Source organism: the organism of the source record quoted next, unplaced genomic scaffold, assembly GCF_019419815.1.
Source record: "Pyrus x bretschneideri cultivar Hongxiangsu unplaced genomic scaffold, Pyrus_bretschneideri_v1 Contig36, whole genome shotgun sequence".
In the NCBI taxonomy this organism is placed as follows: domain Eukaryota; kingdom Viridiplantae; phylum Streptophyta; class Magnoliopsida; order Rosales; family Rosaceae; genus Pyrus; species Pyrus x bretschneideri.
The window spans coordinates 411485-482901 of NW_025999679.1; the positions used below are offsets into that span (position 1 = coordinate 411485).

The following is a 71417-nucleotide window of genomic DNA, read 5'->3' on the forward strand; positions in this document are numbered from 1 at the left end:
GTGAGTGTTTCGAAAGGCTTTGCTGGGAGTGCGCCCTCAGAGGTGAGAAAGAGTTGGGCATTTTCTTCAGGTTTGCCTTGCCATAAAAGATGAAAGTCGACAAATATAGGGATAGCAAGTGGTGGTACTGTTCTCTTACCCTTGTCGACAAACGTTTTGATCCCGCAAATCCGGCCTTTTGAAATAGTGACGACTCTTCGATATTTGAAGACGCCTCTTCGATTTCTGAGCAGGCGCTTTCTGAAAAGCAGAGAAAGCGTAGCCGAACTTTGCGCTTGTCGGCTAAAGACGTGTAGCTGCGATGATGGCCTCCATGTGTTGAACGCGTTTTCTGAAAAGCTGAGGGAGCGTCGCCGAACTTTACGCCTCAAATTCCGGCTTTTTGAATCGGTGGACGCGTTGCCTTGGCTTTTTATAGAGCTATCGATCACCGCCAACTTACACACTCTGAAGATTTCCCATTCTTGAAACTCGTTTCCGGCCCTTTGAAAATTTACTCCGTCCACCCCTTCTCTTTGAACACTTTTTTTAAAAAAATGGCAAACCCATCAAACCTTAGCTTAGAATTGAGTCTCCGCAGTGATACGGGCGTGCCGCTTCAAGGTAACGTATGGCGCCCTTCTTTCTTATCTTCTAACGGTCCTCTTACAGGTGAAGATTCCGTGATGCAGGACGCCACAACAGCTACGATAGTAGCTCGGAACCTCCTCACTCCCAGAGATAGTCAGCTGCTTTCAGGACGGTCCGATGAGTTGGCCGTTCAAGAGTCCCTGGCTCTCAGCGTTCAGTGCGCTGGTTCTGTGTCAAACATGGGCCAACGCCTCCTTGCTCGCTCCCGTCAGGTTGAATCATTGATGGCGGAGGTGGAGAACCTGAAGCAAGAGATAAAACAACTTAAGCACGAGAATAGAACTTTGCACGTGCTTGCAAATAATTATTCATCAGGCATGAAGAGGAAGCTTGATGAGCTTGATGACCGTCAACGGTTTGCAGCTTTCTTCCAGAGGCACCTCTTTCCTGGGTCATCCAGCGTTCCACCAAGGTTTGGGGCCTTGAATGATCTATCCTCGGTGTCTCCCGCTCCTATGCCTCCTGCTCTGATGCCTCCTGCTCCTATGCCTCTTGCTCCGATGCCTCCTGCTCCGAGACCTCTTGCTCCGAGAGTGTTGCCACGTAGTGGGGCCTCACGTACACAACCTTTGTAAAGGCTCCATCTTTCTGCCATGTTTAGATACAATTGTAATTTATCGAAAAAAATCAATGAACAAGCAAAAGTTTTATTTACTGTATTGGGTTGCCTCCCAAATAGCGCTTTCTTTAACGTCTTGTAGCCGGACGAAACCTTCTTAGGCTCATTTAGGACCCATGACATGGAATTTATCTCTGAATGGGGGGTGATACTTGAGATGATCCGGTAATGGTTCAAATTCTAAAGTGGGTGCCTGGATCATTAACAACATATTAGTATAAAAGAAAATTGAAATTCGGGGAGGCGGCTTACCTGTGTGCTCTGACATAAACTCAAGAATAAACACCACTCCCTTTAAAGTTTCAGGGATATTGGACTTGGCCAGATTGCATGTGAGAATTGGTCCTTGTCTAATGTCCTCTTTGATGCCTTCTACATCTTCTCCAGCCACTACCTTCTCTTGAATCATTCTTCTTGGTGTACAAAGTCCTTTGAAGAATTCAACACCATCTAAAACTTGCTGTGTTGCACCAAGAGTTAGAATAACATTTTGAACCTTTGGGAAGGCTTCCACGATGTCCTTTTTACTCTCTTCTTGGTTGGGAATCAAAAACCTGCTAGGAAAAGGGACATTGGGTGAAATAACATCAGAATAACATGGAATTGGGACGTCCTTACTTGTGGTGGGTGGTTTAGAGGGCTTAGGGGGCTGCAGCAAGGGTTGTTCTTCCCTTGTCGTGTGCATGTCTTCTTCCTCCTTCTCAATTAGCAGCTCCTCATCCACTTCTTGCTCTTGAATTTGTTTCATGAACTCCATAATCTGCCCAATTTGCTCCTCCATATCCATCATCTCCTTCTCGTTATTTGCTATCCGGTTGTTTTGATTTTGCAACCCCTGCGAAATAGAGGTTAGTAATTGCATAGCTTGATCACTTTCCATGGACATACTTGAACTTGATTGGAATTGTGGTGGGGGAGGTTGTGGTGGCTGCATAGGTGTTGTATAGAACTCCTCGTAAGGTTGCCAATATGCTTCTTGTTGAGCCTCCTTGGCTTGATTTTGTGACCCCTGCACCAAAGAATTTAATTCATTAAGAATTTGATTATAATCTATTGACGAACTTGAATTTAATTGAGCATATTGCATAGGAGGTTGTGGTGGCTGCATAGGTCTTGAATAGAACTCCTCATATGGCTGCCAATATGCTTCACTTTGAACTTGTTGAGCTTCCCACCACATAGAGTTTGAATGATCCCTCCAATCTCTTTGTGGACATTGATTGGCTTGAAATCCTTGCCTATATGAAGCACCAAATGTAGGGACACTCTGCATTGTGGTCCTTTCGGCATACGGCGACAATTGAGAAGTAAGATTTGCCAATTGAGCTTGAATACTAGCAAAATCCATATCTTACTTCTCTAGTACCTCAAATCAAAGAAAGAGAACTAGATCAAATATCAAAAGTAACAACAAACAAAGAAAACAACACTGAGTTAGAAACTAAAACGAAAACAACTAAACCAAAAAGAAAAGAACCAAGGGATTAGCAAAGTTGCTAATCCCCGGCAACGGCGCCAAAATTTGATGCGAGAATTATACGCGCACAAATTAAACCCTCTTTTTGACAATTGTAGTATGGATGTAAGTAGGGATCGTTCTGGACCGGGGATTAGGAGGGATTGTTAACCACTTGGATTTGACTTCAAAAACGTAAAAACAAGATAAAACACTAAACTAGACTCAAAGAATGTGAAACTAAACGTTAAAACACTAAGACAAAACAAAAGACTCAAAATGCTTTAAAAACACAAACTAAAATGATTTCTAACTAAATTGAACAATAAAGTAAAGGGGGATTGAGTTTTGGACGGAATTAAACTAAATGAACAAATTGCAATTAAAACATAATGTAAATATGAAATTAATGAAATGGAATGAATGGATGCTAGCCAAGGGGTTTATCTCCACACATGTTACACTTGCATAATAAAAAGATTTCTAATTGCATTTCAATAAACCATGAATTCTCAACGCCCCGGGTTAATTAGGTCCGCTTAAATTAACCGTCAAGTTTTCCTTAAGTTAATGAATTGGATGATTGCATACGACAATCCAAAGCATTCCTCACAAGTTCCCTACATGAATTGCATAATAGAGATACAAGCAAGAATCATTAAGCATCATGAAAACTATAAGTGTTGACGAGGCATTCGTTACTATGATTGCATGAAACTTATGCCAAGAATATGTTTAACACGATTGTTTATAAGCAACCTCCACTACTTGTGAATATAAGTTCATAACTATTACGTGAAACTCACTTATATTCTAGCGTCAAATTTTGCATGAAAATTAAGCGTTCATTCTTAATAAACATACATAAATAGGTTATCAATCAAACAGTTAAACAAATTGAATTCACAACTTATGAAACGTAATTAAAAGTAATCAAATCATATTACAAACATAAACATAGTTTCGAATCACCCCCTAGCTAAAGGGGGTTTAGTTCCTCATAACTTTGAAATCAAAGAAACACCTAAACATTCCAACAACTCAAAACTTTGAATTGTATGAACGTTTAAGCACTCTTTTCTTCCATTTCTCATACGTACAAAACAAAGAGAATTAAAATGAAACTTTGAAATCAAAGAAACACCTAAACATTCCAACAACTCAAAACTTGAATTGTATGAACGTTTAGGCACTCTTCTCTTCCTCGTTGTTGTAGCACAAGGTTTAAGGATAGGTTGGTTGGGGGGATGGAAGTGTTGGGGAATTATGGAAATGGATGAGGATTGGTGGAAATGGAAGATGGTTTTTGGATTCTAAGGGAGAAAGGAATGTGTTTGTGGTGTGTTGTTGTGTTGTGAATGAGATGATTTGAATGAATGGGAATGCAAGGGTATTTATAGGAGGAGTAGAGGGAACATATGGATGTTTGTTTAAGCATTTGTGTGAAGGAATGATGAAGAATTGCATGTGGAATTAAAGAATGAGTGGTGGTGTAATGATGAAGTGAATGCATGTGGAATTAAAGAGGGAGAATGTGGTGAAATGATGAAGTAGGAAGGTGGAAATGCATGTGAGATGTTGGAAAGGAAATGGGAATATGAGTGCATATGGGTGAATGATTTGTGGTGCAATGATGAAGAGTGAATAAAGAATGCATGTAGGGTTAGCTAGGAAAGTGGGAATGTGGTTGAATGATTAAAGGGACATGCATGTGGCTTGTTTGATTGCTTGGTGAGATGATGCATGCTTGTAGTTTAGGGTGTTGAATATGGATTTGCATGGCATTTGAATTGATTGTGGGCTTTGGAATTGGAAGGAAATGCATGGCAAAGGGCTTGGTTTAAGAGAGAATGGGCTAGGCCCTTTGTTTTATGTCCAAAGTGAATACAAGGCCTTCAAATTCGTCCAACATTTTGGCTCCAATCATATGCCATCCATTCCAAGCCCAATTTTGCTCCAAAATGCTCCAAAATGCATCTTTTTTCTTCCTTAAGCCCTTAGAACCTGAAAACACACAAAAGAAGCATAAAGGACTAAAATAACTAGAGAAACATAACGTAAATGCACGAGAACAAGCCATTTAAGTCGCATGAATATGCTCCTATCACTAAGAATGTTTTGGGCACGCCTTCATATTGTGTTTGTGAGAAGATAAAGGAAACTCGTGTTAAGCTATTGAAATGGAAACATTCTCTACACTCGGTGCAGTAAGAGATTAAGGTGTTGTGTGACCAAATTCAAATTCTTTTTGATGGGGTGGAATGGGAGATTAGTAATTCCCTATATATAGTAAGCTGCAATCACTCTTTGGTCAAGAGGAATCTCACTGGAGCAACGGTCTAAAGCAACCTGGCTATGAGAGGGAGATCATAATACGAGATATTTTGATCAGAAGGCTTCCAATCGTCATCGGAAAAATATCATAAAAGATTTATTTGATGAAAATGGTAATTGGTTTTCTTCTTCTGAAGATATTGAATAGATTATGGTAAGATATTTTTCCTCTTTGTTCAAATCAAATAGGGAGATTCAATTCGATGCAATTCTGAACACGATTCCCCAGTGGGTCACTCCAGAGATGAATAAGATGTTATGTGCTGATTATTTAGATGATGAGATCAAAGAGGCTTTATTTCAAATGGACCCTCATACGGCCCCGGGGCCTGATGAGTTACCCCCTCTCTTTTATAAAAACATTATAGGATATTGTTGGTTCGGATGTGGTTGCCGCTGTTAAGTCCTTCTTATCTTCAAGCCGAATTCTCAAGCAACTCAATTATACTATGGTTTCTCTTATTCCCAAGGTCCCAGAACAAACAAGCATGACTCAGCTTCGCCCTATTGCTCTATGCAATGTCCTTTATAAGATTAGGGCTAAAGTTATTGTTAATCGACTTAAAGGTATGATGGATTCTATTATCTCAACACAGCAGGGTGCTTTTATCCCAGGACGCTTAATTTCTGATAATTCCCTTGTTGCATCTGAGTTCGATCACTATCTGCACAATCTCCGCCTGGCTAAATAGGGCTTTTTAGCCTTAAAGCTTGATGTGAGCAAGGCATATGACCGTGTGGAGTGGTGCGTTCTTAAACAAATTATGCTAACACATGGCTTTGATCTTCGGTGGACTGATTTGGTCATGACTTATGTTAATTCAGTTATGTACTCTTTTCTGGTTAATGGTGCTGCTACTAGGTATATTTTCCCTCTAGAGGCCTTAGGCAAAGGGATCCCCTCTCCCCTTATTTATTCCTTCTTTGTGATGAGGGTCTTACTAGTTTGATTGCCCGGAGTCTCCATTTGTCATGGAGCGCTGAGTATAATGCACCTACTATTCGCCGATGATAGTTTTTTGTTTATGAAAGCATCCTTTAAGGATTGTTGGTTTCTAAAACAAATCTTGCAGCTTTATGAAGTGGCGTCGGGACAATGTGTAAATTTTCGGAAGTGTGCGGTCTCTTTTTGACCTAATATTAGGTGAGATGTTTAGGATCAAATGGCTGCTTATTTAGGTGTCAAAAGGGTGGATATGCAGGATCAGTATCTCAATCTCTTTATCGTTCTTGGGCGGAATCGCTCGGAAAAATTTTCCTATATTAAGGACCGTCTATGGAAGAAGTTGAAAGGCTGGAAAGGAAAATTGCTCAGTGCAGCTAGAAAGGAGATTCTTATCAAGGTTGTTGACCAGTCTCTTCCAATTTAATCAATGAATTACTTTCTTCTTCCAAAATCCTTTTGTGAGGACCTTCAGTGTATTCTGTGTCGATTCTGGTGGGGTGATAGTGAAGATTTCTGTCATATTCACTGGATGTCATGGGAGAACATGTGTTGTCCCAAAGAGGAAGGGTCTTGGATTTCGGTTGTTGTATGATTTCAATCATGCACTTCTTGCCAAACAAAGGTGGCATTTGGTTCAAAATCCAGATTCATTGGCGTCTCGACTGTTGAAAGCCAAGTATTTTCCTCATAATTCTTTCTGGCAAGCGTCACTTGGCTTGTCCCCTTCTGTGTGTTGGAGGGGCATTATAGAAGCACGTTTAATTTTGGAAAATAGGTCTCGCTAATGGGTGGGTAATGGCAGCTCGATTAGGATATGGCACAATCGTTGGCTTCATTGTCCCCATCTTTTTTGACCTCTCATACCTTTTCTTCCAGTTGATGGAGTGGAATATGTTCAAGATTTGATTGTGGTAGAATCAGTGTCATGGAATTATAACTTGATCACTGCCTTATTTTTTCCTGATAAGGCTGCATTGATTCTAGCTATTCCATTAAGTTGCAAGCTTCCATCTGATAAGCTAATATGGCATTACGATACGAAATGTTAGTTTTCTGTAAAGGGTGCCTATAAAATTGCGTTTAATCGTCACTTTGAGGCTTCGTCCTCGCAACCTAACTCGAGATGAGTATTGGTGTGAAAGGCTATATGGAAGGCGACTATACCTGGTGGAGGATATCTAGTTTCTCACATTGTTAAATTGCAGATGCCAGAGTTTGTGAAAACTAAGTCTGGTATTTCTTCCCGGCCTCTCCAAGTCATCGTGGAGTCCTTCTGGGTGGATGAAAATTAACGTTGATGGTTAGCTATGCTGGAGGTTTTGTTCGCAAAGTTTCCCCTGCACTGAACCCTAATATGGTGGTAATGCTTGCTGTTCGTGAGGGTATCCACTGGGTTATGGATCGAAATTTGGCTCGAATAATTATGGAAAGTGATTCATTACAGGTGGTTCAGGCCATTGGCAATCATGTCTAGGGATCTTCACTTTTGGATCTTATGGTGGAGGATATCCATGCTCTTTTGAGGGCCTTTGTGGATTCTAAGGTTTGTTATGTGCGTTGCACTGCTAATGTTGCGGCATATGGTATGGCCAAGTTGGCTATTGTTTCTTCTCTTGATGTCTCTTGGTATAAGGAGCCTCCGGATGGGATTTGGGAAGGCTCTCTATAATGTTGTTTAATTTTTGCTTTCTCAATAAAACTCTATCGTTTCCCTTAAAAAAAAAAAAAAAAAACTGATCTCTGATTTCAATTTGGAGTTCAAAGTTTCTTTTTCTCTCTACAAACCCCAAACACAGAGACCAACAACAAATTCAACAATGCTGCACTGCTACACTGCTACATTGCCCATCCTAAAAAGATATTCTCTACGTAGAAGAGCTTCTCCATAATGCCTTCAACCTCAAGCCATGGTTGTGCTCCCTAACATCCTAACCCAAGGCTCCATACAGAAGCGGTTTAGAATCTATGAGCAAGCCCTCAAGGCATTGCCGAAATGCTACAAACTTTGGCACACTTACCTCCGCGAATGGCTCGATCTCGTTCAAAACCTACCCATCACTTACTCGTAGCACCAAACCCTAAACTATACATTCGAAAGAGCAATTGAGACAACGCAAAAATTTCCTAGGATTTGATTTTGTATCTACAAATACCTGACAGACCATAAATTACTCACTCAGACTCGCCAGACGTTTGATTTATTGGCTATCCCACATCAGTGGGAGAAACCAACAATGATGACTTTAAATATGATTACCCCACTCTAACTAATACCGAGGTTTTTTGTGATAAAACTTCACACCTGACGGATTGGACACGTGGTAATTGCTAAGTTGAGACAGTATTGGTGTTGTTAGAGTGGGTCCTCTGGGCTCGTCGATCTAAATATTCCAACATGATTAGGCCCAAGATGATTAGGCCTTCCGTTCTCTTCTCGTGACACAACATGACTGCGTTTGGGAACTTTACCTCCCTTTTGTTGGCCAAAAGGGTGTCCCAATCGAGACAGCCATTAAGGTTTATTCTAGGGGTAAATTACGATTTGACACCTGAACTGCCACCCCAATTGAAATTGACCCCTTGGACTATTTAAAATCAGTCAATTAACCCCTTGTCGTTAGATTGCGAAATCAATTCTGTCAAATTCAAGGGCAAATTAGTCATTTTATCATCAATTGTTACTTGTCAGCTATAATCACTAATAAAATTTTGACACATGGACACAGAATAATTCATAAACATATAGCATAATGAGAAAACATAAAAAAAAATAAACGTTTACATGACGGACCATCTCCCATTGTCATTATACATTATTTTGTTTTCAAATGTCATAAGTTCATTGGTGGTTATAGTTGACAAGTAAGAATTGATGAAGGAAAGACTAATTTTCTTTGGAATTTGACGAAATAGTGGATGGAATCTACCGAAAATGAGTCAATTGGCTGATTTCAAATAGTTCAGGGGTTTAATTTACTAAAAACATAATTCAGGAGGTTAATTTCAAATAGTTTAAAAGGTCAAACGGCCGTTTACCCTTACTCCAGTATGTGAAATTTGACCCTACCCATGTTGATGGCAACAGGCAGCTGGGAGGCTTTCTGTAGTGTTGAATGATGATCAGTTTAATTCAGTGAAAGGGACAACGAAACAAGGGTTGTGGTTGGAATTGTGTGATTTGCTTGTTAAGCACGCTAACGAGGTTTCAGGGTTCGATGTGGATGCTTTAATTAGGGTTAGGATTAGGAAATTTAGGGATGAAGCGGGTCGGTTATGGACCTCGCTTGCGGAGTATTACGTTAGGAAGAATATGCAGGAGAAGGCAAGAGATTTATTTGAGGAGGGTATGGCTAGTGTGGTAACAGTGAGAGATTTTGGTGTAATTTTCAATTCCTATGCGGAGTTTGAAGATAGCATGATTTCCCATACGAATGAGGATGTGGATTTCATTGATGAAGAGAACGAAGAGAAAGGAGAAGAAAAAGTTGTTCACTGTGATACAATTTCATCTATTGCTGAATTTGGTAAGAAAGTACTTGATGGGTTTTGGGTTCAGGAAGATAAGGATTTAGATTTGAGGCTGGCTCAATTGGAAAATAATCATGGACAGAATACCTTTATTGGCAAACAACGTTGCTTTACGTCAAAATCCGCATAATGTAGAGCAGTGGAACTGAAGAGTGAAGCTCTTCGAGGGGAATCCTAGGAGGCAGATACTTACTTACAATGAGGCTGTGAGGACAGTTGGTCTAATGAAAGCAGTTGGGAAGCCTCGTACTTTGTGGGTTGCTTTAGCTAAAGATGTATAAGAACCATGGGGATATTGCAAATGCAAGATTGATTTTTGATAAATCTGTGCAGGTGAACTACAAGACGTGGACGATCTGGTTAGTCTTTGGTGTGAGTGGGCAGAAATAGAATTGAGGCATAAGAATTCCAAACAAGCTCTGGAACTGATAAGGAGGGCAACGGCAGAGCCATTGATTGAGGTCAAATGACAAGCGGCTACTGATGGCCGAATGAACCAGTTCAGATGCAACTACACAAATCCTTGAGCGTTTGGACTTTTTATGTGTACTTGGAGGAGATTCTGTGTCCACTCGGGCAGTTTGTGGGAGGATATTGGATTTGAAAGTAGAACACCGCTAATCATAATCAATTATGCATTGCTTCTAGAAAATCACAAGTATTTTGAAGATTCGTTCAAGGTATATGAAAGAGGTACCAAATTATTTAAGTACCTACGTGCCAAAGACATATGGGTTACATATCTCTCTAAATTTGTACAGAGATATGGGAAGACAAAACTGGAATGAGCACGAGGGATATTTGAGGATGCTATTAAAGAAGCCCCTACTGATGCGAAGAAACCTTTGTTCTTCAGTTTACAAAGCTGGAGGAGGATTATGGTCGACCAAGGTGGGTTATGGAGATTTATGATGAAGCAACGAAGGCAGTTCCATACCCTGAGAAATTAGGCGTCTATGAAGTCAATATAGCATGGACAGTTGAGATGGAGGGCAACCACAAAACAAGGGAGATTTATAAGAAAGCAATAGAATCGGGTCTTCCACAAGAAGTATTGAAGACGATGCGTTTGAAGTTAATTGTGCTTGAGATGAACTACGGGCAAATTGATTGTGCTCGTTCAATATATGAATATGCATTGCAGGTTTCATATCCACGATCTGATGAGGATTTCTGGAACAAATGGCACCAGTTTGAGGCGCAACATGGAAACAGAGATACCTACCAAAATATGCTTCGAATTAAAAGAAGTGTCTCTACAAGCAAGACACAGTTGCCATATCCTATTGTCTACGGATAATTGGCTAACAAGAGAAGAGACCGAAAAGTACGAGGGTGAAAATGTTGCTAGCGTTACTGAATATAAAGACGTTGATAGCCTTCCGGGCGCCCTTGAGAGGATAAAAAGGCAAAAGATAGGCTTGAATGGAATTTAGATATTTGGTTTGAAATTTGAAGCAACATGCAGTTTAATTTTGTTATCATGATGTGTGAACTAGACTATATATATACATTGTCTATTTATGAAGTACTTGTCCTAAAATGTATGCCATTTTGTTCTTCTTGGAATTACGCTGCAAATTTTTAATGATGAAATGGCTTCTCAAGTTAGCTTTTAACCTATACAATCCAACCTTTGCATGACTACATTGAGGAGAGATTGAGTTCGCTTCACATTCTGGAAAAGTCGGTGTGGAGGACGACATTAATTTATTTCCGCCTGCAAATAAAACAATCTCATCCAGACATTTTAACTCTCCCGCAGCTTTTTGGCAGTCAAAATTCAATTTATGCATCCGAAAACAAATTGTTCCTCAACTATATAATCAAACCTAGCTCTCACTATCAGAAATTACCATTTGCCAGACCAAATTTTTGCCCAACGAACCACATTTTGTCGGTTCAAGTGACTTTACTAGAAAAAAAAAATATGGTGGTCGAGCAAACCTAATCAACATTTAGGGTTTCGACAGTCTTTGTGTGACGAAGAAATTTCGTAGGGTAAGGTAATATTCGTCAGACAACGTTTTGGCAACATAGGTAAAAATTGGTGCGTATTGTGTTAGAATTGCCCGACAAAATTAGAGTTCGTCGAGTTAATGTACTTTGCCCGACCTCTGTCGGGCGAACTTTGTTAACCGTTGGGCAAAGGTCTACAAGACCTATTAAAAAAAAAACCACCAACACAATTGTTGCTCGACAAACTCTTTCGTTGGGCAAAACCTTATTCATTAAAAAGGTTTGTGTCTTGTCTATCCTTCTCTTCTTTTTTTTTCTTCTTCCCCCACACCACTACTCTTGACATGGCCCGATCCCAATGTCTGAAAGACAATAGGATGGCCGCATGCTGGTCGACACCTGAGGGTGACGCAAGCCATTTATGAATGCATATGCTGAGAACATGTAAAACATACATAAAAATTTTGCGCATAACTACACAATGTAATATTCAAATACAACCTTTAAAAAATAATATAATAATATTCAACTGCCAACTAAATAATGGTGATGATGCATGACATGTTTAGAGCATACTACTAAATAAAATTACAAAGAAAGGGGTAGTACACCGAGAGGACTCAAATATACAGATGCGGGAGTGCCATGACGTTGTGATTGTACGCCTCGATTCTAAGTCCTAAGGAACATGAGTGTACCAAGTTTATATATATATATATATATATATATATATATGTAATACTAAAACAGTTATTCATCAATGTACTAACCCCCAAAGTTTATGAAAACTCAATAGCATAATACGAAATAGGTTTTCTTGAAACCATAGCGGGTCATAAAACCTTTCATAAAACTATATCATATAAAGTGGGCTTAGTAGTGGTATCAAAATAGCTCGAAGGCAGTATCCTTCACTCGTAAGCCCTACATTACCCGACCGAAGCCATATAAGGATATCAATCGCTCGTAGGCAGGACTAAATCTTCATTTGCCTAAAGGCAGTATCATTCGTCCATAGACAAATCATATGAGTAACCACTAAATAAGCACATAAAATATGCACATAATACTTCCAAAATATATGTATATATCTCAATGGAGCTTAATTGCTCAAACATCATATCTTAAATCATATTCATGAATATCTCGATAAGTATAAATCTAGTGAAGCATGGTATTTCATAAAGCATAAAACCAATTTACTCATAAACATTTCATAAAACGTAGCCATTAAATCATGATTTTCATGTATGCGTTTCAAATAGTAAAATCATGCATTTTGAAGGGGTCCGCTCACAGATAATCCATCGCCAAAGAGCCGTTCGAACTAGGGAGGATGAAAACGCCACTAACAAACGCACCTAAGCACATAAAGAGACCAATTATTAAAATTGTACTCAAACAATTGAATTTCAGAAAATGAACATAGGAATTTGATTCAGGACATCAAAATTAGTCTAGGAGGGGTCCCGGCTGAAACCCGAAAAAGTCAACCCAAAAGTCAACGTTAACGGGTCAACAGTCATAAGTCAACAATCAGGTCAATGGTCAAGGCTGACAAGAAGTCAATGGCTAACTCAGTCGAGCCGAGTTGAGCTAAGGCGCCGGAGCTCACCGGAAACTGGGTTTTTGGCTGGAAGTTTGGACAACTTTCAAAACTTTGTAACTCACTCATTTCTTAACCAAATTCAACCCATAATATATCAAAACGAAGCTAGGAAAGTATAGAACAAGATTATACCTATTTGAAAGTCCATCAATTGCCTGAGATAGCCGGAAAATGGCCTGAAAAGTGACTGGTTCGTGGGAAAACTAGGAAACTTGCCGGAAACTGGATAAACTTTACACGTTTATAACTTCTTCAATACTCAACAAAATTGAGTGAAAATCATACTTCTCGATGAAATGAAAAGAATGGTATCTTCCACGATGGCCAAGTTGCTGTGGTTTGACCGAAAAATGCCTTGAAAGTGGCGATCCTCGCTGAAAAACTGGGGAAGCTTTCCCTGTGAGATTCTTACGTCCAAACATCACCAAAACTTCTCAAAACTAAATCCAAACATAACCAAGACATGATCTACAACTTTTGGATGAGGTTCGAAGCTTACCTTCGTCGGAGAACGTGAAAACTCATCGAAAAACTCGGTGAACATTGCAACTGCACTGTGCAGCGATGGATGAGGTGTTTAAAGGGTTCCTTGTTCATTTTGAGTTCATGGTTTCAACTAGAGAGGAGGTGGTGGTGGTGGTTTCATTGATGTTGTTGTTGTTGTTGTAGGTGTAGTAACCTCGGGGAGGGTAGTTTTTTAGAGAGGAAAGGGAGGGACGAGAGGTGAGGGAGAGAGTTTGAGAAAGTGAGAGTGTTTATAGAGAGAAGGATAGCTTGATATTTTCAGAAAAGGGCAGGGGACTCACTGGTACAAGGGGAAACATGTGGGCCTTAGTGGCTCACAAAACAATGTCACTAAAGATGAAACACAAATTATCCAAAAAACGCTCAATGTTTTGATACGTAAAATCTTCATTATAACTCCAAATTTGACTTCATTCGTCCCTATGCGTTTGTGGCAATGAGTACAATATGAATGATCTAAGGAAAATAGTAATACGTGTCACAATGAGATGGTCAACGTAAGTCAACTCAAGGGTAATTCGGTAATTTCATAAGTCCGACAATATGACAATATAACAAATTAAGGATGGGGTTTCACAATCTACCCCCCTTAAGAGAATTTGGACCTCGAAATTTACAACCTCAAATAAACAAGCACAGATACTGAGTTTTCATCAGTTCTTCCATTTCCCACGTCGTTTCCTTGACTGTCTGGTTCCTCCACAACACCTTTACCAATGGGATGACCTTGATTCTCAATGTTTTATCATGTCGGTCGATAATCGCCACTAGATCCCACATAGCTAATGTTTTGTCTCACTTCACATATACAACCTACTTGCCTACTTGCTTAGTGAACTCAACCAATAAGCCATCGATATTACAGTTTGCAGCCCGCAATATCGACAACACATTGTTGTCTTAATAAACAAGTAGTAAGTTTCCAAGGGTGCAAAATTACCATTTTGTCCAACTCCAAGGTGACTTCATCTGAAACACACAGTTTCCCTCATCATAATTTCGATCTTTTGAATACTAGTTCACAATATTCTTCTGTCTAACAAGTGTTGCCTATAGAATCTCTCATACTATGTCTCAAATAGTGCCATACCCAAACCGAAAATAATAAATGTCGTCATAAACACCTTCAATAGAGATCGGTGCAAATTCTAATTATGCTGAAACCACAGAACGAATGAACACAACACATCTTCCAAGTCTAGATAGCTTGTTTAAACTATCCGACAATCAGCTTAGTACTCATGGCCTTCAAGAAAACTACACCAGACTTAGAAGTGGAACACGCATCACGCCGAGGTACAATAGTGACGACACACTCCCAAAAAAACAAACAATGTGATTCACAAAGCCTAAGCGAGCTGATTTATGAAAAATTTCTCTCAGATTCAGCGAAAAGGTTGTGCCGAACAGCCTAAAAGAACACTCAAGAATTTAAGGATCAAAACAACTCCATCAAATCTAGAGTACAAGATACCTAGATTGAATGCGTAACTCTCTCATAAGCCAAAAATTACCAAAATCAAACTTTCAGGGATTAGGGATCAGGTCAAAAGGTTGGACAATTTCAAACATAGCATAACGTTTCAACTACTACGTCAACTTTGATTTTGGTGATTGTTTGCAAGGATGATAGTTGAGAGCCAAACCACACACTAAATAGATTTGATCATCAAATTCAATGATCATTTAACCGTTTGAAAATAAATAAAAAATTTAGAGAGAAATTGATTTTTTTAGAGTTCGCTCGACGAAATCTACAACGTTTGTCAGGCAACATTACTTACATTCATCGGGCAAAGGTTGAAATTCCTCCCTTTTTTTTTCTTTCCAAAAGTTCAAATTTACCTCCATATTAAAAGTTTACCCTGTTGGATTGCGTCAACCACTCAAGTGAAGCCAAAAGGGAAGGATTTCCGAAAACTATGAATTTCGTTGAGCGAATATTATTCCCCACCATTTTTTCGCCAAACTTTCATTTGGTAGACCTTTTTTATGGAGGACTTGTCCAACGAAATTGTTCGTCGATGAAAGATTGATAAAACACTTGTAAAGTCTTTAGACTGTAGCTTGACGAACCATTTTCAGGCAAAGTTCTGTTGTTTTATATTGGGCCGACAGTCTCTCTTCATCTTCCTGCAACTTTTTTTCTCTCTCACTCCAAAATCCCCTAACACTGCAAACCCCCATCCCCCTAGCTCTCACACTTGCCATGTCTCTCCCCCTCTCTCCAAGACTCCAACTCTCAAACCTCACAAAGGTACAATATCCCCACTTATTTCGAATTAAATTTCTTTATATTAGAAATTATTTGCTATGAATTCATTTGATTTGTATGTCTAAATTTGTGATTTATTTGCGCATTATATGTGGGGAAGGGGTGGAGAAAATTGAAGAGGTGGGGGAGGCACGGGGTGGGAGGGGTGGAATGGGTTTGGAAGGGTGAGGGAGACGGGTTTGGGGGACTAGTGTTGGGGATGGTGAGAGGAACATGGTAGGGAGGGTGCAGGGACGTGATAGGCGTTGTTGTTTTTGAAAATATTATAAATCTTTTAGAAATATTAGAAGTTTCTAAGAAATATTAAAAAAAAAATTAAGAATTATTAATTAGAATTTTTTATATATTGTAAATTCATATGAAATATTGGAGATTTTTAGGAAAAATAGAATTTTATAATATATTATAAATTTCTTCTATATTATAATTTGTACAAAATATTAGAAACTTATAGGAAATAATGGAATTTTTAGAAATTTTTCTATAGAAGCCGAGATCGCTTACTATCCCCATAAGCATGGAAGAATCAAATTCGTTTACAACCTAGAATACATATGTGCATACCCTGAAGTCCAAATGCAGTTGACTCACGAGATGGAATCATTGCATGAGGTGCCCTATGAAAGCCTCCAAATGGAAGAATATCTCCCTATGGGTGAATGAGGCGATACTGGCTCCGCTCTCAGTAAGTCTTTTATTAATTTATATTTTAATGATTTTACTTATTCGAGATTTTTTTTTTTTTGGGTATTTTAAAAACTAACTTGTTTTTTGTCTATTTCAAAACAACTTCGAGATCGACGTGGAAGTGCCTGGTATGTCCCGCTACGGAACCTAGTTGCGGATCAACCGTTTAAGGAGCAGATGTACGAGCTTCACAAACAGTGCATGAATTTTGAAATTCATGATGAAACTATGAGCCATCCACCCTAGGATTTTGAGCATAGGATGGACGAGTGGCATTGGTTCTGCGGTTATTTTCAAAACTTATAATTTTTATGGATGGATATTTTCTAGAGTGAAACAGTTAGACAGCTTAGAGATAATAATGTGCAACTGAGGACAAATTTGTTTTTCAATTTTAATATAATGTAAGAACATTTTAGTTTTAATAAAAAATATTTTTTTTATATTGTGATATCTTTTCACATAAATATAATAAAGATTAATAATTTAGATTAAACAACATTACAATTTGTATATTTTTTTAAAAAAATATTTAATCCATTTGTGTGACATCCCACATCGCCCAGGGAAGTGATCTTTATATGTATATTTCAATCTCTACCTAGCACGAGGCCTTTTGGGAGCTCACTGGCTTCGGGTTCCGTAGGAACTCCTCTCTTAAGCGAGAAAGGGGCTAGAGCAATCCCATGATGGGTGACCCACTGGGAAGTTGCTCATGAGTTCCCAAAAACAAAACTGTGAGGAAATGGTAAGCCCAAAGCAAGCAATATCGTACTACGGTGGTGGAGCGGGCCTGGGAAGTGATCTGTCCCGGGCCGGGATGTAACAATTTGCCCAACGAAGGATGTCGTTGAGCAAGCTTTTTATATTTTAATTTTTTTTTCTTTAAAACTAATCCGAGGATAATTTCGTTGGTTTAAATATATTTTATTATTTTTTTCATAAAATAAAACTTTGCCAAATGAAAGAGTTTGGTTGGGCATGTTAGGTTTGTCGAGCAAAGTTGGTCAACACACTTTTGCTTGACGAAATTGTCGTCGAAAAATCGGTCGGGCAAAGTAGTTTTGCCAAATGATTTTTTTATTTTTGTCAAGTAAAATTTTGTGTTACGAGTTTTCCGCCACAAACTTTCCGTAACGAATTGTTGTCAGTCAAAACCTAAGGTGACGAAAAATTATTTTGCCCGACTAATTATTTTCGTTTAGAAAAGGTTTTTTTTTTTTTTTTTTTTTTTTTTGGTTAGGTATCCGAGTAAAAGTCCTGCAACCTAAACAAGGTTGAAGATAATTGGGAAAAAAACATAAACTTAACATAGTTCACTCATATTTTTTAGCCTCTCACATACTCTTATTTATTTATTAAATTGAATAAATCAAACATAAACAATATCCACTTAGCAATGAAAGTGTGCAGAAGGAGAAAAATAGTTTGTGTTTATCATTTTTTTTAAAAGAAAAAAAAATGAAATCTACATATATCTAACCTCTAAGGGTTTCAAAGACCATATTATCAGACAACAAATTAAGAGAAATGATAACCACGCAATGTTTTTTCCTTTTACACATTTCTCTTTATTTATAACCATCACATTGAATAAACGAAACGAAATAGTCAACATAATTAAACAAGGGTGTGTAGAAAGAGGGAAAAAAAGTGTATAATCCTCATTAACACAATTTGTTTTAACATTTGAATTGTTTCCCTATTTGGAAGTGGTGCCGGCTCAACAGGAGGTTATCCTTTTTACATTTCTCTTCATTTGCCTTTCTAACTCAATCAATGCCATGTTAATTTATGTGACACCTAAATCTATGTATTAGTTGTGCCACCGACGGGGTTTGAACATATGCCGTCATGCAAGGACTCAACTCATTTACACCACTGTGGAAAATGGCCACTTGCCTATGTATTAGTTGTGTTTAAAACTTGTTTCTTCTCCATCTACTAATTAAAAATCCTATATGTCAAATAAATCATTAAATTATTCACCAAAATTTGACAGATCTAATTATTTTAATTATTAATTTTACTTTTTATTTATTTATATATATATATATATGCTTCTTTTCTATTTTTGTTAAGTTTTTTCAAGTAGAGGTTTTGGATTATCAACATGTTACTCTGAAAAAGAAACGAGGAAGGATGGTCATGACTTATGGTTTAAGACCAACAATAGCCACTACTTAGGGTGTAGAGTTCCCCACTTAGTGTCAGCATGTTCAAGATTTTGAAAAGAAAGATATCGAGCTCGATGCAACAATGTTTCATGTGTATGTCAAGTTGGAATACAATACTTTCTGTTGAATATAATGTTAGAAGAAAAAAATAAACAAAAATAAAAATGAGAGTCCAAAAGTGAAACTTGTACAAAAGATAATATTAAAAATTAAAATATATAGATTTGTCAAATTTTAGTGGATAATTTAATGATTTGGTTGTCATATGGGAGTTAATTAGGGACATTAGTAAAAGGAGAAAAGAAAAGTTTTAAACACAATTGATACATACATTTAGGTGTAAAATAACTTAAGATGGCATCCATTAAATGGATAAAGCAAATAAGAAAAAGCAAGAGGAAAATATAGCTAACATTCCTCTGGAATAACAAATAAGAGGAGTAATGTAATGGCTACACATTGCTTTAATAGCGCTCTGTGCATGTTGTTTCCTCTTATCCTGCACAAGTGTCAAGTGCCGCATACTTCTCGCAGGAAAACACCTATCAAGGGTGTTGTCAAATCCTTATGTATTGTAATCTTTATACATAATTTATCCAAAACCTCATTATTCTGCAGGAAGACATCCGCATTTGATATTTTATCCTTCTCTACTTTTTTTTTCTCTGGCCATCCTTTTTTTCCATAAAACAATAGTTAAACAAACATGCTAGTCTTATTATATTTTTTATATCATATTTGTACAATTTTTGTATTAGAGATGGATCAACATATATTGGTGGACATTACTTCTATGGGGCCAATGAGAGAGATGGTACATAATGGTAATGTTAGGAATAGCATCTATTTGAACCATATAATGTGGTTGTTGATGATTGGTAGTTTACTACTTAAGCGTTGATTAATATGTTATTTTTTATTGTCGACGTACATCACATGGTTTGCAAATTTTGTCTAAAAAAATTAGTCATTACCCTATACAAAAATGGAATTTAAACTTGAGTGCAAAGCAAATGATTTGGTCCAACACATTTTTTTTTTTTTTTATAATATTGCATAAGAAAAGGATGGGAGCATAAAAAATTATGTTTCATCGGATTTCGATTTTCCGTGGGAATCAATCAATGTACAACAGAAATTAACGTTCAAAAACCAACATCGGAAAGGAAGGGATGCTTCAACAACTGACCGGCAGTCCACCTCTTTCCGACTTCCTTCCGCAAGCAAGCCTCAATAAAACTCTTGAATTCCTGCGAAGCGCCCTCCGGCAAGCTCGGCGGCTCTCCAAAACATATGGCTAACATCAGGGAGGGCCAGTCAGGACTCTGGCCTTGGGGCAAGAGTGGATAGCGACCCACGTAGAGCTCCATGATGGTCAGGCCGAAACTCCATATGTCACTGGCGTAGCCACTGTAAGTGCCACCACAATTCTCCTTGTTGAATCTTTCGGGGCTCATGTAAGCGAAAGTACCGACAGGAGAACTGCAGGCGCCGTCCGAGGTTAAGGACATGATCTTGCTGATACCAAAGTCGGCGATCTTTACTTCCATGTTACTGTTCACCAAAATATTGGCGGGCTTGATGTCACGGTGAGCGATGTTGTGGGTATGGAGATAGTTCAGGCCGCTGAGCACTTGACGGGCCACGTGGGCAAGCTTGGCCTCGGAGAAGGTGCCATTGTCTTTGAGTAAAGTTTCCAGGCTGCCGGAGTCCATGAATTCCATGAGGATTTTGATGTCTCCCAAGGGCTGTTCAAAGAAGGCTTCACAGCGGACAATGTGGGAAGAGTCGGTGCAGCGGAGGATCTCAATCTCGCGGAAGAGATTAGACCTGACCGTGGGGTCTGAATGGTTGCTGACGAGTTTGAGAGCGTAGGTACTGGAAGTCTGCTTGTGGCGAACCTTGTAGACCTTGCCCCCATTACCTTGGCCGAGGAGTTCGAGTGTCTCGAGATCAGCAGCGGAGATTGAAGTGGAGGAGTGGTTGGTGGCTGTCGTCAGTGCGGGAGGATAGACGGGAAGAGAGAAACATGGGCGGTGCACATGCACGGAGAGAGGGGCCAAGGACTTCAGTTGCCGACCTCGAATGAGAGCCATGGTGAGTAGAGTTTTGAGTAACTAGGTCGTAGGGTTTCGAGTACGAAGCAAGGTTTATGGATTATGGCCATTGAGTAGCTAGGGCTTTGATATATATAGTTTTCCTAAAGGGGTATGGATATCCACACACCCTTTTTTACTTCTCACGCACCCTCTTAATTTTCAGCCGTCGGATCAAAATGAATTGATGATGATCAAGGGACATAAGTTAACAAAAGTTATGTGAGAATTAAATAGGGGTATGTGGATGGCACAACCCTTTCTAAAATGAGTAGTAATTTTAGCAGGATACTCGGAACTAGCTAATTTCCTAATGCATCCTGGACTAGTATTCCTAAATCCTAAAACAGTCCTGAATTTGTTTGGTTTCCGAACTCAAACTGGATTTCCCGAACTCAAATCCATTATATAATATATGGTGTCTGCTCTTTCCGTTCACTCTTTACGAAGCGTCGTGACCATTCATTCAACAATGTTCGGAAAAGTATACCACCGTCGCCACATAGAGAGAAGAACAACATCGCCAAATTGGTCTGACCTCCGATCTGAAATATTAGAGTTAATAATGAAAAATCTCTCCTTCCTTGACATGCTTCGATTTAAATCCGTTTGTTCTTCTTGGAATCAAGCCATGAAATGTTATTATGCCACATCGTTTCCGCAAACTTCTCCATGGCTAATGCTCCCTAGTGATCAAGAAAACGTTCATAACGATATTAGCACTCGTTGTTTCTACAGCCTTAAAGAAGATGAAGTTTACACTGTCAAGAACGTGTTACAAGAATGTCATGATGATTGGTGTGTTGGTTCATCACACGGTTGGCTGGTGATCATGGACAACAACGCAGTCCCACACCTTCTCAATCCCGTTTCACGGCGTAGAATTCAACTCCCAAAAATTTGGTCTCTGCAAAATTGCACCAGCAATCCTGACAGCATTGAACAATTGCGCATGACTTTTATTTGCAAAGCTGTTCTCTCCTCCGACCCTTCTTGCAACGGCAACTTTGTTGTTGCGATAATTTATGGTGTGTTATCTTCAAAACTTGGATTTTGTAAGTACGGGGAGGAGGGCAGCAGATGGAGAGGCTTAGAAGGTGTGCATGGAGAATATTGTGATGTTATTTTTCACAAGGAGAAGTTGTATGCATTGGCGGGGGATGGCTCGGTCGAAGTGTGGAGGGACTTCAACAACTCCTCTACTCCCATCAAAACTATGAATCTTCATCAACCATATTTAGAGCTAGAAAACGTAAATCATATAATTAAGGACTTTTCCAAGGACAAATATTCTACTCAGACTTACTTGGTGGAGTCTTTGGGTGAGATATTGTCCGTGGGGCGAGTTATCGGCAACTTTGTCAACCATGAGGGCACGGCTATTCTTGAGGGGGATCTAGATGAGTATGGTTACTTCTGTCCCTACAGAACATTGCAGTTTTATGTTCTCAAGTTGAATTTCACAGCCAATAAGTGGGAGAAAGTTGAATCTTTGCGCGGTCAAGCTTTATTTCTGGGCGGGAATCAATCGATGTCATTATCGACTCCTGATTTTCTAGAATGCGAAGAAAACTCAATTTACTTCACGGACGATCGATGGGACGAGATCAATTTCGACGCCGGCAGTGTTGACGACAATCGTTATGGTGGTCATGATGTAGGAATATACAACATCGGCAACAAAGTTGTGAAGCCAATTTACCAATTTGAGAAGTGGAGAGTTGATCCACCACCCTTTTGGATAGTTCCTAACCCATGGTGAAAGTAGATGGTACACAAAATAGATGTGTTATGTAATCGATCTCATTTCTTTTATATATAAATTAATATTTGAACACCAAAATTACTGGAAGAGGGTGAGGTTACAAGTCAATCATTTCTACATTCTCCAGGTAACCTTCATTCCATACTCGGGATGAGGCACGTAAACAATCTCAAGCGGCTGCTGACTACTGGTTCAGCAGTAGCTGCAAAATATGCTTCTACCGTAAGCAAGATAAACTGGAGGCCACAAAATGTCAAAACGCTTCAGCTTGAGTGAATTCATTTGATTTTGACAATGCTTGTTTGCGATTGATGGCCACGATATTGCATCATCTGGAACTTAATCAGCTTTTGGCGTTTAATTTCTCTAAAAGGATCTTGTTTAGGAGTCCTGGATTTGCTTTTCCTTTTGATAGCTTCATTACCTGCAAAGGGTTAAAATGTTCAAAACCATCTCACTCAACTTAAGAAACACTATTAATAGCTTAATCGTGATTTAAAAACGGAGCATATGGATTACTGTTTCACAAAATTTTACCTGCCCAGCAAAATAACCTTGCAGTTTAGTTTTTCCACCACGATATTGTTCCAGCTGCTTTGGATTCTCCGACACCACCTTTTCTACCATTTTTTCAATCTCAGCAGGATCTACTATCTGTTACAAACACGTCATTAGAGGACCTTAATTTGTTACGAACTTTTAAACCATATTATCATCGTAAGATGATTTTATTTCACTGTTTGATTGGCTGCATGCAGCTGTGCATAAATTTTATATGACATCATCCAACATAAATACTCTCTAATTGGAAACTAAGCAGACAAATTAGTAGGATCAATGAGTTATTTTAGGGTGAGATGAATTGTTATATTGTATTTGAATCTCCAGTGTTATCCTTACTTTAACTCACATAAAGTAGGGGGCAAATAAACAAATCAAAATAATGTCTTTTGACTTCTGAAACTAGATAACATCTGCGAAACATGCCAAAAATAAGATACAATACCACCAATTTTACCAATCTGGTAAGCGGGAAATAATCCAGAATCTAGACGACACTGTTATTTTTAGAAATATTGCGACGATGATGAAGTTAACACAAAAAAAAGAATGAATGCTATATTAGGCTAAGGCACATGATGCTTGAGAAGGTGCTCAACCTTCGGCACATTTTTAATCTAGCATAGAATCGGAGAATCAGATAAAATTACTGAACATCGGATATAAGGGCAATTAAGTTTCAAAGTCAAGACAGACAATTATAAGAATGAATCACACCTCAAACATCTGACCATTTAAAAATAAGGAAAACTAACGAAAAGTCCAAAAAAACTTTAGTTTTAAGGAAAAATGACAAATAAAGGTGTAGTGAATAGTACCAGAGAAAGGTCAAAATGTGGTTTTTCGATAAAAGTGAACAGTACCAGAAGTGTTTAGTTAAAACTCCCTTAAAAATAACAAGACTGGCAATAAGTTAACTTGCCTGTACTAAATCTTTTTCTTCAATCAGCCCCTTCACAGTACCACCCTTGGCTAGAAGCTCAAACAGTATCTGCAAATTCCATTGATCTTTTGGAAATACATAAAATTGTAAATGTAGTCCGAAAGAAGAAAAGAAAACCCATTACCTCTTTCCCTATTTTCCCACTAATAGTCCCATCTTTTATGGAAGCTATTAACTCAGCCAACTCTTTGGGGCTAAGCTTAATCTCATCGATGGTCAATTTTTCATTTTTCATGTAGGCAGCAATATCACCCATTATCCAGTTGGTAGCTAGCTTCACATCAGCACCCTTTGTAATAGTAGTATCAAAAAACTCTGCAACCTATGGTATACATAAAGCAATCAGCCCCGCTTCATATATTACATATGATGCCATTTTTTAAGACAAAAACAAAAATAATAGGCATGCATATCATGCCATTTAGATAATCATCAACCACTTGAACATTGAACTGATGAAATGACTAAGTAAAGGCTTTTCTTAGTAATTTCAAAAGGGAACCAGCCATTGACACTAAAAACATCTAGTTTAAAACACACAGTAAGAGACTGATAGACACTCAAGAGAAAGATGGCCAGACGTCAAACCCGCCAGGTACAATTGCTAGCATTGTAAGTAAATATTAATTTTTCTTTTGATCTTTCTTTCTTTCTTTCTTTGTGTGAATAATGTGACCTCAGGAATATAAAGCAACTCCCAACAGAGCAAGCATTCATAATTTCTACTTCTTTTGTTTCAGTCATAATTTCTACTTCTGTTTCTTCCTTTAACTCTCAAATTCTAGAAATTTAAAGCAACTCCAAGACAGAGAAAGCATTCAGAACAATATTCCAGAGAACTTACGTTTACGTCGTTGGCCAGAAAAAGAACATCCTGCATACTCAGACCCATCTTTTCATATCTCCGACGCTTCGTTTCTGGAAGTTCAGGCAATGTATTACGAATGCCATCAACATAGTCTTGGGTGAGGAAAACTCCTGGAAGGTCTGGTTCTGGGAAATATCGGTAATCAGCAAGTCCTTCTTTCTTTCTCATTGTAACTGTTTTCTGAACAGCACAATAAAGTTAACAGAAGCACGTAGCTGGACACAGAGGAACGTTTTACACAATAAGGATGATAAAGGTGCTATCACCTGAGCTCCTTCTTCCCATAGACGAGTTTCCTGTACAATTTCTTTGTCCTCGCCTTGACTATGAAGAAGCACCTGCCTGGAGATTTCATAATCTATTGCCCTGCTCACAGAGGAAAATGAATTCAAATTTTTTATCTCCACCTGCCAATATGTAATAGGAAGAATTACATCAGTCCCTGAAAACAATATACAATTATACTACAGCAAAAATTGGCCAAAGAGAAAAATAGTCATTACAGTCAGTTTACATTGCAACATTTTTTTCCTTCTTCCAGTCCTTCTGTCTTTCTTATGGTGAGTGGTTGTGTACATGCTATAACTGTGGGTTTCTAATCCAATGCCGTGACTTTGACAGTGATGATATAAAGGCTTGACATAACCTATTTAATAGTGTATTTCTTTATGTTAAAAAGTATTTTCCATAACTCATTATGTCATTCAGGTAAGATCTTTGTCAAACAAAAAATGCTTCCTTTCTGAGAAGATGTCACCAGAGGGTAAAAAAATTATAACATTCTGTGGATATTCTTCAATGCAGGAAACTTTTAGAAATAAGGCATCTTTAATTTGAGAAACAAATGAGAATGCATTGAGAAGTACCAATATCATTCTACCTTTTTCTAAAAAATCGGCATTTCCTTTAAAACTTTATAAAAGTACGGACTATTTGCAAAGAACAAATTCTACTTTATTCCAAGAACCTACCAGCAGTTTCAATCAGTTTCCATAGCTGAAATTTTGAAATTTTGGTAAATCATCCCAGTTCTTTGTTCTCTCTTTTTTTCCCGTGTTTCTCTTTATACTAGATTTGTAGTTGTTAAGAAAAAAAAAAACAGAAAATGTGTAAAGTAACTACTTACCTTTGTCCCAAACTCTATGTTCCCAATTGGTCGAACAGAGATATTCACATCACAACGAAGTGAACCTTCTTGCATATTCCCATTACTCACTCCCAAGTACCGAACCAACCTCTGTAATTCTGCAGCATATTCTGCAGCTTCAATACCAGTTCTCATATCAGGTTCAGAAACAATCTCAAGCAAGGGCACCCCGGCTCTGTTTAAATCAACCTGCATGAAATAAACAAATAGTATCCAGAAAAGTGATAGTGTTAACCTCAGCCTCTCATAACCTTACATAACTATGAGAAGTAGATTTCTATATATGCATAAATAGTAATTGTTATTCCACAGTAAATTCAAAGGACATACAAAACTGAATTTACGCAGTATCCGTAACACAACACGAATCTAATTAAACCTTTAAAGTAGTACAACAAATAAAAGAAAATAGGAAATAAAGAAATTTCACAGAGAAAAAAATAAAAAAACAGAATGTGGTTCTCTATTTTATAACTTATAAGATGTAGAACAGTGTTGATTTAAAAGTATGAAAGGAAAGGTACTTTCCTGTGAGTAACTTCCACCTTCTGAATGAAGCAGCTTCCCTGCATCCTCTTCCATGTGAACTCTTGTAATGCCGAATTTCCTATGCCCGCCACCATACTCCAAAGGAAGATCCACATCAATGTAGCCACCGGTGGCAATTGGAACATCAAACTGTGATATTTGGTAACCCTTCGGAAGGTCCGGGTAAAAGTACTGTTTCCTATCAAACTTTGAGTTGAATGACAATTTGCAATTGAGTGAAAGCCCGACTTTAATTGCAGATTCAATGACCTTCATGTTCAAAACGGGTAAAGCACCAGGCAGACCCATGCATACGGGGCAGACGCTAGTGTTCGGTGGAGAGCCATAATTATACGGGCAACTACAAAAGGCCTTGGTAAGAGTGTTGAGCTGGACATGAGTTTCTATACCTATGACTGCTTCATAGTCCTTTGATGCTTTCTCGAGTGTTTTGTTCTGAATATTCGGTGCTACTTTCACTTGTGGCTTAACCTTATCTGGTGTAGCGGCTGTCTGGGTTTGTGCACTCCTCATTGTGCAATACAAAATGACATCTTTTCTTCTAAGTAGTGCAGTTGGATGGAGCAAACAAGGGTTCGTATGAAGGCTTCTAAAGATCGTGGAAGCCATCTTCGTAACCCAGCTGGATATCAAACAATGCAAGGGCTGTCTTCCCAACCATTAAGAAACGCATGAATTAGTTGAAAAGCAAGACTACGAGTCTAAGTTAACTGTAACAGCTACAACTGAATGAAAGTAATATTTTTCAGGGGTAATATATAATCCTAGGTTTCTAACCGTGCCATTCGCCTATTCGAACAATATATTAGAAAACAAAACATCATAATCCAATTTAAGCCATCAAATACAAACACAAAAACAAAACCCAGTCCCAGTTTCGCCAAAAGGCAAGATTTTCCCACCGAGACAATCCATCAAACAACTGATGGGCATCACAATTATCCCAAGAGCACAACACAAAATGCAAAAAAGGGTGTTCATTGTAATATATTACAATTTGAAAGGCAATCGACAGAATTCAAATGAGGAAAAGGGAAGACTTACCTGTGCTTCGTCGAAGAAGTTATAGGTTGGTTCAGAGTTCAGACTTGCGGTTGGACCGTTGGAGCAGCTCTCACAGCTGCTTAAACAAGAGGAAGAAGAAGAAGAAGAGTAGGGTCGACAGAGGAAGAAGGATGCGGAAGCAGTTGCATTAAGAGATGTAAGTGGAGGCAACAATGGCGGATGGCAAGGAGTGAGTGACTGAGTGGAGTGGCTATAATAGGATCGTGTGGTGGGCGAGAGAAGAGGTCGGGGATATGAAACATGGGATAATTGCGATCACCATAAAAAATGAGGTTCGTTTGTACCGTTGGATTATTGGGTGGGATTTAATCACACATCCACTCCACCGTTGGATTGGATCTTTACTAACAGTCACAAAGCTTTCTCTGTCTGGCGACTTGCGAGCGGAGGCAGATTGTCTGCCCCTGATTGGGTGTTTTTCTTATCTTTTTTTTTATTTAGTGCAGTCACGTTTAAATAACGTGAATATTTTATATTCCTGTATAACTGTATTTTAATAATGTTGACATGCGACAACCATCACCATCGTTTCCTTCCAAACCTTCAAACGCCACCGCCCCCATACATCGGCGAGCGACTCCCACCCCCGTCTCTGATTTTCGTCGCCCTCTGGATCTCTCAAGCTCCTTCTCACAGCTGTCTCCGGATCAATCTCGCATCTCAGTAACAGGCAAGTGAGTTCCTTCTGGTATTTTGGGTTATTTATTTATTTATTTTTGTGTTAAATCATTAATTTCTTTTGGAACAAGGAGAACCCAGAACTTGATCAGCAGTACGTTGTCCGAAAATCGATTTGAGTTGTAGAGTTTCGTTAATTTGTGGACAACAGTGTGCATATATTGTTTGTTCTGTTGTTCTGCAGTGTTTTATATAGATGTTGTGTGTGTGATGCTTAACTGGGTTTGGTGTCTGTCGGATGGTTAACTGGTGGCAACGTCGGACAACAATGCTAATTGCATTATGTACAATTTCTTCTAGAACAAAGAGAACCCACAACACGATTTGAGAAGTACTCCCATGTTGGAAAATTGATTTGGTTTGTACATGTCCTTGAATTGTACAAATTAATGTGCATTTGATGCTGCATTTGGTTTTTCTTCAGTACTTGTGTGTAATGTTTTGTTTAGACAGTGCTTTTCGAACCAATGTTCAGGGAAACCATGTACTAAAGAATCAATTTTTTGTTGTACTCATAAATTCTTACTTTAATATGTTGTCTTGATCTATTATTCAAGACGTTATTGCCTCTCTTCGGTCACATGTTTCTCATGCATTTGTAATGCTTTCAGCCGCGTTTACGTCACAAAATTTTGTATTACATTTTGGGAAGCTCAACCATCTTGTTGCCTGTCACTAACTTGTGCCCATATGCTATAAAAATATGAAAAATTAAACGGAGACTAGGAGCTGAAAACATGCGTTTTACTAACATGTGAATGGAATCTAGTGTTTGTTGGATTGACAATATTGGTTAACCACATTTATTTAGTTGAATTTGCATTAAGATTTTTGTTTCTTGATTGTGTTAGTTTCAGATACAGAGATTGAGAACATGAGTGTTCTTTTTAAGTATCATATAGTTGTAAATATGATACTTATGCGAGATCGGAGTTAAACAAGAAAACTATATCCGCCTCCACATTGGACATATACTTAATAGAATTTCAGTTTGTGTTTTTATAGGTTTTGAACTTTTTATGCAAACAACTTTGTATTCACATTCGTTTGTTAACTCATGAGTCTTGACAGTGTTATAGATTTGAATGGTTTTTTGGTTCAGGAATTTGATGTGATTGTAGGTAAATTTATACAGGGAGCAAATTAACATTTCGATTGATATAATGGATAGCATTTTACAAACTTGGTCGAAACGAAAAGTTTTGTTATGAACTTCGCTGTTAATTTTTCGACAGTTAATGTATTTCAATCCAACAAAAATAAAAACAGTTAAAAAAATTTTATTCACTTCCTATTTTTAATGTGAATTTTTTTATTAGATAGTTAAATTTTATTGCAAATCGAACCCAAAACCAACGTTAGTATTATTACTCGGTTAAGATGTGAACTTTATGTACAGGTACACAAAGATGGAGAGAAGACATGAACACCTTCAATGAAAAAGCTATTTGAACATCTTCAATGTAAAAACAATGCCCGTCTTTACTTTCAAATCCCAGATCTAGGCTCTAGCCCTACAACAATGGTGGGACCGTAGAGACACTTCCTCCCACTCCTCCTCTTGTCTCTTTCCATCCTCTCCATCTTCTTCTCCTATTACCACTCCTCTCTCCCCCACTCACCCCCAAGCCCTAACCCTAAATTCACTCTCCTTCCCCAAACTTCTGACTCTAACCCCAATTTCACCTTCATCATCAAGGTCCTCACCTTCAATCGGCTTGACTCGGTAGCTCGCTGCCTACGTTCCCTTGCTGCCGCCAACCACCTCACTGACGAGGTCCATCTCCACGTCTACGTTGACCATTTTGCCCCAGGGGATGCCCCTTCAAGTTCAAACATTGATCAAAAGTTGCAGGAGTCGCATCGGATTTTGGAGTTTGTAGATGAGTTTGAGTGGAAATTTGGGAGCAAACTCGTCCATTACCGGACTGCAAATGTTGGCCTGCAGGCCCACTGGTTGGAGGCCTAGTGGCCCAACTCTGACAACGAGTTCACTTTTGTTGTGGAAGATGACTTTGAGGTCTCACCGCTGTATTACAAGTTTCTGAGAAGTCTGATCGTGAATTACTTGTTGAGAGAACTTGCCCCACTAACCTGGACAGAAGGAATACTGTACGTGGGTACAATATTCCTTGTCAGCAGACTACCACATGGTTTCAGCTCCTGTGCTCTGATGTGTTGCAGCATAGGCAGCAAGCATGCCACCTTTACAACATTTGTTTATTGCATGCGTGTGTGTAAGATGTATATAAAACAACCAACTGACTCTTCCAGCAAACACACCAAATACGAAGATCCCAGCGATCCTCTTTATCTTCATCACTCTGATCAGCCTGGAGCGATCCTCGTCACACACCCTTTGAATGACGAAAATTAATCCACTTGGAGCCGAGCCATGGTCATGGCCCTCAATGCCAAGAACAAGGAAGGATTCATCAATGGATCCATTAAAAGGCCCGAGTCTGCATCCACAAGTGAATTCCAACAGTGGACTCGTTGCAACAACCTCGTGAAATCCTGGCTGCTTAACTCTGTCTCGAAAGATATCGGAGCAAGTGTCATCTACAACAATGTTGCAGCTGATATTTGGAATGAGTTGAAGGAACGTTTCTCTCACACAAACAGTGTACATCTCTTCCATATTGAACAAGAGATACATGGAAGTGTTCAAGGAAATTTGAACATTGGTGCATATTATACCAAACTGAAAAGTTTTTGGGATGAACGTGATGCCATGTGCACTCTCCCAACCTGTACATGTGGAGCTGCAAAAGAATTAATGCAGTTTCAGCAAAGTCAGAAAATCATGAAGTTTCTCATGGGTGAATCCTACGCTGCGGTTCGTGGGCAACTTTTACTTATGGATCCCCTCCCTGTTGTCAACAAAGCTTTCTCACTTATTATTCAAGATGAGAAGCAAAGAACAGTTTCAATACATGCTCCTGGAAGGTCCTCAGTCACCGATACCGCAGCTTTCGCCGTGCGGGATAACATGCGAAACTCTGGTAGGAATTTTTCTCCAAGAAATTCCCATCTAAAATGTGGTCGTTGTGATGCAACTGGACACACTTCAGATACCTGTCGTGCACACCTCAAGTGCGACTACTGTAATTGGAGAGGTCACACCATTGATCAATGCCGCAAACTGAAAAAGGCGAAAGACAACAGCAATAGGGGAGATTATCAGGATCGCAGGGGTTCCAATTCCAAAGCTAATCATGTTGATACCCAGCCAATGCCTCCAGCAACATCTCCTTCGTCCTACAGCTTCACTTCCGAGCAATATCACAATCTGCTTGCACTCCTTGATAAGAGTCAATCCAACTCCACATCTAATCATGTCGGTACCACCTCTACTATGAATAACTTGTCAGGTAGAGTTTTTTGTGCTTCTGCTCTCAATAAGGAAAGGGACTGGATTTTCGATACAGGCGCCACAGACCACATGGTCTGCTCACCAAGCTTAATGACCACAAGTGTTCCAGTATACAATCGACAAGTGCACTTACCCAATCATGCACTTGCCGATGTCACACATATTGGCACAGTTCATCTCTCAAATGATCTCACCCTTCACAACGTGCTTTGTGTTCCATCATTTAAACTGAATTTAATTTCTGTCAGCAAACTCACTAATACCTCATCTTGCTTTGTCATCTTCACTGATAAAATGTGTCTACTTCAGGGCCAACGATCGGGGAAGATGATTGGGACGGGAACTGAATGAGAAGGACTCTACTACCTTGATAATGTGATGAAAACCAGGTGCAATTCATTGTCAATTGTTGCCTCTTCTTCTTCTCAGCGTTGGCATCAACGCCTTGGCCATCTTTCCAACAAGACCTTACGGCATCTCTCTACTTGCATTAAAAATTTGAATTTTTGTAGCATTGATGATTGTTTGATCTGTCCATTAGCCAAACAAACACGTGCTCCTTTTCCTTTGAGTTCTATCACCACAAAGGCTCCTTTTGAGTTAATTCATGTTGACATTTGGGGAGGTTACCATGTTCCCACTATCACAGGGGCACAATATTTCTTAACTATTGTGGATGATTTCTCAAGATGCACATGGGTTTATTTAATGAATCACAAATCAGATGCACGATCTTATCTCATCACTTTCATCCACCTTGTTGAAACACAATTTTCCACACGAGTCAAGGTTCTTCGTAGTGATAACGGTCCAGAATTTTTTATGACCCAATTTTTTTCAGATAAGGGGATTCTCCATCAAACAAGTTGTGTCTCTACTCCCCAACAAAAAGGGGTAGCAGAGCGCAAACACCGCCACTTACTCAATGTTGCTAGAGCCTTACTTTTTCAATCTTATTAAGTTTAATATTTGGTTGTGTTATCGATTTATTGTTGTAATGGCAGTTGGTTGTTTTATATACATCTTACACACACGCATGCATTTAAACAATTGCATGCAATAAACAAATGTTGTAAAGGTGGCGTGCTTGCTGCCCATGCTGCAACACATCAGAGCACAGGAGCTGAAACCATGTGGTAGTCTGCTGACAAGGAATATTGTACCCACGTGCAGTATTCCTTCTGTCCAGGTTAGTGGGGCAAGTTCTCTCAACACTCCCCCTCAAGTTTGGAATAAATGTTGATTATTCCTAACTTGCAAAGCAAAGTCGTAAACTGGTATAAGCTCAGTGGCTTTGTGAAGATGTCGGCTGGTTGTTTCATGGTTAAGATGTGAGATGTCTCGATCATTCCACTTTGAACCCTTTCTTGTACAAGATGGCAGTCAATTTCTATGTGTTTGGTTCTTTCGTGAAAGACCGGATTCGAAGCGATGTGAAGTGCCGCTTGATTATCACAATATAACTTGATTGGACGTTTATGTTTGATACCCAAGTCTTGTAGAACAGATTTCAACCAAGTGACTTCACAACAAGTTGCTGCCATTGAACGATACTCCGCCTCTGCACTAGAACGTGACACAGTATTTTGTTCCTTACTTTTTCAATCTCATCTTCCTAAGAAATTTTGGGGTGATGCAATCCTCACTGCCACTTATCTCATAAATCGGACTCCCACTCCTCTTCTTCAAGGCAAATCACCCTATGAAATACTTCACCACAAACAGCCAGCGTATGCACATTTGCGAGTGTTTGGTTGCTTATGTTTTTCTTCCACCCACCACCATCGTCCCACAAAATTTGATGCAAGAGCCACGCGGTGTCTTTTTCTTGGGTATCCATATGGCACAAAGGGATATCGAGTTTACGACCTTCACACGGGTAAAATCTTTATCTCCCGTGATGTTATTTTCCATGAACATGTGTTCCCTTTTTCATCTTCTGCTGCAGTTTCACCACTTGTGTTTCCACATACTCAAGATACTGCCTGTGATGATCCCATCATTCATCCGTCCATTCTACTGGAGCAGGATTCCGTCGATCCATCATCTTCTTCGCCGGTGAGTCCTGTTTCGGTTTCATCTCCTTTTCTTTCCACCTCACCACCTCGTCTTAAACGACCCACTCATGCACCTGGTTATCTTCAACAATATCACATCGACATCAACCTCCCTTCTCGGTCCGTCCCTTCATCTCACTCGGCGTTGACCAAAGTACCAGGTACTCCTTACCCTTTGTCTGATGTCCTCACATACGATCGTTTATCTGCTCAACATCGTGCTTTCACCACTTCCATTTCAGCTGCCATAGAACCTAGCTCATTCTCACAGGCTATATGCGACCCTCACTGGCGTTTCGCTATGGAAGAAGAACTGGCAGCCCTTGCTGCGAATAGGACATGGTCTCTGCAACCATTGCCCCCTGGCAAGAAGCCGGTTGGATGTAAATGGGTTTACAAAATCAAATTTCGATCTGATGGATCCATTGAGAGATATAAAGCACGCTTGGTTGCCAAAGGTTATAGCCAAATTGAAGGCTTAGACTATCGAGAGACCTTTGCTCCGGTTGCAAAATTGACTACAGTTCGTCTACTCCTTGTTGTTGCCTCGGTCCAACAATGGCACCTCCACCAGCTTGATGTTAATAACGCTTTCCTCCATGGTGATCTTGAAGAAGATGTCTACATGTCCTTGCCTTCTGGTTTCGGACGAAAGGGGGAGACACGAGTTTGTAAACTTCATAAATCTTTGTATGGGCTTAAGCAAGCCTCTCGTCAATGGTTTATCAAACTCTCTTGTGCTCTTAGAAAGGCCGGTTATCAACAATCCAAGGCAGATTATTCATTGTTCTTCCGAAACCATGATGGTAAATTCACTGCCCTCCTTGTCTATGTTGATGATATTATCTTGGCAGGAAATAACATTACCGGACTGCAAATGTTGGCCTGCAGGCCCAATGGTTGGAGGCCTGGTGGCCCAACTCTGACAACGAGTTCACTTTTGTTGTGGAAGATGACTTGGAGGTCTCACCGCTGTATTACAAGTTTCTGAGAAGTCTGATCGTGAATTACTATTACAATGCCTCTAACTATCGTCCCTACATCTACGGGGCATCGCTGCAGCGACCAAGGTTTGTCCCAGGTACCATCCTATTTTGTTTTCTTTGTTTGTTATTCTTCTTTTTTCTAATTTAGTTGCCCAAAAAGGAAAATGTAAAAGGGTTTATGGTTAGAGCTAGTACTGGATCTCTTCTACTTTAAGCATTGTCTGATACCTGAATCTGATCTCGTTGGTGTGGATTATCCAAGAATGTTGTAAGATACTCGTTTGCATGATTGTATTAGGCAAAGGAAAATCAAATTTAAATTTCAGTTTTGGAATATTTGGATTTGAATGAATTTGTAGCTTGCCATATTTCTTTTTCATTTTTATTCATGAAAACAAATGGAAAAGAAACGGAGAACCTATTTATTCGATTTGTTGTTGGCTTATGGGTAGCAAACTAGAATTGGATTTGTTGTTTGCTTATAGGTAAACACGGGAACAAACTACAAATGAATGATACAACACGACTCTTCTTGTACCAACTAGTTGGCACCTGGGGTCAGCTTCTCTTTCCTAAACCTTGGAAAGAGTTCAGGGTGTGGTATGACAATCACAAGGCAAAAGGCATTAAGCCATTTCTTGATGGCATGGTACTTTGTTACTTCTAAAAATTCGATTTCTAGATTTTTTTTCTTTTCTAATTTTAACTTTTTATTATCTCGCTCATTCCTCAGTTGAGATGATAAATTCATGTGCAGGTGACGACAGGGTGGTATAAAAAGATGGGAGAGAAGATATGGACACCTTGGTTCATTAAATTCATTCATACTCGTGGCTACTTTAATATCTACACCAATTTTTTGCAAGAGAGAGCGCTTAGCGTCTCTCACAGGGATGCTGGTGTTAATTATGGGAAAACAGCTGGGCCTGATTCCCACATACTGAATGAAAGTTCTCTTGATTCGGATTTTTGGGACGTGCAACCGTTGAGTGATCTTAAGTGGTATGATTTTTGTTTCAGAGAAATATTTCCCGACACAGTTGTTGGGAGCTTTGATGAACTCGGGTCTGTTTAATTCTGTGCAGAAACATGACACTGTTATCATAGTGAGCCTATTTGGGGTATCCGAGCTGGCAATAAGGAACTTGTTCTGCCACTTTGAGAGGCTAAATATATGGCACTATGTACTTGTTGGCCCCGAATCTGATTTCATGTTTGATCTGGCAAGAAGAGGATATCCGGTGATTGGTACAAACCAGTTTCTGAAGAGTGTAGGAGCTTACAAATCGATGTCTCTCCAAGATTCATATGCAGAAATGATCAAGGCCTATGTATTAAGAAAGTGTTTAGAATCTAGGTACAATGCCTGGGTGGTGGACGGGAACATGCTTCCTGTCAGTAGTGACCTTTTTGTTGAGTCTGATCCCTCATACGATTTCTACATAGGGAAGAGCTCGGAACTTTTCTTTGCCCGTAGATCTTTCGCTCAGAATGTTGATGGTGATGATTTTATATCCAAATTTGCAACAATGGCGAACTCGTTGCTAGTTAAAAGGCAGAGCATAAGTTTTGGTTTCATAATGACAAAGCTTTTGGAACAGAAGGGTGTGAAGGTCAAGAGTCTCGACGAGACAAGCTTCGGTCTCAAGATCGATTACAGTAATGTTAATCAATCATTGGGGGATGGAAAACAGATGGTATTTTGGTCTAGTGATACGGCTTCAGATTTAGTTCAGAAGCGGCTTCAAGAATTGGGTATTTGGATTGTAAATAATGACTTGTCTTGCAAGGCTGTTGTTTGTCATCAGTCATAGCGTCTGATCTGATATTATACACATTATCTTGATTTCATTGTAACCTATACGTAGCCATTTGCTTTTTGGTTCTGTTTAAGCTCTTAATTGTCTTGTGCCCAATTTTTTCCCAGGTATGATTTTCATTTACCAAGTTTTCTACGATTTAGATGTAAGCATCCATGGTTGAAAGGCAAAGATGAACAAAGAAATACATCGGTCACAAATCTTGAAGATTCATATCCACTTTTTGGGAGTATATATTTTCGATTATTTATTTATTTATTTATTCAAAGGATGACTAAAACTTAGAGAATGAAAGCCATGAACCTCACCGTACATTAAAAAAATAAAATAAAATAAAAAAACCTAATTTCATCTAACATGCATATTATGGATGTCAAGAGATTAGGTGGTGAGCATCACTATTATGTTACAAGATTGTCATGTGTTACAAGGCTAGATAATATATTGAATTGTAAGTAATTTTTAAATTCACTTATCAAAAATTCAACAGAGTCATAGTTACTATCGAAAAAACAAAGAAAATCTTATGCAGTGTTGTTCATGTCATGAGACTTGTTAAATGAAAGAATAATTAAAAGTGGGTGATGTGTACTCTTGTTCTCATCAAATATAAATATACTAACTTCTAACTTAACTGTATTATCTAGGGCTGGGCACGGGCCGGGCCGGGCCCAAATTTGGAAGAACCGGACCTACCCGTTTTAAAATGTAACGGGCCGGGCCGGGCCGGGTGTAGGGATTTTAAGTTTGGGAACCGGACCTAACTCGGCCCGTATCAAACGGGCCGGTTCGGGACGGGTCCACGGGTCCAATAACTTTTTTTTTTTTTTTAATCTGGTTATTGGGCATACTAAGATTTAACCGGACCTTCCTGCTGCATATTTCAAGTATCGAACACAGTTATATTCCACTCTCACAACGTATATGAACGTTTACTTTTATACTCAAACTACATAATTGAAAGGCAGACATAAGGTGTGACAATATTTACCGATTTCTGTGAAGAATTTGAACGGAAACTATCAATAATCTTTCGAGAAAAACTATTTGATTGGAGAGTGCTCTGGAGAGAGTTCTTTCTAGAAGGACCTGAGTTAATCCGCAAGCTAGGTTTCAGAAACTCTTGAAGCTCATACTTTGACCTACATGAATATGTGACTACTTTAAACATCTGAAAAATAACCCAACAATTGAATCTGCTCCATGGTAGATTCTAGAATTCTATATCATAACTAACCGGATGAATTTTGAACGTTCCTCATGACCGGCATCTGGTCCAGGCTTTGAAAGTCCCTCAGGAATAAAAGCCTCGTAAATTGAATTAGCAGAAGAGTTTCCTCCAACTTCTATCATTGCATCAATTTCATTATCGGACCATTCATCCAGGGTCACTGACAAAACATATAATTGTAATAATGCACACGACTGGAGACATCACGTCAGCATATAGAAAACATAAAATAATAATGAATATTGATCAATTAAGCAACATTTGACAGATCACCGAGCAAGCCTGAAATAGTTCTACCATGCCTGTCATCCTAGAAACGAAAGAAGGAAAGCCAAAGAGAGATTTTTTTGGTAAAAGGACTGAAATAAACTTTCCCAGTTTCCTTGCATTGCAACTCAAACAACCAAGGATGAACAATCAAATGAACTTCCTTGATGAAAGCAGATTGGGATCAATCAGTTATTTCGTTCACCGAGTTACAAGTTCCCTTTTGGTCAGTGGATTTTGTATCTTTTAATCTTCTTTTACCATCTTTCACCAAAACACCCAAACTAACAAATCACTTAGCACCAACATCATGTAGCAGGGATAAGCCTTATGGAAGTTTTTTTTTCTAGCAAAAACTGTTGAATCCCACATTGGTCATACAAAAAGAAAAGTAATAGTTGAAATATCCTAACCCCACTCTAACTAACACCGAGACCTTTTGTGATAAAACCCCACACCTGACGGATTGTGCAGGTGGTAATTACCAAGTTAGGGACAATATCGGTGTTATTAGAAGTGGGCCATATGGCCCATCTCTCTGATATTTCTACATGGTATTAGAGCAGAGATCCTAGGATTTCTGCTTTGCCCGTTCCCTCAAGCAAACTCAGCCCTCCCACGAAGAACCTACCACCACTCCACGATGGAAACAATTTCATCCTAACCGATCCTACCCCTATAATAAACACTACTACCCTAACTAATCCTACAATGAATCCTCCTATTTCGAGTTCTTCCGACATGCCTCCAGAGTCCTCAGGTAACTATGGTTATGCTTTTAATATGAATAATTGTGATACTCAATCCGATTGGATTATTGACTCCGGTGCCACAGATCATATGACCTACGACCCCACTGATTTATCTTGTGATACTGTTCCACTTCGACGAAATATTACTAATGCTAATGGTGTTACCTCATCGGTAACTGGTGCTGGCACTGTACGCCTCACGCCTACCCTCTCTTTGCGGCATACACTACTTGTACCTTCACTAAAGCATAAATTAATGTCTCCTGGCCAAGCTACTGAGCAATTGAATTGTTGTGCACTATTGTATCCGAAGTTTTGTCTTATTCAGGATATTCTCACGAAGGAGATAATTGGTCGTGGTACTAAGAAGGGGGATCTCTATTTTGTGGACGATGTCAGTACAAGACAGGTCAATCTCGCCCAAAGAGCCGTTGATCACAAACGGCGTCAAATATGGTTATGGCATCACCGTTTGGGTCATCCGTCTTTCAGTTATTTACAACATATGTTTCCTAATTTATTTGTTGGTTGTTTGGTTTCAAACTTTAAATGTGACACTTGCGTACTTGCCAAGAGTCACCGTGTCTCTTATCCGTTGAATTCTAATAAAAGTGATATTCCTTTTGGTCTTGTTCATTTGGATGTTTGGGGACCATCTCTGATTACTACTTTATCTGGTATTAGGTGGTTTGTAACGTTCATAGATGATTGCACACGGATGACATGGTTATACCTTCTTAAGCATAAAAGTGATGTGTTGCTGGCATTTAAGACATTCCACACCATGGTTCAGACACAGTTTTCTACTAAAATCCGGATTTTGCGTTCTGATAACGGTGGTGAATATGTTAATAATGATTTTACACATTATTTAACTAATCACAGAATCCTCCATGAGACTACTTGTCCTTAGACTCCTCAACAGAATGGGGTGGCTAAGCGCAAAAATCGTCATCTATTAGAAACAGCTCGATCGCTATTGATTGGGGCGGATGTTCCCCGCTCCTCTTGGGATGTTGCTCTTCAGACTGCCACTTACCTTATCAACCTATGCCATCCAAAGTATTGAATTTTCTTACACCTTTGCAAGTTCTTGCTACACTCGTGCCTCTACCGTCCATTTTGGTGCTCCCACCGCGAGTTTTTGGATGTGTTGCCTTTGTTCATCTACATAAAAATCAACGGGCAAAACTTGACCCATGTGCTCTCTGGTGTGTTTTCATGGGGTATGGATTACATTAGAAAGGGTACCGTTGTATACTACCATGGATGTTACTTTTTCCGAGTCTGAGATGTATTACTCTTCAGCTTCTTCCAACCCTCCTCTTCAGGGGGAAACACTGCATAACGAACAGGTTTGGACCATGGCTGCTGCTACCATTGATCTTCCGTTGCCACTATTAACCGAGCCCGTAGTGGCTACACTGCCAGCCCAGCCAACAAAAGCAGCATCGTTGCCCACAGAACTAGGAGCAGGCACTGCAGTGTCGTGCTCACCCACAGCAACTGATAGAAGCATATTTATGCTACTTAGTTATGTTGTTTCCTTGCATTTAGTTAGTTAATTACTATTTATTTTAGTCTTTTAAGCTATTTTCGTATGTTTTTAGGTCCTAATGGCAAAAGGAGCAAGAAAGGGCATTTTGAAGCTAAATGGAGCAATTTTGGGCATGGATTGGATAGCTTAACCATGGAGCAAAGAGGATGGACGAAATTGAAGTCAAGAAGGGCTAGGAAAGCTAAAAATCTGGAGAGAGGAGTCCAAATGCAAAGAAGATAAGGAAATAGCAAGAAATAAGGAACCTTATCCAAATTTCCTTATCTTATCCAAACCTTATCCAACCTTATCTTATCTTATGCTATCCTAATCTTTTCCTACCTTAATCCCAACTTCAAAGAGGACTCCTTTTCACATTAAATCACCTAAATATCAAGTTCTAGAAGCCCTATTTTCGTGCATTAAGTTTATGCCACATGTAACCCTTCTAGAAGTTCTAGAATCTGCCACAAGGACCATTCCTTGTCCTCCTTGGAATCTGATTGAAAGTGTCCTTGTTCTTTGGTGATTTGGAGTCCTAATTCCTCTCCTTTTCAGCCCAATTTCGTGCCTCCCCTTCACCCTATAAATACATGATGCCACAACACTCAAAAACCACCACCTTCTACCACAAATTCACACCACACCATCCACCACACCTCAAGAGCCTAAATTCACACAAATCCCCATTGTTGGCAGCAAGGAAGGAAGGAGGAGCCACCTGGAGTGTTTCTAGGTGTATTCTATCTTTATTTTTAATGTTTAAGTTTAATTATCTTTGTTTTGCGAACATGTGGAACTAATTTCTTTTTAGTTAGAGGTGAATTTGAAGCCATGATTATATGTTTTATATGAATTGATTATATCCAGTTATTGTTTCTTGAGTCTTGAATGTGATTTGCTTATCTAAGTTATTAAAACTTGTTTATGTATGTGGGTTGGGGGTCGACACTTAATTTGCATGCATGAATTTGATGCTAGAGTATAAGAGGGTCTCACGTAATAGTTATTCACTTATATTCACAAGTAGTGGAGGTTGCTAGTCACAATCGTGTTAAGTAAATCCTTGGTATAAGTCACATGCGTTTCATAGTGATGAATGCCTTGTCAATGCTTATGATTTTCATAGAACTTAATGACTTTTGACATGTATCTCTATCATACGTTTCATATAGGGAACTTAAGAAAGATAATTTGGTTTAGATGCGTATTCCATCTAATTCAATGAAATAAGGAAAATCTGATGGTTAGTTGTGCGATGCAACTAACTTGGGGCGTTTTCATTCATAGTCTAAAGGAAAATAACTGGAAATTGGTTTATATGCATATATCATGTGTGGAGAATGACCCTCTAACTAGCCCTTCACCCATTTAATTCACCTAATTTCGTTTTTACAAAGTGTTTTCTACAAAGTTTTTGTTTTAAGTTTTAAATTCGTCAAAAACAGTCCCCCTTTCATTTAGTCTTGTTATTTGAGTCAAAATCTGTTTTCTTTGAGTCTTTTGAGTCAAGTTAGGGTTTACTTTCGTCCAAAACACTTGTTAGGTCTAAAATTGAGTCTTTTTGAGTGTTTGTTGTTGTTTTGAGTGTTTTAAGTTAGTTTAGAGTCTATAGAGTCTAGTTTAGTGTTTTTGAGTCTTAATTGTGTTGATTAGCATCCCTTCTAATCCCCAGCCTAAAACGATCCCTACTTTCATATACTACAATCATAGGGTTTTAATTTGAGTGTTAGAATATTTCACATCAGCAACAATGCTGCCACTTGCCGATCTTGAGACTTCTACTGATACTACTCCCCCCTCGTCTCAAAATATAGTACTACCAGATGACCATACTCCAAAGAATATTCCTAAGGTAAGATCTACTATCCCTATTGATGTATCCAATGTTCCGAATTATCAGTTACCTTTCAGGCACAACCGGGGAAAGCCACCCAATCGATATTCACCGGAAACAACGAAAGGCTCTAAATATCCCATTGCCAACTATGTGTCATCACATAAATTATCAGAATCCGACAAAGCTTTTGTACAACAAATATCCAATGATAGCACACTAAGTTCGTTGAAGGAGGCACTATCTGATGATCGATGGACCAAGGCAATGGAGGAAGAAATGGATGCACTTCAGAAAAATCAAACATGGGATTTAGTTCTGCTACCCCTAGGAAAGAAGAGAGTGGGATGTCGATGGGTGTACACCATCAAGTACAAAGCTGATGGGTCGATTGAACGATACAATGCACGATTGGTGGCCAAAGGATACACTCAGACGTATGGTGTTGATTATACAGAAAAATTTGCTCTAGTAGCAAAGATTAATACGGTAAGAGTGTTACTTTCGTTAACGGCTAACTTGGATTGGCCATTACAGCAATTTGATGTGAAAAATGCTTTCTTACATGGTAATCTTAAAGAAGAAGTGTATATGGATATTCCACCTGGTTATGCATCGGTTTCACAACCCAGACTGGTGTGTAAGTTGAATAAGGCATTGTATGGATTGAAACAATCACCTCGGGCATGGTTTGGTAGGTTCTGGATGACTATGAGGAAGTATGGGTTCAAGAAGAGCAGTTATGATCATACACTTTTCTTGCAACGTCGAATGAGTAAATTGACGGCACTTATTATTTATGTGGATGATATGATTGTTACAAGTGATGATAAAGAGGAAATCTCAAGGCTAAAAGATTACTTAGCAACCGAGTTCGAGATGAAAGATCTTGGTGGATTGAAATATTTCTTGGGTATAGAAGTAGCTCGATCTAAATAGGGTATATTTTTATCTCAAAGAAAATATGTTCTCAACTTGTTAGCTGAAACCCGAATGCTTGATTGTAAACCGACTGACACCCCTATAGTCCAAAATCACCATCTTGCCATGCACCCTGATCAAAGTTCCCACTAACAAAGATCGTTATCAAAGGTTAGTTGGGAGGTTAATTTATTTATCTCACACCAGGCCTGATATTGCATACGCAGTAAGTGTTGTTAGTCAATTTATGCATTCTCCGAGTGAGGCACATATGGGTGCAGTTGAACGCATCCTATGATACCTGAAGTCCTCACAAGGTAAAGGTATCATGTTTTCCAAGAATGATCATTGCCGAATAGAGGGTTACACCGATGCAGATTGGGCAGGCAACATTACTGATCGTCGGTCCACATCTGATTACTTTACATTTGTGGGAGGAAACTTAGTGACTTGGCAGAGTAAGAAACAGAAAGTGGTTGCTTTATCAAGTGCAGAGGCGGAATACAGGGGTATGGCAAAAGGAGTATGTGAACTATTATGGCTTCAGAGGTTACTTGGTGAACTTGGGTATCCTTCGAATTCAGCCTCAGATTTATTTTGTGATAATAAAGCCGCTATCGATATCTCACACAACCCAATTCAACATGATCGCACAAAACACGTGGAAGTTAACAGACACTTCATTAAAAAGAAGTTGGATGCGAATATTATTCAATTCTCATTCGTAAAGTCAGAGGATCAATTAGTAGATATCTTAACTAAAGCTATTGCAAGTCATGCATTCTACAACTCTCTTGTAAAGTTGGGCATGAACGACATTGATGCACCAATTTGAAGGGGAGTGTTGAAGAGTTGACTTTTTGTAATTAGTTTAGTTACCTTTTTTTGAGTCCTTATAATCAGATTGTAATTAGGTTATTTGATGTTTATTTCTTTCCTTGTAAATCACTCTTGTACATTATATATTTTCCTCCTTAGTGAGAAGAATGATATCAGAAAATTAAGCCCAAAGATAAGCTCTAATTAGCATGGTATCAGAGCCAGGGAGTGGGCCCGTACTGTACTGCCACGTGATGTGTGGGTCCCCTTGACCCCGCACGATAATGGGGGGTCCCTTGGCCCCGCGTGTAGGATGAGTCCCCTTGGCTCCACGTGGTTGCCGATGTGTGGATCTCTCACGTGTAACCCACTAATTGGGTCCCACGTGAGGGGGCATGTTGAATCCCACATCGGTCATACAAAAAGAAAAGTAATAGTTTAAATATACTAACCCCACTCTAACTAACACCGAAACCTTTTATGATAAAATCCCATACCTAACGGATTGTGCAGATGTAATTACCAAGTTGGAGACAATATCGGTGTTGTTGGAAGTGGACCATACAACCCGTCTCTCTGATATTTCTACATGATATACTATGATACAAGCACTGTGTAAAGACAATCATACAAGACCACTTGCATGGATTCCATATCTTTGAATCTTGGTTTATTGACGTACAATCGTATAACTTCATATCTTAATTAACATTTGTATAATCATACTAATTATGGTTTCATTTCCTCTTTCACCAAAATAAAAACTCAAAGTAATTAGACTCACTAACACTAATTAGCTTTCTTCCTAGTGAAATTTCAACCCTACAAACAATATCAAGGACCCACTTGAGTTTTATAAACACTTGTGATATCATCTCTATCCATAAATAAATAAGTGGAGCACAACTAGATACAGATCATGACAAAGTCACTAAGTTTTCAAAAGGCAACAACATAATTACATTGTTTCTAGAAACTCTCTTGGGTGAGAGGGCTTTAATTAGTAACCCCACGTCATGCCCTAAACTCTATCCTAATCTGCTTCGGAATGATACACTAACATCAAAAGGGTAGTGGTCCAGTACAATAATTTATAAACCCACATCACATTACTCTAGCTTAAGGTGTTTCGCCTTTCTTGATTATCCGTACCAAACACGGATTAGCATTGTCTAGAAATGTTAATTAATCAAAGAATCTGAGATTTTGATTCGGTAGGGTTCACCTGCAACAACGTGATGCAGCATATTGTGTTAGTGTTTGTTGAGTCTCATAGATAGAACTCAAATTATATTAGTTTTAAGAGAAATTTTTTATTATGCGTGGCGTATTTATCGTCACTAGTGTTTTAAGCTCAATCAAATCATTTTTCATCCATGATGTGTGGCTTCTAATTAGTATTGTTTTATTACCTTTTAATAGAATAATATTAGTGTCGAACTTGTCATTTCATGTATGTGAGTTGGATTTGAAACTTCTCACTTACAATTAAAAGAAACACTACTAGATTGCAAAGTTAGTGGCGTTGTTTCATTACTTGTTAATTAGATCTATGTAATTGTATAAACCCTCTATGGAGTTTAGTTTTTCAGTTCCAAATCTTGTATTTGCTCTGGCATTATCAATGAAAATTGAAGTTGATCCATAACAATATCATTTCAATTGTATAATAAAAAGCACCAGGTGTCCCCTTCGATGACGCTCCACAACCATCAATATAATACGTTAGAATTCTAATGGCATCAGCAGATTATATTTAATTCTAATTTTTCAGTGGCTAATTGGAACAAATCTCCTTAAAAGGGAAGCTGATCCAACACCTGGTAAAAATCCATTGGTTCAAGTTCAAAAAATTCCACCACCCACTTATTTCTACAGTAAAATTTGTTAGGCTATGCTTAGCGTCTAGTTCTTCTTGTCCTAACATGCACAAGTTCTGTATGTACGTGTCTTAAAGCCATGGTATTCTTTATTTCTCTTTCGTCTCACTTAGCATCCAATAACTTAAAGTAAAGATTTAGATCCTTACTAGAATGTGTCACCCAAAACGATAGCATACTTTTGGTATCCTGTTAGGCACATAAGCACGTCAGTCAATGTCGTTAGCACAATATTTTAGTGAATTGTATGGTGTTAAGTTAAATCAGAAACGTGGAGATATAAGATTATAAAGTGACAAAAGAAATCAAGGAACAATCTTTACAAATCACGAATGGAAAAGGCGTGGCAGAGTGTTTTTGTCATGGGGAGGATTTGAAAATGACAGCAAATTGACTGATGGAAGAAAGTATAGGGACTAGTGCTGCAATTCTATAAACATACAACAAGCATAAAGCATAGGTTCCATAGGATTTGAAGACACAAACTTTAAAGGTTAAAGCAGTAAGTTGTGATTTATTCACATATGTATTTGGGGATGATGGCAGGAGGACATCAGAGGGGTTGGGGGATGATAGAAGATGAGGCTTGGAGAAAGGGACCTTGGACTGCTGAGGAAGATGGATTGCTCATTGAGCATGTGAGGCTTCATGGTGAAGGCAGATGGAACTCTGTGGCTAGGCTTGCAGGTATGCAACTTCTCTCTCTCTCTCTCTCTCTCTCTCTCCCCACAAACCCTAATAAAAATGTTTGTTTGATCCGTTGTTGTATAGGGCTGAAAAGGAATGGAAAGAGCTGCAGATTGAGGTGGCTGAACTATTTGAGGCCAGAACTTAAGAGGGGGCACATAACTCCTCATGAAGAGAGCATCATTCTAGACCTACATGCTAGATGGGGAAACAGGTCAATATTTAGTTTTATCGATCCTTTTTAAACTTAGTGAGTTTTTAAACTCAGTGAGCTTATTATTTGCTACAAGGCTTAACTTCTGTGTTTAAAAAATCAGGTGGTCGACAATTGCACGAAGTTTGCCTGGAAGGACTGACAATGAGATCAAGAACTACTGGAGGACTCATTTCAAGAAAAAGGCGAAAGCACCTTCTGATGCCTCCGAAAGGGCCAAAACCCGCCTCTTAAGGAGACATAAACCCCATAATCAGCAGCAACAACAACAAAATTTGCAAGTGGATCAAGAAGTGAAAAGAATCATGTCCTTATTGGACGAAAATGAGACTAAACTGCCGTTATATTGGCCTCACGCAGCTGATCATTATCAGGAGCAAGGCTTCTTTTATTCCATGCTCGATGGCAATATTGTCAATGTGTCTATGCCTGAAGCTGCCTCCAGCAATGAGGTCAGTTGTCTGTGGGATGGTTTGTGGAACTTAAATGATGTCCATGCAAACTTTATTAACACCACCAGGCAAAGCTAGTTCTCACAACTAGGGTTTTTCCACTTCTGTCAAATAAGGGTTTAAGTTGGTGCAGGCATGCTGCAACACAATTTTGATTAATCGGAAGTTGTTTAATTTAACTGGTTTTCGCATGGAGATGTAATTTTCCATAAACCCTTTTCTGCCTTTCAAAGCATGATAGTATCAGTTATCTTTGATTGAAAAAGATCTAAGGTTCGATCTCATAGATGCAAGAACGATATACATTTACAATGAGTTTGATACCTAATTATGGTCGCTCTACTATGGTGACGTAATTTGTAGTATAGGCATAACCCGGCCCATTAAAAAAATCTATGAAAAATACAAAAAGGGAAAAATACTAAACAACACAATAAGTCATTTGCTCAATCAAAAACGCATTTGTACTTTGAGTTGCATGAGTATCCATGCCGTCTTCAAAACTTTTGTATACTAGTACTACCTTGGTCATATCAAGCTTCTCGTGACATTTTTGTCTTTATATTTCTTATGCTATTTTAAGTAATGATTTGGGACAAATGCAATCTTACTGTATGATTTATTACCACAAAGGTCTTGTTCCAAGATAAGAACTGGTTTTCATTTCAATTTATATGGACAAATACGATTCCCAATCTGATTTCACTATTTTTCCTTTTTCTTTTTACAACTTTGATATTTAACAGTACAGTTCGAATTTGGATGCAAATGGACGAACATACTGCCACAATACCTATAATGCTTCGCTTAGTTTGATTATAGTTTGTTCAATAACTTGGATTGTGTCATACCCAAGTGAGTTGAGAGTTCAATAGCCAAATGACTATAAAAATTTCATAATGCACCGAAGAATGGGATGCACCATTTCAGTGGATGGCTGGATTATACTACCAGAAAAGAGGGGTGGGTTCGGTTTCATTTGGTTCAATTTTTTACAAAAATTAAAACCGAACCGAAATTTCGGTTCAGTTTCGGTATGATTTCTGTTTTTATATTTTATAAGACGATATTTTTTAATATGGAATTTAGAAAAGTGGCTTGCATCGGTAGACTAATAATAAAAAAATGGGAAAAGTGGGAAGGTAGTTGTATATATACAGGATTATATAAATCAATCATATTCTATCAACAACGTCATTTGCAAAGAAAAATGATCACCTTCAAATAGCAAACAATTAGAGAAATTCTTTCAAAATTCCAAAGCATTCCAAAACTTTTCTCTATAACCAATGAAATATCCTCCCTAATTGAACCAAGTATGCTCCTTGAAAAAGCCCTAGGCTTAGTTTAAAACTTGGCAACAAAGTTTCACAAAAGAAACATCATGGGCATACATTCATACAGTGTAAAGGGATTCAGTTTTGTTTGGTTCGGTTTCCGAACCTCCAAATCGAAACCGAACCAATAAGGTTCGGTTCAATTTTTTCTTTTTTGGTTTAGTTTTTTTTAGGTTTTCGATTTTTCAGTTTCAGTTCGATGTTCAGTTTGGTTTTTTTCAGTTTTTAGTTTTTTGAATCCACCCCTAGAAAATACTATTTGCCCGACAAACCATATTTAGTTGGGTCAATTTTGTTTACTAGAAGAAAATTTACGTTGGTCGGGAAATTTGGTCAACATTTAGGGTTTCGCCCAAGGCTTTGCACAATGAAATTTTTTCGTAGGGCAAGAGTACATATGTAAGGTAACGTTTTGGGGCCAAGGGGAAAAATACCGCGTATTGTGTAAATGTTTGCCGACGAACCACCCAAGTTCCGCCACACAAAGGGGTAAATTAAGGTTTAGGGTTTCTAGGAGTTCCTCCTTCGGATTTTGGATTTCCATCTTCAAAGGATGTTGTATCTTGTTTCAACATAAAAAATAGATTGAATCAATACAAGTATATGAACTCAATAAAATCAAAATTTAATTACATAAGAATAATTGAATCGTGGTACTCCCGTGATTGAAGATGAATGAATTCTCTTTAGCGCAACATCATAACGTGTTATGACCTATTTTAGAGAATGAGAGGGGTGGTAGAGAGGAAGAGAGATGGGGAATAGGTTTGAGGAACTTCGTGTGCTATTCCCTCATACCTTGTGCCTTTATTTATAGTAAATCAATGAGAATTCCTTGCATTGCAAAAATGTACAATCCTAAAAGGAAAAGATCTTATATTATCCTAAATACAATCTACAAATGATTTAGACAATCACACATATTACACATTCCTCATTCTTAATTTTGTTTTCATATTTTTCTTGTCTCAAAACAAAGGACCTACCTCTAATTTGGAATTGGTTGACTTTGAGTAGAAATCAAGTGAAAGTGAATGGTCAAGGACAATTTTGGAGTCACAATTATGCCGTAGACCCCGCTCTCTTTTTGTTGATCTTCGTCTCTGGGCTGGAAAAAGTTTCCGAAAATTCTGAACCAAACCAAAAAAATCCTGATTTCAAACCAAAATTTTCAAAATTTTTGGGATAAAATACCGAACTGATCCCAAAATTTCAATACGAGATTCGACATTGTTTACTCAATCTTTCGGTAATTCCATATCCGAAAATAAATCATATATATGTATGTATATTATTATACAGTTGAACTGTTGCTAACTACTAGTAACAATATAATTAGTGTGGTCTACAAGTAGTACCTATAGCCCTTTATCGCAACATCTACCAGTATGAACCTCCAACAAATGTATCTATTTCTTCAACACAAAATCAAAAAAATTGTATTGTTAGTTTTCGAACATGTTAGATTTGTAACTTATTTTTCATTTTATTTTGGGTTTGTTACTTATTTTATTTTGGTTGCATGTTAATTTAACTTGGTATGGATGATTGCTATTTCAAATTGTATGAAATTTAGAAATACCAACCATCACAAAATACCAAAAATATTTTAAGAATCCAAAAAATTGAAAATACCAAAATTTTGGTTTGAGATTAGTCTTCAAATTTCCATCCCAAAAATTTTTGATTTGGAATTTGGGATCCCATTTTCGGTTTGGCATCCCATACCGAATCAACCCTATTCGTCTCTTTCTGTCCTCTCCCTCCCTGCCTACTAATTTGTACCAGCTCAATCAGCAGCTAATTACCAAAAGAGACTGCAAACAAAAATCCGATGGAGGGACAGCAATCATGGCTGCCGAGGCTCTCGTTCAGGATCGCCACCATAATGATGTGCTTGCTCAACCTGATTACGGCGCTTCTACTGCTTCAGGGCTTTCTTTCCTCCGCTTCTTCTCGCTCCGAACTTTCCGCCTCTCACCTCAATTCAGGTTTCCCTCTCTCTCTCTCTACAAGCTGGCAATGGGTTTTCTTTATCTAAATTTTCTCACTTTTTGAAAATTTTCTGGTTTTTTCTTGCTAACCATCATTTGCTTCTTGTTGTTGATTGGATTTGTGACCCATTTCGTTTGAGGTTAGGGAATTAGGATTTCTAATGTGGGGTTTAGTGGTTTAATTGTATTGTGATCTTGTTGGTGCAGCTTTATGTTGATCTTCGAAGGTTCCGAATGTGCTTGAAATTTAGTATTTTAGTACAGTTCACAGTTGGTTTTTTTTAACTTTATCTTTAAGTTGCAATGTTGTGAGGTTATCTTCCTAGTCTGGATCGGACCAGCTTCAGTTTTGAAAATTAAATCGCATATGGAGGTTATTGAAAACTGAAAAGCCATGAAATTTAATAGTGGAACTGAAAGTCAAAATCCTTCCAAGTTTATCTTGCTTTCTTGGAGAAGAGTTTGTAGAATTTTACACTTTGTTTAGATCAGCGAAGACCTTGGATTATCTTGTCTACTTGTCCGAACTCCTAAGGTAAATGTATTTTAGAGGGGTCATTTAGCTGTCCTGTAGAAATATATTTCATAGTGGTGTGCCCGTGTTTGTTTCCTCGAAACATGATCATAGGCTGTTACTTGTACTTCATTACTCACTTTTTCGGGTCAATTTTTCTGCGATTTAGGCTTAAACCACCTACTATTGATTATAGTGCCATTTCCTTTAGCATTTTATCTGTGGGAATGATCCATGTGGTCTCACCAATCAACTCGCATCCCTAGATGGCAAAGGGACTGATGCAGGGCGCAGCGGACAGAAATGAATTAAAATGATAGATAGAATGGATAGGTAGGGTCCACTATCTCCTAGTGCAAGGAGAGGTCTGAAAACCCTATAAACTTTGGTTCTAGTACCAGCCTACAACGTAGACACTAGAAAGAACAAAGCAGCAGACTCTTACAAAGAGACGGGCACATAAAAACGAGTTTACAACTCAAATATCAATATGATAATTCAAACAACTTCTCCCCTTCTTCTTTACAAATACAAGTTAAGGTGAAAAATATGAAAAGACAAAAAATAAAGGTTTACAATATAACTCCTAAAAAACTAAATGATTTCATAAAATGTCATTAACCTAGGAATTCCATAAGCCACAAATTTAAAGCTAGATACATGCATTATAACTCTAAAAATGCATGTATTATATTATAAAACTTAAATCCCAGCTGCCAGTAATTTTATGCAATAACGCCTTTAGTCCTTGGCCTGCATCAATAGAGCTCGGTATACAATTCAAAATCCAGTAAGCTCTTGGATGTATACAACTTGAAATCAATTAAAATCTTAGGATTAAAATTGTGCAACTGGTGACGTACACCTTGTAGGTTTTCTTTTTTAATTTTCCCTTTACATCTATATGACCCTGGTTCAAGACTGGATGATGGGTTTTAACTTGATGGTAATAATGAGTAAATTCTAATGGAAAAGTGGTCCAAGTGGTCATTGTGAAGGCGTTTCATTAATGAAGCATTATAATAGCATGAGACCTGTATTTGAGTGACTAAAAGGTACAGTTTTGATTTAAGCAGTATGGTGTTGTTAAACTATGATGCGTTCGTTATGTCAGGTTAAATATATTATAATCATAAACCTGTGAAAGTATTGTTTTTTCATGTGCATCAGGTAGTCAACAGCCGGCACTCCGTTTTCACGTTGAATCCCGATGATGCTGTAATATGATTATGATATATTCTTGACTTTAAGTTGGTTTGCTTTAGTCTTTTTCCTGTGCGTGTGCAGCTGCACTTAGGTATGTAAGAGAATCTGAAGAAATTCGTTTTGCTATGCGACCCTTGGAACTGATAAAAAGAGTAAGTTTGATTCAGTGTTAGAACTATTATGCGTCGGTTATAATTCTTCTGCTATTCACAAATGAAATGGAGGGAGCCCATGTACAAACTGAACCAATGTTTGACTGCTTGCCTGCCTGATGTTAAGTGCACTTTCAATTGAAATTGGAACTTCTTGTTTTTTTTTTTTTTTTAAATTTTTCGATATCAAGCAAATAGTTAACCTCGTGCAATTCATGGTTTTGTGTACCATTGAATGCTCTTTTAATTTCCTCCCTTTTCAGGTGAAGGAAATCCAACAAGAAGCATATGAAAAACCAGAAACAACTAAAGAGAAAGACACAAGGCAGACCGTTGCAGTTGACCTTTCCAAGAGATTGAAGGATCTGCATTATGTTAATGATGCAACCAGCTTCAGAGGTGAAACTATGTCATATTTTGTTCATTGTGAAGCTCTGAAACGGCTGTCGTTCTTGTATGTTACTTGTGTGTGTCCGCTATAGTTTATGAAAATCAGATAGTTGCTTGCATTTTAAGTTGGATGTGAACCAATCTTTCAGAGAACTCATCAAACGTCCTTCACTCCTCGTAACATTAGAGCAGATGGATTCAATGGTTATGGTTTCTTGTGTAAATACTAGCCTTGCAGCAAATATTTCATTAAAATTGTCAAATTATTTGTTATTGTTATTAACTAGATTTTACCGATATACATAATGTTCTGCAGCCCTGGAAGAGTGGCGTAAACGAAAGATGGAACGAGCAAGACTACGTCAACTAGAGAAAAATGGAACGCTCGCAACTCGGGCCTGAGCCATGTACTTCACAAAGTATTGTTCACTTTATACTGAAATTGGGATACCAAGTCATCCCGAAATGTGTATATTACAACTCTGTTTGTATAACAAACAAGGTGTTAAATATATGATGATACAAAAGTTTTACCAATGTTGTATTTACCTTCGTAATTTGTCCATCGACATGGGAGTTTTAGGCAGCACAACGGCACGTAATTTCTTCAGACGTGCCGGTTGCTTCAAGTTTACAACTTACATGAATGCAGCAGTTTATGCATGCTTTCAAGTTACGTGAAATCCGCAATACTTCATGTTCCATTACAAATGAATTAATCAAGGAATTAAAGAAAACCGATCTATCCAAACATACGTGATACATGTAGGCACTAATTATACAATTCTGTACAAAGTTTAGCTATTTCGGTCTGTGATAACATATACAACGCTACAAGTACAGAAGATTAGTACATTTGTGCTTACAAACTTACCGAACCTAAAGATGCCTACTATCAGTTGCGTGTATGAAGACTTGGTCCGAAATGTCCGCGAAACAGGCAAATGCCTAAAATGTCAGCAAATCATCACAGCAGCATATGGTGGTGGCTCGGTCAGCGAGTTTTCACTTCTTTTTTTCAACAGCTCGCGACTTCAATTGCCATGTACATGAGCCATGTCAATGCTTTTGGATAATCTGATTGAAAAATTTACACTTTCGGCATCTACTTGTGAAGAAACATTCATGGACCAGAAAATTAGGAAGCCAGATACCACAACAATGTAGTCTGAATGCCACCTGCAGAATAAGGAAACTATTAGAGAGCTCCAAAGACCATTGGCTATCCTAAATTTTGAATGCAATCGTGAGTACGTAACAATAACCAAACACATCCAGTAACATCGTTTTCTATGTATACACCCGCATAACAAGATAATAGAAAATAATATCGAACAGAAAACCGACTAATGGGTTCAGATCCTGTTGCACAAACGGTACAGACCGGTAAGATTTCAAGTATGCACAATGTATCATATACAGAAATTAATGAATTATTTACAACTTAAAAAGCAGGGAAATACTACAGAAATAGTCACTAGATACAAATTTTTCAGCCGATAGAATACATTTCCGTTTGAAAAGTTTTGGTTAAAATTATTTACAATAAATAGATATAGAACTGCAGCATTAAACAAAAGAGAACTCCAAGAAGCTGCTCAATTTATTGAACTCTACTAAAACTTCCCTTTCTAAACACGTAATTCTCTCACATAGAATGATTCGCACGGCTCCCTCACTTTATCCATATTCAATAAATTGGTAAATTTTAAAAAAGACATGCACCTGCTCCCTGGAACAAGTTATGTGTGTGCACTCACGTGTGTCTGTATTCACCATCTGCAGTGCAGCCAACTGAATGTTATCGTCTTGTAATGAAACACAATTTGGAACCTCACTTGCAAAAGATTTTATAGCTTGACAAACCTAAACAATGGATTGGTTTTGAAAAAAAAATACAGGAAAGAAATCAGTTTTAACAAACAACAAGAATTTAATAAGTTCTTGCATATTCTAGTCCATTGCAATGAACTATACAGAACTTTGTTTTTATTTTTAAGAAGAAACGATCACTTTACTAAAATAATAACATGAATTACAAACTAGTGGATAAGAAATCCACCATCTAGCAAAACTAGCTAAGACCTCTCAAGTAGATCTATTTACAAGTAACATAACCTCAACTTTACGGCTGCTAACATATCCCACACTACATGAGAAAGAGAATTATCCCTGAACTCATTTGAAACTGAAGCCCAGAGGGCTGCCCAGTATCTTACTCTACCCCATAGTTCCGCTACCCACACTCTATTATAATCCTCAAAAACTTTACAGAACTTTAAATTTAATAGTAATGACTTTGTCACAGAGAAACATGAATCTGACATTGATTCCTAATTTCCTACCACAGGCAAAATATCACAAGCAAGACTTTCAGATTTGGGTTTAATGATTTGGTTAAGCCAATTCAGATGACAAGATGTCATCTGTAACTAAAGTGTTGGTGCAGAGGTGTGAGGACATCACTGTTTCTTTTAATTGATATGACACGTGCAGGGAATACAGAGAAAACTTGTATAATTTTCATGTACATGAAACCTATCATTAATCTCAATGAGAAAAGCTCCAAATCTCATCTCTACAAAAACTTACCCAAATCAGAAATTGTTAGCCATTTGATTATCATCATCAACATTTCAATGTTTATCAGAAACGTTGTGTTCGTTTATCTATTTTATCATACTTAGATAACTAAATGGTTTCCTATTTCACTAAACTTTTTAAAGGGTAATCCATTGAAAGAGAACGTAACAGTCGGAATCATTAAAAATTAATTGCAGGGTGACTTAAGTTCACACTTTTCACGAACTGCGGGCATCCTTTTTCCTTGTATATGTAGAGACACACACATATATTAAACTAGCATATAGCATTGATGAAAGAAACTGAATACTAGTAACCAAAAAAGGAAACTGAATACTAATTGGTACATTTTGAAGCAGCCAAAGGATATTTTCCAAAGAATTTCAAGGTTATTCTATGGGCAAATCCATACATGTACCCTTTCCCCAAATCCCGATGCACATTTAGTAAGTTTACATTTAGTTGTAGCCTAGCATTAATTTGCACAACTTAAGTAAATAACTTCAAAATACCCCAAACAAACACCACAGCTGCTCAATGTCATGAGTCTTATTGTGTTCTGCCTTCCAACTTTTTAAACATGCTAAAGCACTTTTTGTCTTTACACCGCAACTTTTTAAACAAACACAAGTAGGAGTTAGATAGATATAATGTACAGCTATCTAACACTAATCTGATGCTTCTAGAGTGTATCTAAGCAAGAAGTATGATTCAGTATTGTTCCCGTCAATCAATTAAAGCTCTAGGATGGTTAAATTAACTCAAATTTCATAGGTAAAGAACGTAAATTTCAAGTATCCACAAATTATTTCCCTTTATTAAATTCAACCATAACTAATAGGTAGACCACTGCATTTCCCCTTCAATGGACTTTCACAAATCTATTCAACATGAATCCCTTTTACCTTTCCCTGTACCAAACTCCACTTCAGAAAATACTAGAAATACTGCACTAATCAAATAGTTTCTTTCTCCTATTTGCTGGCTTTCTCCTATGTGCTGGATAATTGATTCCAAGTACATTGGATGAGGCTATATATTAGGCCGTATCATTTTGGGCTTCAGTTACATTGGACGAGGCTATATATTTAGTGACCCCCTTCTTTCTCCGTTCAAGGGATAGGGAAGTGCAGTCTTACTTTCATTGCAGTTTGTATGGACCCACTCTCTTCAGGGTTGGGGTGGGTGGGTTTGTATTTTAGGTAGGGGGTTGTATACCATGTGGACTTTGATCGCACTTTCCTTTCGTCAATAATAAGTATTACGTTTACAACACAAAGTGAAATTAAGAGTACAAGATTTTGCTAACAAAATTATCTTCTTTAAAAGTTTCTCCTACAATTGCTTCAAGGTACAATTATTCCACAAAAATACTTGGGTTGCATATCTCACATATGAACTCCAACCCAAATGGTTTCAGAACCCAAAAGTGCACTCAATACCCATACCCCATATTGTTCTATCCGAGCTCATTAATAATAGAATGACATGAAGACTCAAATGCAAAGCAACGGGTCAATTACTAGATGCACCAAATACTTACAACCCTAGCAAAATAAAATATCGGAATAGTGTCATTACCATTGTGTGTTGAAAACTATATAATTTTGGGGGCAAAATATTTAATTTAATGTGTTTGAATGTACCAAAGAGAGTACCACTAATCAGGACTGAAAAGCAAATTATTTAACTCTTCTAAAAATCGAACACAAGTCTGCCATCCTAAACTAAATGTCTTGCTATTGCAAAGCATAATTCGACAAGAATTAGTAAATACAAAGCAGGGGAATCCACGGCCACTGAGGTTAAGTACATTCGATAAACCTTCTAGCTGAAACTTATCGGCGGGAGAGAAATATCTAAGACATAAACCCAAATAGTTGTGTTTTACTAATACAGAAATTTTATTCCATTGGGGTTAGCCCAAGTCGTGAGAGAGGGTCAGGAAGTGGGTTAGGATTAGGCTAGGTCAAGGGTTCAAATCCCTTTCATCATAACCCAAAAGGGGGTTGGTGAATATTTGTTTCCTTTGGGTCATGAACAGAAATGGGAAATATCTGATACTGAAAGTGTCATACTGCAGCAGTCAAAACTAAATGTTGGTGAAAAACTGTTCTAGTAAAAAATTTATACAGCACTAACTAGATTCCCCGCAACTGTCCAAACACCAATTTCTAATGCAACAAAATTAAAAGCACTATGCCAGACACATACAAGAAGCAATAAAGAAAGAGATTGAGCAACTTTTGTTCCTCGAGCATTCAGAATATTATAAGAAAATCATTGAGCATTCAAAATATTATAAAACAAAACCTGTGAGTATAATTTACAGCCAGAATCATGGCCCATGAATCATGATATTACCCTACAATACAAATTAATGAACAACCGTGCTCCAAAGAAACGCAAACAGAAAAGGTGAATCCTAAGTACACAGATTAGCATGACTAACTTTTATATGTAACAAGACAAATCACCTCCATCACAGAGAAATAATAAAGGCTCCTTCCCTTCCTCCTAATAGTACGCTTCACCATATGATTACTAGAGTATATCATTGCACAAAGAATTACACACCCAGCACCAATAAATAGGTGACAAGGTGACATCGAAGTTTGAACAAGAGCTACAACAAAGCACAGAAACACAGGGCAAGCTGATCTGACGCATAACCATAAAATAAGAAAGATACGAATGCTTTTACTGAGAAAGGAGTTCGTTTTACCTCAGTATGTCTTACTCCTGTAACTGTCTGCATGATTTAAATATCATCAACCCATCAAAATTAGTTACAGATAGCAAGTTTCCCTGTCCATTCATCAGCCTCAGACACAGTAGCCACCCCATAATCAAGGCTCAACTCCCTCATAGGAGGGATGTTCTCCATTGCAAATAGCATGAGATGAGGAAACATCACATTATTGTGATCATACAGTACAAACTGCACCATAACATTCGGAGTGGAACTGTGGCTCATATAACAAGCAACATTTCTCATTTTGGATACATCCATTGCAAAATCCAATGGTGGGATCGAAGGATAAGTTGGACGTACATAACCGGGATCTATCTGAGATAAATCTCCCCATTCAGTCCATCTATCAGAAAACCGATGTGGATAAACCAAGGTATCACCATTCATTGCAAATATTTGAGCCATTTCCCTAGTGAGAATAACCCCTGTATACTCACATATAAAGGCACCAGCATGTATCAAGTTCAATGACCTAACTCCCCAACCTGTTTCCCTTGACCTAAACACTTCCAGTCTATTTCTCATACCTTTTTGCGTGACACGATTCCGGCAATTTGGGGGACAATGGCAGAAGGGCCCACACTCAAAAACCACAGGCTTCCCTCTCAAAAGACACCCATTGTCATCATAAGCAAACTCGCCTCCATTTTTCATAGCACAAAAGCAATTACCAAAACAACTGTCAATACAATCACACCCGGTTCCCTTCCCAGACTGATGAAACACTTGTGTTGGAAACACAGTTGTCGCAAGATACTCATAGTAAATGGGGTCCTGATCAGAATCAATGTCATTGAAAAGCAAAACTGGAACATTCTCCTTCTTATTAGAAATATCCAGACTGAGATAACCTGACTGCCTCACAGACAAGGGGTTAGTCCTCAGACTAGCCGCAAACTTAAGAATAGCGCTACCCATCTCACCTTGCCCTTCTATTCTCAGAAGTTTAAACTTATAAACACCAAACCCCGACTTGCCCACATCAAACCAACAATCAAATATTCTATACAAGCCATCATAAACATAAACCTTCTGCGAAATACCACCTTGGCATTTGACTCCTCGGATAACTCTCACTTCAATCCCATAATGCATGCTCCTCTCCAATGCCAAATTCCCACCTTCCAGCTTCTGGTGAGCACATTGCTTATTAAACTTGTCCTGTCCTCCATGACCGGTGTAGATAATCACATCGCCGGCATCCTCGTCATCCTCATAGCCACCCGAAACGATAATGCTGGTTGCAATTGGCTCATGATTCGAGCTCTGGCTCGCCGGAAGATAGTCAATCCCAGCTTGGACTTGGCCATGTAAACCAACCACACACAACTCCATGCGGAAAAAAAAGAGATCGCCAACGTAGACCCCGGGAATCGAACCCACGATCCTTTTATCGCGATTGAGCCACAGCCCACGATCCCTGAGCGCCGTGGCGGCCTGCAAGTCGCCTCGGACTCGCTTCCCGTTTCCCGGGTTCCGCTTCTCCTCCGCTGCCACTGATAGTATTCGAATCGAGTCATATAGCATTCGGGTTTTCCTCACCACGTCACGGAAGTACCTCTGGTCCTCGATGTTGAGATCGGTGACCCGGACGAGCTCGGAGGACCGCTTGGGGTATTTCCGCCGCGCAACGACGGCCTCTGATAGCTGGGTTTCTTGAGGAACCGGCACAATTGCTCGCGCATCCGGGTCCAAAACTTCGACCTCGCCGTCGGCCATACTCTGGAGCCCTTTAGCAAAAGCTGTCCGGAAAAGCTCGGAAATTCGATGGAACTCCGAGTACACATTCTCCTGGTCGGAAGGTGCGGCGGAGGATTCAGATACAGGGGTGTGGTTCAGGTCGGAGAATGGGGTAATTTGGGAATTAGTGAGAGAGTTGGGAGTAGGTGTGGGAATGAAGGGTTCTGGAGGCAGCTGGGGCAGTTGTGGCAGGTGGGTATCGAGTGGTTCGTCGAAAGGTTCGAGCTTTGGTTCGATTTTGGGGACTTTCAAGGCTACGGCGGAGTTGGCGGTGTTTGGGGTGGAGCCGGCGGGGGATTCAGGGAGGTTGTTGAGGTCTATAATTGGGATGAGAGAGCCCATTTCGTCAGCTGAAATGAAGTGGGTCTGAGTGGGAGGAGAGTGTGGTGGTTGTAGAGGTTGGGCATGGAAGACTGTGGCTGCGGTGGGTGTCCCTTTTGTTTGTTTAGGGTTCTGCTGAGAAATTTGGAGGAGCTACTTTCATGGCGGATTTTGAAATGTAACCTTTTTGTCAAATTTTTTACATCCAGTTTTGGTAGGAAATTGGATGAAACTGACTTTTGCTTTACGGAATTGCCCCTCTCACCCGAAATCTGTTGCAATTTATGTTAGCATTGGATGCTAACGCTTTAGGCCAGCATATTCGCACAAAAGATATGGACCGTGTACATGTGTTACATCATCATCTATGGGTCCTGTTGAGTTCGATCTTGCACTTTCAGAGCATGTTATATAAGTGTAAAATATTATCGTAGATAAAATAAAATTACCATAAAATAAAGATGAAATGGTAGTTGTTCAAGAGAAGAAAGCTCTTGTGAACGTTTATTTTATTATATGTTACTCTTTTAAATTTTGTAGTGTAAATATAAAAACATAGTTGGCTAATTTGTAATTTTATATCAAAATTGAACCAAGTTGTCAATATTAAATATTAGATTGAGTATTATACACATCATTTAGGTTTATGGTCAATTTCACTATTCGCTAGGTTATAATTGTGTCACACTACAGTTCATTACTTTGACATTTATTCAATTTACACGTAAAGTATCAACGGCTTAATGTTGAGAACCACCTCAAACCCATCAAGCTTACCACAAAAAAATACATCAAGGTTATCTTCAAGATAGACAGTGATTTCACACACTTCTCGTTCTACATTCATTTTCTTATATAGACCCCTTAATTCTTTTTTGTTTTATATAATATGAATGCTAAATGTAAGAGGAGTGTGTTGGCGTGGAAAATTTTGGGTACTCCAATTCTCAACTAACAAGTAATCTTGAACACATTGAGAAACCTTAGACACCATCTTCCCTCGCTATCAATGAGAGTGGAGGGGACTTGTACAAAAACACTTCGATGCTCAAGTCAGTCTTTGTTCAGGATGTTGATAAAATATAGAACGATCTCATGCCTCTCTTTTTCTCCCCCTGGTTCTGGTGGAATTCTAGGCCTTCTATAGTCATAAAAAGCTTGGGCTCCAAGTTTCATTATCTCACTTTATGTTCCTTAGTAGTGGTTGATTCATGTTGCTTTATTTTAGCCGCACTCCCCAATTTTTAGCATGCATGAAAAATGGCTAGTTACTTGGCTCTTAATGCTTGCACCACATATGCCCCTTTTTTTTCTCTGCAAACACGAATCATCTTAGTTTATAGAGGAAAAATATTTCTCTTGCAAAAAATCATGTGACTTGAAATATTATCATGAGTTTAGCATGTGGCTATGATCATAGTTTAGCCTTTGGTTACTTTCACACAGTTGTATGTTATCCTTCAGCCATGATCAGTTGGTCATAATTTGGCCTTTGGTTATGATCACACGGTTATTATTTAACATTCGACTACGATCACACGATCATACTTTAGCCTTCAGCTACGATCATACGATCATCATTTAGCCTTTGGTTACGATCACACGATCATAATTTAGCCTTCATATGCGATCACACGGCCATAATTTAACCTTTTGTTACGATGACACGGTCATAATTTAACCTTCCGCTATGATCATATGGTCATAATTTAACCTTTAGCTATTCGACCATGGGTTTTGGGTTTTCAACCCTTGGTTTTGGGCTTTGGCCATAATTCGATCTAAGGTCCTCAACCCTCAATATCGAGCCTTCATAATTTATTTCGTTCTAGGTCTTCAGCCCACAATTTTGTGATCCTCAACTATGAATTTGTGCAGTGCTAACATGCCTCCAAAGTCCAAATACAATGATTTGCTATCGTCTGTCAACGACTAAGCAAAAGTTTAATTGTAAGCAATAAAATAATATAATTAGTTTGTTGAACAAAATACAATGCATAATAATTCTCCTCATTTGAATAGTTGTTGCCCTCGATTCAAGAGAAGTTAAATATTTTCAGATGAGATTTGCCACAAGCAAGATGTAACAGCTTGATAAATCTGGCATTTCAAGTAAGTCGTGGCTTGTCTCACCATGCGAATAATTCGTATGCAACAAAGGGATGTGCACTAGCCATCATACAATGACGATAGTTCGATGAAGGGGCTAAGATGCCCTTAGACTAAGATTGCATTTGTGTCTACATATAATTATCTTAGAATTCTTATGAAATGAATTTGAGCACGGTGCAAGACATGTCTTGATCCAAGTCCCATAGTAAAGTTGTGTGGATAGTCAACAAAGTCTGGTTGTAATTGGCAAAATAGAGCAGCACTTATGATTCAAATTATAATAGTGAGATTGTCTAATTGGAGAATGAAGCAAAAAAATGTTCCCCTGACTCTTGAGGGTCGACGCATAATGATATCATTACGAAAAAAGCATTTCCCTATCGGTCTTAATATCAATACGCTCATGAGAAGCTAGTAAATTTTTATAGATAAAAAGAAGCATTTGTGTTGCGACAAAGCATTAACTCGTTACTTCTATAAACAAAACATGACATAGCAATCCATGCATTTAGTTCCTCGTGAAAATGATTTGAACACTGCGCTTATTCAGTATTATTGCATGAAGAGCTGTAATGATGAATCATAAAGGAGAGGATCTAAGAATTCTTATCGGTTTGGAGGCTTTAATCTGTGCCCCAATTTTGGATTAAAAAATGATGACACGGGCTTCAGGTGGTTTAATTGGTTAGAGCAACGCTGCAGCGGTGTTTGTTGGGAGTGACGCCATTACTAGTTGGCGGCGCTAATGTCTCTTTGTCTCTAAATTGTCTTACACCATACACATTCGCCTGCTTGAGCTTGTCTTCTGCTTTGAACCTTTTAAGCCACCCTAACTGCTGGTTTCACAAACAATGCGTTCTTGTACCCCTGCTACTTCTCAAATTCTCTCTTCAGTGTCAATTCTCTTAAGGCTAAAGCCTCATCAACTCGGCACCATATCAATGCCGAAACGAATTCTAAAATGCTCAGATTATCCGCTTCGCTTTTTAGGTCACGACTATTAGACAAGGAGTTCATTGTGTCCAGAACACTATTTTCAGGAGTTCAGTGGTCTTTTTTTAGGAGCGTTTGCATCCTCGTCTTCTTATCTAAGTGCAGTTGTTGCAAAGATTGTGACTATGATCGAGGCAATTCAAATTGCATGGGATAAAGAATGGCATAACATTTGGTTAGAGATAGATTCTATGCATGTCATCAGCCTACTATCAGCTTACTCCATGGATGTTCCATGGTTTCTTAAAGTTTCTTGGGCAAATTGTTTATGGCATATTGCTCGCTTGCATTTGCATTTTTTGCATATTTTCAGGGAAGGGAATTGTTTGGCGGATACTTTTGCTAATTTTGGTGCAATGAATAGTAGCTTTATGTGGTGGGACTTGGTACCCAATTTTGCTGATGCGTCTTATAGAAGAGACTATGTCGGGCTTCCATTCTTCCGTTCGAGCTCATAAGGAGCAAATTGTTGCTATGGAAGAGGGATTTTGGGAATGAAATATAAGCAGCTGAATTATGGGAAATCAATTTCAGGTGACTGAAGCTAAGCAATCTTAAACTAGTCCATATCATTTTCGTTAATTGTTTTTAACGGGTATTGACCTAGTCTTTCTGTTTGTTTTTCTTTTTCTTTTTTCTTCTTATATTAATAAAATCTTGTAGAGGGGGAGACAGGCAGGGGGTTTCTGGGTGCAACGGTCTTTTCTCCTTTAGGAGAGGGTTGGTGCATCGCATGCGACGATTGACGAAGAGCTAATCTCGCCTAATCCGTCTCTACAAAAAATTAATAAATAAATTGAATCTTTTGAAGGATTATCCTAGTGCATCCCTCTGCCGCCAATCCAATTGGTGCAAACGAATTTGAAAATTCCATGTTATATGTAGTTTCTTCTTCTCCGGAAATATTAGTGTTAGCCTGTGCCCCCACTCAATTGGTTGTCAACCACATCAAGGGTTTTCTACATGCTAATTTAAACTGAATCCAATACCATGACAATATCTATTGCTTCTCAAGATGACTTTTCATAAAGTTTCCACCGACGGCTCCAACTTTTGGCGCAAAAAATTTTGGGTACTCTAATACTCCATCAACAAGTAATCTTGAACACATTGAGAAACTTTAGGCACCATCACTTGCCATCAATGAGAGCACAGGGGATCTGTAAGAAAACACTTCGACGCTCAAGTCAGTCTTTGTTTAGGATGTGTATAAAATATAGAACGATCTCATACCTCTCTCTTTTTCTCCACTTATTCTGGTGGGATTCTAGGCCTTTTATAGGCATAAAAAGCTGGGGTTGCAATTCCCATTATCTCACTTCATGTTCCTTTGTAGTGGTTGATTCATGTTGTTTTATTTTAACCGCATTCCCCAATTTTTAGGATGCACAGAAAGTGGCTAGTTACTTGGCCCTTAATTTTTGCACCACAGAATTTAAGAAATTTTCTAAGACATCCCTTGTGAGAGTCTTTGATTATTTGGAAAACTAACCAAAACCCCCAAAAAACTGTCCTTTTAATTATCAGGACAGAATTTTTTGATAATAACCAAAATGGGCATAAGAAAGATGACAAAGGAGGGCTCCAGGGAAACAAAACATGTAGCAACCCTTGAAAACCTTTAGGTAACAATTGAATGCAAAATGATAAAGTAAGGGCATGGGCTCCAGGAGACAAACCATGCAGGAGGATCACATGGGTTCACATGGCCTTTATCAAAGCAAAAGAAAGAAAAGACAAGATCCCGTCAGAATCAGAAACAATGTCTACAAATTCAGAAACAGTGCCAAAAAGTGGAAGATAATGCACACCATTCAATTGTAAAGAATTTTGTATGCTAGTATCCTCATTTAGTGTATATAAGGAGAAATTCTATTCATTGTAACCACAACCTTAACACAAAACATTTCAACACCTGAACACCATACTTTCACCATATACTCACACCATCTTTATATGTAGCCTTCATAGCATCCTTGTAAACATTTCCTTGTAAACACTGTCTTTGTAAACATTCAGTACATCAATAAAAGTTCAAGTGTACATATTCAAGCAATCTCCAAGTCTTAAGTAAGTTTTCTTTTCTTTCTTTAGCGTGTTTGTTTAAATAGACTTCTAGTCCAAAATAGGGAAATACTATTGTAGTTATATTATTAATCTAAACTGATGATCATACTTTGTTTGAGCATTCTGTTATAATTGAATGTTTGTCATACAAATAACTGGACATTAACCAAGGTACATTTGAGTTCTTCGTACCTTCGAGTTCAGCCGTTAAGCCCTTATACCTGCATTGTGAATGGTTGTCATGCTGAAACATGTCGAGTTCTATGTGCAAGGTTTTATGTCTAGTTGTTATAATGGCCATCCAACTATTTAAATAGACATGCTTTGCGAATCTAGTATCAGAGCTAAGTTTAGCATTTTAATAGTATAATTATAATAGTAAAATACCTTGAGGATGGAAGTCGTTGATACAACTGATATCACACTTGTTTATTTTGTAAAAACAACATATATTATTGTCCTTGTAGACATTGTCAACCACAACCACCAAGTATTTACTGTCTCAGGCACCCAACTATAACTAGCATAAAGAGAAGATTAGCATACATATCCAAAAGAATTAGCAAGACTTTGAAGAAGCAAAAGTTTTATCTTGCTTATCTTGAACATCCTTCATTTATTTGTAAATATAATAACACAGAAGTGCAGCATAAAGTTGTAAAAGCAAAAAGAGCAACAGATCAAACTTTAGAGACCTTGAGAAAAGAAAGAGAGTTTCTAAGAAACCAGTTAGCCATAACTCTAGAGAAAGGTAAACTATAGCTTATGAAAGATTATCTTAATTTAGAAATTAGTGAACCTCAAAAAAGAAAAATAACCTTAGACCAAAATAGTTTAGTTTGTTATTTTCCATTGAGAAAGCATAATCATATTTTGCATAGTGAAGAAAATCCACAAGCCTATAGTATTGTAGATCTTATTATTAGTCAAGTAGAAAATCTAAAATTAGAAAATAATAAGGATAATCATTTGTTACACCAGTTGGTAGAACATTTTCAGAAAAATTCCATAAAAACAATTAGACAAAATTTAGATCATATTACATCTCAATTAAAAGATAATAATAAAAATATTCAAAGGTATCCTAGCAAAGGAGATATAAAAGAGCTTATTGACTTCATAGATAGTAAGCCTAAGCAACTAGAAGTTAGATCATTAGAAATAGTTGAGCAGCTAAAATTAGAAGTTCAAAAAATTCAATTAGTGCAAAAAGAGTTGAGTGAACAAGTAGATAAATTGCATAATAAAATAGATAGATTATTAGTAATATTCCCATTAGGCAAAATAATTTAATTATTCAATTAGTTTTAAGTTTGGTTGAAAATTAGACCAAGTTGAAGAACAAATAGCAGAAATAAACCAAGTTTTACATAACACATCTTTATCACTTCCACCATCTTTGTTAGAAAAATTAGAAAATTTAACTCTAAGTGCAAATAATAATATTAGAAGACCTAAGATGTATCCTTTTGATAATAAAAAATGGAACTCTTTAAGAGAAAAGAAAAAGAAGTAGGTAGAGCTGAAGATATTTATCCAAATGAAGAAGAAGCACAAGAATTTATTAGAAGAGGTTTTGAGAGAACACAGCAAAATAAATATAATTTGTATCAATTAGGTTTATTTGAAAATAGAAGCAGAATTGTAAGCAGCATCAGTCAACATGAAGTTAGCTGTATTGATAAAGAAGTTACTCTTAATTTAATTAGTAAACAAGCAGTTACTCATTTGAGAAAATCACAATATAGTCAAATTCATGTGGGAACAATATTAATTGGAATAGTAGGATTAACTAGAGCACAAGTAGGCGCAAAAGCTTTAGTGTGTGTGTGTGTGTGTGTGTGTGTGTGTGTGTGTATACATGATGATAGATGAGATAATCACCAACAAGCAGTAATAACAACAGCTAAAGTAGACTTAAGTTCAAACTTAGCAGTCATAGGATGTATTCCAAATTATGTTATGACAATGAATGAATTTAGTAAATATATTAAAGTAAGTATAAGAACAAAAAATTATAATATGAAAGGAGAGTATAAAAATTTGTGTATTAGCTTAATGAATATTGGTAAAATGTCTTATAGATATAATCATAAGTTTAATTTAGAATTTCAAAATTTAGTTCAAACATTTGGTAGTAAACATGTAAATATGATCGAAGCAAAACCCGTAGATAATAGTTTTTTTAGAAGAAACTCAGTGAACATTACCTAATTTACAAACCAGATAAAGTACAAATATATAAAACTAGTGCAGGTCAAGCAACAATTAGGTTTAGTCATTACAAGCAACTAGAAAAAATAGAAGAGGATGAAAGTGAGATGGAAAATGAGAGTATTCATATGTCTTTTGACAATTTAGATATTAATTTAGTTGAGCAAAATTTTGATCATATTGTAGATAAGCTTATAGAAGATATTGATCATTTAGATGAAGAAGAGTACTTAGAAAAATATAAGACATATGATTTAGGACTACATAGAATTTCATATGAAGAGATGAAAAAAGTTAATTTTAGAAATAGGAATGGAACATATTTTAGGATCAAAAGAATATAATAATTTATTAGAATTGAACGAAGAATATAATACAGCAGAAGAAAGTAGTACATCAGGAGTAGAAAATCCAAGACACGCAACTAGATCTGATCAACAATTTTTTAGACCAACAAATGAACAAGATAATGAAAAAGCAAAGGTAGATTACATAGAAGAAAATATGATAAAACCATCTCGAAAAAATAGGATATCATACTTGAGAGGGTTTGAACAAATTAATATAGCAAGAAACATATTAAACTTAGATCCACAAGATTAGGAGAGAACAATTGAAAGATGGGAAAATGGTTGCGTATATGTAGCATTAATGTTAGATTTTAGTAATTCACAAAATATGTTAGATTATTTTGAACATACTTTAGATGACTTAGTCTTTGATTATTTCCAATCATGGAAAATTCAAAATCCAGAACAACATCAGGCAGCCAAAACACATTTTAATATTGATGGTTTTGTTACTTTGATTAAACAAGAATTTTTAGATCATAATAGGTTAGATGGCAAAAGTGAACAAGAACAAATAAGAGCAATTAGAAATTTAGAACAATTACAAATTTGTGATTTACAGTATATAGCTAAGTATACAACAGATTTCTTTAAATACTTAGGAAGAACCGGTAGGATTAGTGATACTAATTTATTAGATACTTATATGACAAAAATAAAAGGACCATAGGAGAAAAAATTTGGAATGAATGATAGAAGCATCCAAAGAAAAATAGTGTTGCAATAGGACCTAGAATTCAACATATATATATGATATACTTAGACAAGAGTGTAGTCAAATAAAAGTTAAGAGACAGATTAGAAAGCAATTTTACATGAGCTGTAAATATAGATTTACCTTAGCAGTATGGTTGCCATAAGAAAAATAAGCATAAGAAAATATACAAAAAGAAATATAAGTCATATAAACCCTACAAATAGCATAAGAATTTCAGAATAAGACCTTCAAGAACATCTAGGAAGAGAAAATATATTCCAAAACAATCTAGGAAAAGAAGTGGTAAACCTTGGATTAGAAAATATAAAGTGCCAAAAGATAAGAGTAGTTGTAAATGTTATTCATGTTTAGAAGCTGGACACATTAGACCTAAATGTCCAAAATTAGGTAAACAGCCGAGAGATAAAGTACATTTGATGGACTTGTTTAAGTTAGAAGAAGATGAAGATATACAGTCAATATACAGTTTAGATAATTTAAATGATCATGAGAGTACTTATAGTATAGAGAGTATAAATATGATAGATTTAGATTCGGAAGATTCAAGTAGCACAAATAGTGATTTAGAAGAGTATATGTGTGCATTCATAGAAGAACAACATGAAGAAGAATATAAATACATTAATTTAGGTTGGCCAGAAAAATGTCATAAGTATAGTAAATTAGTTGCAAATAAATAGAGAATTGTTATTGGTACTTCAAAATTCTCATTCTACACTCCAAACTTTCTATATTTAGAAAGAAAAATACACTTGTGAGGAGTATAGAATGAGATTTTTGGAGTGCTAATAACACTTCCCAATAAATATTATAATATATATTCAATATTGTGTGAAAAGTGTTATAGTAATAGGTTATTAGAAGTTAATTCATCAGAATCACAAGAAAGTACTGAAATATTAGGAAATATTGTTCATAGTATAGAAAAGCCAAAAAATAGCTCTTTAATTATCATAAATTGTGAAATAGAATTAGCAAAAGAACATAAGATACAAACAATAGCTATGATAGATACAGGGAGAACAAAGAGTGTCATAAGAGAAGAATTAGTTCCAGAAAAATATAGACAAAAATTAGCAAAACCAGTAAGAATAATGCAGTTTGATGAGAGACCAGTTTATTTAACACACTGCATTAATAACGAGTCTATGTAAGTAGAAAAACAACAATTTAATTTATTATTAACATTTGTTTCACTAGTAGGATCATAACCATTCATTTTAGGTTTAAATTTTTTGAAAAGTTTGCAAGGTTTTTTTATTTATAAATCCTAACATAATATTTTTCGAAAGAGGTATTACAATAACTGACCAAAGTAATACTATAGAAGCATCCAAAAGTATAAGTATAGAAGAATCTAGTAGTCAAGATAGTTATTATTTGGAAAGCTCAAAAGAAAATGATGAGGATAATAATATAGAAGAGTTTGATGAAGAAATATTTGAACATGAATATCCGATTTTAGAAGAAGGAAACCGTATGGAAATATTACAGCTAGATAGACCAAAGAGTTTAGAAGAATTGTTACAATTAGTAGAACAAACTAGAATTATAGGAGAAGATCCACAATTACATTAGAGTAAAAATAAAATAATAGCAAAATTAGATATAATTAATCCAAATTTAACCTAAGACAGTTGACATGCCTTGTAGTTTAATAGATAAAAAGAGTTTGAGTAACAAATTAAAGAGTTGTTAAATTTAAAAGTAATTAGACCCTCTAAATCTAGACATAGATCATCGGCAGTTATTGTAAGAAAACATTCAGAACTAAAGAGAGGTAAGATTAGAATAGTTTATAATTACAAGAGATTAAATGATAATACATATGAAGATAGTTATAAGTTACCAAATAAGAATGAGCTTATAAATAAAATTCAAGAGAGCAAATATTTTAGGAAATTTGATTGTAAATCAGGATTTTGACAAATACGATTAGTAGAAGAATCAATTGGGTGGATAACTTTTACGTGTTCAGAAGGACATTTTGAGTAGCTTGTTATGCCATTTGGACTTAAAAATGCTTCATCAATCTTTCAAAGAAAAATACACCAAATTTTCAAGAATATATGATAAATTTTGTAGTGTTTATGTAGATGATATCTTAATACATAGAAAAAATAGAAATGTACATAGAAAGCACTTAGAGATAGTTTTACAAGATGGAATTATGATTAGCAAAAATAAAATAGCATTAGAAAAACAAGATATAGAATTTTTAGGAATGTATATCAAGTTAGGTACAATACAATTACAAGATCATATAGCTAAAAAGGTTTTAGAATTTTTAGATAAGTTGGAAGATAAAAAACAGTTACAAGCATTTTTAGGACTGTTAAATTATGCAAGAAATTTTATCCCTAATTTAGGAAGAAAAATAGTAGTATTACGCAGTAAAACTAGCAAAACTCGACAAAAGTATTTTAATAGTGAATATATTAAATTAGTTCAAAATATAAAGGAAGAAATTATTAAACTCATTAACATTACCATTAGATGATAGTTACAAAATAGTTGAAACAGATGCTTCATCATTAGGATAGGCATGTATACTATACCAGAAAAAACATAAGGAGTCTCCAAAGTTTGACGAACAAGTTTGTAAATATTCAGCAGGAAAATTTAGTGATGTATGATCAAGATTACTGTCAACGGATTTAGAAATTTTAGGAATAATTAACTCACTTGAGGCATTTTCTTTATTTTTAGATAATGAAG

General features: G+C 37.6%; 7 protein-coding genes and 1 pseudogene across 8 annotated transcripts; 5 read left to right on the plus strand and 3 right to left on the minus strand.

Annotated features, from left to right (window-relative positions):
- The first annotated feature begins 7282 nt into the window (after window positions 1-7282).
- LOC103948715 lies at window positions 7283-10813 on the plus strand (annotated as a pseudogene).
- An 8979-nt stretch (window positions 10814-19792) lies between these two features.
- On the minus strand, window positions 19793-20841 carry LOC103948714 (mitogen-activated protein kinase kinase 9-like). Its single transcript, XM_009359774.2, has one exon. The coding sequence runs from the start codon at window positions 20839-20841 to the stop codon at window positions 19891-19893; it is 951 nt and encodes a 316-aa protein (XP_009358049.2). The 3' UTR covers window positions 19793-19890.
- Window positions 20842-21256: 415 nt separating this feature from the next.
- Window positions 21257-22603, plus strand: LOC103948713 (F-box protein At2g05970-like). Its single transcript, XM_009359773.2, has one exon. It carries the CDS (start codon window positions 21257-21259, stop codon window positions 22601-22603), a length of 1347 nt encoding a protein of 448 aa, XP_009358048.2.
- A 25-nt stretch (window positions 22604-22628) lies between these two features.
- On the minus strand, window positions 22629-27903 carry LOC103948646 (glutamyl-tRNA(Gln) amidotransferase subunit B, chloroplastic/mitochondrial). 2 transcript variants are annotated; one of them, XM_009359684.3, is made up of 9 exons: window positions 27719-27903; window positions 26654-27323; window positions 26105-26314; window positions 25245-25385; window positions 24955-25158; window positions 24235-24432; window positions 24090-24158; window positions 23144-23260; window positions 22629-23030 (listed from the first exon to the last, which is right to left on the minus strand). In XM_009359684.3, exons 2-9 carry the CDS (start codon window positions 27281-27283, stop codon window positions 22950-22952), a joined length of 1650 nt encoding a protein of 549 aa, XP_009357959.2. In that variant the 5' UTR covers window positions 27284-27323; window positions 27719-27903; the 3' UTR covers window positions 22629-22949. The 2 variants fall into 2 exon arrangements, with proteins under 2 accessions (XP_009357959.2, XP_009357958.2); XM_009359683.3 differs by having other exon boundaries at window positions 26654-27319; window positions 27719-27902.
- Window positions 27904-28246: 343 nt separating this feature from the next.
- Window positions 28247-36737, plus strand: LOC108867343. The gene is made up of 6 exons (XM_048591925.1): window positions 28247-28409; window positions 29269-29321; window positions 29955-30336; window positions 34713-34931; window positions 35322-35485; window positions 35594-36737. Exons 1-6 carry the CDS (start codon window positions 28247-28249, stop codon window positions 35909-35911), a joined length of 1299 nt encoding a protein of 432 aa, XP_048447882.1. The 3' UTR covers window positions 35912-36737.
- Window positions 36738-46329: 9592 nt separating this feature from the next.
- On the plus strand, window positions 46330-47531 carry LOC103948645 (MYB-like transcription factor EOBII). Its single transcript, XM_009359681.3, has 3 exons — window positions 46330-46587; window positions 46672-46801; window positions 46905-47531. The coding sequence occupies exons 1-3, from the start codon at window positions 46425-46427 to the stop codon at window positions 47329-47331; spliced, it is 720 nt and encodes a 239-aa protein (XP_009357956.2). The 5' UTR covers window positions 46330-46424; the 3' UTR covers window positions 47332-47531.
- A 2686-nt stretch (window positions 47532-50217) lies between these two features.
- LOC103948644 lies at window positions 50218-53383 on the plus strand. Its single transcript, XM_009359680.3, has 4 exons — window positions 50218-50581; window positions 52386-52456; window positions 52720-52855; window positions 53163-53383. Exons 1-4 carry the CDS (start codon window positions 50425-50427, stop codon window positions 53246-53248), a joined length of 450 nt encoding a protein of 149 aa, XP_009357955.2. The 5' UTR covers window positions 50218-50424; the 3' UTR covers window positions 53249-53383.
- Window positions 53384-53589: 206 nt separating this feature from the next.
- On the minus strand, window positions 53590-60516 carry LOC103948643 (histone-lysine N-methyltransferase family member SUVH9). The gene is made up of 2 exons (XM_009359679.3): window positions 58155-60516; window positions 53590-54025 (listed from the first exon to the last, which is right to left on the minus strand). The coding sequence occupies exon 1, from the start codon at window positions 60264-60266 to the stop codon at window positions 58215-58217; it is 2052 nt and encodes a 683-aa protein (XP_009357954.1). The 5' UTR covers window positions 60267-60516; the 3' UTR covers window positions 53590-54025; window positions 58155-58214.
- Window positions 60517-71417: the final 10901 nt, after the last annotated feature.

Bases quoted from the DNA above. Each gene is read 5' to 3' on its own strand.
- LOC103948646 (XM_009359684.3), bottom strand. From the start codon at position 27,283: ATGGCTTCCACGATCTTTAGAAGCCTTCATACGAACCCTTGTTTGCTC. The intron at 25,386-26,104 runs GTAAGTAGTTAC...ACATATTGGCAG, and splicing joins ACATAGAGTTTGGGACAAAG to GTGGAGATAAAAAATTTGAA. The intron at 24,433-24,954 runs GTAAGTTCTCTG...TGTATACCATAG, and splicing joins TTCTGGCCAACGACGTAAAC to GTTGCAGAGTTTTTTGATAC.
- LOC103948643 (XM_009359679.3), bottom strand. From the start codon at position 60,266: ATGGGCTCTCTCATCCCAATTATAGACCTCAACAACCTCCCTGAATCC.
- LOC103948645 (XM_009359681.3), top strand. From the start codon at position 46,425: ATGTATTTGGGGATGATGGCAGGAGGACATCAGAGGGGTTGGGGGATG. The intron at 46,588-46,671 runs GTATGCAACTTC...GTTGTTGTATAG, and splicing joins CTCTGTGGCTAGGCTTGCAG to GGCTGAAAAGGAATGGAAAG. The intron at 46,802-46,904 runs GTCAATATTTAG...TTAAAAAATCAG, and splicing joins CATGCTAGATGGGGAAACAG to GTGGTCGACAATTGCACGAA.
- LOC103948714 (XM_009359774.2), bottom strand. From the start codon at position 20,841: ATGGCTCTCATTCGAGGTCGGCAACTGAAGTCCTTGGCCCCTCTCTCC.
- LOC103948644 (XM_009359680.3), top strand. From the start codon at position 50,425: ATGGAGGGACAGCAATCATGGCTGCCGAGGCTCTCGTTCAGGATCGCC. The intron at 50,582-52,385 runs GTTTCCCTCTCT...GTGCGTGTGCAG, and splicing joins CGCCTCTCACCTCAATTCAG to CTGCACTTAGGTATGTAAGA. The intron at 52,856-53,162 runs GTGAAACTATGT...AATGTTCTGCAG, and splicing joins TGATGCAACCAGCTTCAGAG to CCCTGGAAGAGTGGCGTAAA.
- LOC108867343 (XM_048591925.1), top strand. From the start codon at position 28,247: ATGCGACAACCATCACCATCGTTTCCTTCCAAACCTTCAAACGCCACC. The intron at 28,410-29,268 runs GCAAGTGAGTTC...TGATTGTGTTAG, and splicing joins ATCTCGCATCTCAGTAACAG to TTTCAGATACAGAGATTGAG. The intron at 30,337-34,712 runs ATTACCGGACTG...GCAGGAAATAAC, and splicing joins ATTTGGGAGCAAACTCGTCC to ATTACCGGACTGCAAATGTT.
- LOC103948713 (XM_009359773.2), top strand. From the start codon at position 21,257: ATGGTGTCTGCTCTTTCCGTTCACTCTTTACGAAGCGTCGTGACCATT.